Source organism: Arachis hypogaea, chromosome 2, assembly GCF_003086295.3.
Source record: "Arachis hypogaea cultivar Tifrunner chromosome 2, arahy.Tifrunner.gnm2.J5K5, whole genome shotgun sequence".
Taxonomy (NCBI): Eukaryota; Viridiplantae; Streptophyta; class Magnoliopsida; order Fabales; family Fabaceae; genus Arachis; species Arachis hypogaea.
The window spans coordinates 78,298,116-78,370,204 of record NC_092037.1 but is presented as its reverse complement, the minus strand read 5'-3'; the positions used below and the strand labels follow the sequence as shown (position 1 = coordinate 78,370,204).

General features: G+C 38.0%; 1 long non-coding RNA gene and 1 other non-coding gene across 9 annotated transcripts; both read left to right on the top strand.

Moving 5' to 3' along the window:
• Nucleotides 1-15,469: 15,469 nt before the first annotated feature.
• Nucleotides 15,470-47,562, top strand: LOC112743126 (uncharacterized). Of its 8 annotated transcripts, none has more exons than XR_011873382.1 (6): nucleotides 15,487-15,922; nucleotides 16,586-16,820; nucleotides 17,760-17,981; nucleotides 33,452-34,193; nucleotides 34,309-34,396; nucleotides 46,935-47,562. It is a non-coding gene; the product is annotated as an uncharacterized lncRNA (long non-coding RNA). The 8 variants fall into 8 exon arrangements; XR_011873381.1 differs by lacking the exon at nucleotides 46,935-47,562 and adding an exon at nucleotides 35,487-36,136; XR_011873380.1 differs by lacking the exon at nucleotides 46,935-47,562 and adding an exon at nucleotides 34,506-36,136.
• An 18,598-nt stretch (nucleotides 47,563-66,160) lies between these two features.
• LOC112767146 (small nucleolar RNA R71) lies at nucleotides 66,161-66,267 on the top strand. Its single transcript, XR_003184751.1, has one exon. It is a non-coding gene; the product is annotated as a small nucleolar RNA R71 (small nucleolar RNA).
• The last annotated feature ends 5,822 nt before the right edge of the window (nucleotides 66,268-72,089 follow it).

Here is a 72,089-nt window from a genome sequence, read left to right as displayed (position 1 = left end):
ACACTTGTTTTGAATATGTATATTTGGATTATTCTTTTTGCAAGACTAATGCTTTGGAAAAGAACAAGAAAAACAAGAAAAGGCACAGAACAAGAAAAACTAAAAATCAAATAAGAAAAATAAACAAGAACAACTTAAAGATTAAAGAAAAGAAATTCAAAAATTTAAAAGAAAAATATAAAATATGCAATTAACACCAAACTTATAACAAGACACTAGACTCAAAGAAAAGTTAAAAATTAATAAAGAAAAATAATATTTTTGAAAAGAAAATAAAAAACTCTGACCCAATTGCCAAAATCTTCCTAATCTAAGAAATAAAATAAACCTTTAGTTGTTCAAACTCGAACAATCCCCGGCAACGGCGCTAAAAACTTGATGCACAAAATTCTAATCCCAATCTCAAAATCTTAAGGTGATTTCGTTCCACTAACCAACAAGTGCACTGGGTCGTCCAAGTAATACCTTACGTGAGTAAGGGTCGATCCCACGGAGATTATTGGTTTGAAGCAAGCTATGTTTATTTTATTATTCTTAGTCAGGATTTCAATTAAAATTATCAGTTTGAATTATTAGAAAAATAAAAGAGTGTGAATTAATTACTTGTAATGCAGTAATGGAGAATATGTTGGAGTTTTGGAGATGCTTTATCTTCTGAATTCCTGTAATGTAATATTCAACTCAATTCCAAAGTGCAAAGTTCCTTTCATGGCAAGCTGTATGTAGGGTGTCACCATTGTTAGTGGCTACCTCCCATCCTCTCAGTGAAAACGGTCCAGATGCTCTGTAAGAGCACGGCTAATCAGCTGTTGGTTCTCGATCATATTGGTATAGGATCCATTGATCCTTTAGCGTTTTGTCATCACGCCTAGCAATCGCAAGTTTGAAGCTCGTCACAGCCATTCAATCCTTGAATCCTACTCGGAATACCACAGACAAGGTTTAGACTTTCCGGATCCTCAAGAGTGGCCGCCATCAATTCTAGCTTATACCACAAAGATTCTGATTAAGGAATCTAAGAGAAGCTCATTCAATCTGATGTAAAACGGAGGTGGTTGTCAGGCACACGTTCATGGATTGAGGAAGGTGATGAGTGTCACGGATCATCACCTTCTTCATAATTAAGCGCGAATGAACATCTTAGATAGGAACACACACGTTTGAATGGAGAAATAGAAACAATTACATTAATTCATCGAGACGCTGCAGAGCTCCTCACCCCAACAATGGGGTTTAGAGACTCATGCCGTCAAAGTGTATAAAATTCAGATTTGAAAATGTCATGAGGTACAAAATAAGTCTCTAAAAGTTGTTTAAATAGTAAACTAGTAACCTAGGTTTACAGAATATGAGTAAACTAAGATAATTGGTGCAGAAATCCACTTCTGGGGCCCACTTGGTGTGTGCTGGGGCTGAGACTTAAGCCTCTCACATGCTTGGGCTGTTTCTGGAGTTGAACGTCAGGTTGTAACGTGTTTTGGGCGTTGAACTCCAACTTGTAACCTGTTTCTGGCGCTGGACGCCAGACTGCAGCATGGAACTGGCATTGAACGCTAGTTTATGTCGTCTATCTTTGTGCAAAGTATGGACTATTATATATTGCTGGAAAGCCCTGGATGTCTACTTTCCAACCCAATTGAGAGCGCGTCAATTGAACTTCTGTAGCTCCAGAAAATTCATTCCGAGTGCAGGGAGGTCAGGATCCAACAACATCAGCAGTCCTTTTTCAGCCTAAATCAGATTTTTGCTCAGCTCCCTCAATTTCAGCCAGAAAATACCTGAAATCACAGAAAAATACACAAACTCATAGTAAAGTCCAGAAATATGATTTTTTCCTAAAAACTAATAAAATTCTATTAAAAACTAATTAGAACATACTAAAATCTACATGAAATTACCCCCAAAAAGCGTATAAAATATCCGCTCATCACTTATTGTGTCGAGCTTATGGTTTGTTCTCGAGGATGAAGAACCTAAGTGGATACTTTGATTATTGTTGAGGGTTGTGCCTCTGATTGAGGTCCTCATTATAATAAAATTATTGAGATTGAGAATTTTAATGAGAATTGATAAATAAGGATTTCCGTTGACATTAAAAATTGAAATACAAAGTCACGATCGATTATGTGTGATTCATTGATGTGACTAATAACTGTGAATTTTCATTGGGTTAGTTAAGGCATTAAGGCCCTTGAGGTTTATGATTGGCAAGATTTGGATAAATTTCGAAGAATGAGATTTTGATTTAAAATTAGAAATGATGAGAATTTAGAATAGATAAAAAAGAGGCTCGTGGGATTGACGAGAGGGGGGGCTATATTTCTGGGTAAAGTTTGATTTAAGTCTTAGGATGAACCTGAGCATCAGTTGGGTTAATCTGAGTAAGTTTAAAGGAGAAATAATGTGTTCAGTTATTTGACAATAGAGTATAACATTAAGTTGAGATGTAAACCCCATAAAATTAGTGAATAATTAATTAATTAATAAATTTTTAATAAAATAAATTAGAAATAAAAATTTTATAGTTTAATTGGATAGAGCTAATTAAAATAAGAATTTTGACACTAATTTTAAATAATTTGGCCCGAGTTTGGGTCAAACCGATCGAACCGAACCCAAAATGGGCTCAAGAGCCCAACCAAACCTATGGATAAAATGAGCTTCAGCTCATTACCTTCTCCCTCATTATTGTTTCACGCTGAAACACACAAGGGGAGAGGAGGAAGGTTTCCAAAACCCCTTGCCTTCCATTCAAATCACCAAATCTTCTCGTTTCGAGCTCCGATCACCATACCGTTTGCGGCCATGCATCCAGCGCAACGAGTTCTACAAAGCCCAATAATCAATTTCGGTAAGAAACCCAATTTTTCATCTCAGCCTCTCAATTCCCTTGGTTTTTGAACTTTTCAGGATTTGGTTGTTTAAACTTGATGTTTTGATGTCTAGGCTCAAATTAAACTTGATAGATTAGCAAGTTTTGCTTATTTGAGGCACGGATAAGGTAAGGACTCTCTAAACCTTATGAATTCTTGGATTATTGTGTGTTAGGTATTGAAAATTTGTATATGGATGTGGTAATGTGCATAGGTAGTGTGTAATTGTGTTTTGGAGCACCATTGGGCAGATGGAAACTTGATTGGGTCATTGGATTGCTGAATTTGGTGGTGAAGTTTGAGACCTTGCCTATTTATGTTGCCTTGGGTTATATGAGAAAATCGGTCAAGGTATGGTTTAGGTTTCTCATATTTAATATATAATATCTTGTGAAAACTTAGGCTAGATGACCTTAGAATTGGTGTGAATGTATGAGAGTGTTGATTGCTTAGTACCTACCTTTGATGATATTTGTTGATATGGATTGAGTAATTGTTGGGTGATTATTGTTTATGATGAAATCAGGATTCTAAGTGATGAGTTAATGAAGATTGACATGTTGATATGGCTATATATAAGTAGGTGGTTATATATGATGGTTTTGTTGATTAATTGAGGGAATCTATGTATGAAATTATGTACAATTGAGGTATGACTGGTTATGGTAGGGTGTGGGGGCTGTGTTGTTATGATTTTGGTATGATTTGATGCACGGTATTATTGAGTGAATATGGCTAGTGACTTATGTTTTGTGAAAATAGAGGTTTGGAAGATTTTGTGAGAATTTAGTTTTTGGCCGAACTTTGGCAAGCCATAAATTGGCTTCCAGATCCCCAAATTGTTTCAAACTTATTTTATATGGAAATTGGGTCCGTGAAGTTTATGTCGTCTGAAGAACGGATGAAAAATGTTTTCAAACAAAAAAGTTATGCACGTCGGAAGTTTAGAGTGCAAAACTGAAAATTCTGCAGCATTCAGCATTTTTGCTGTTCTGCACACCTTGCGTATGCGACCACTGTATGTGACGCGACCAACCTTCCCAGGTTGAGTATCTCGCGCACGCCCATGGGTACGCACGATCCACGCGTACGCGTAACTCCTGTTTTCAGCAAATGGAATTTTATTGTTTTAAACATGATTTTAAACCTCTAAACCTCTGTTTTCACTCTTTTAACCTTAGATCTTAGTAATAGGCCTAGTAATGAGAAGAAGCTAGGAAACGCTGGTAATTTGGGGATAAAGAAAGTTTGAGAAGTGATGATTTTAGGCTTGAGGAAGTAGGGTGCATATGTGTGTGTGTGTGTGTGTGTGTGTGTGTGTACATATTATATATATATATATATATATATATATATATATATATATATATATATATATATATATATATATAACTTAAATTATGAAACTAGCTAAAAAAAAGGAATAAATGTAACATCTGAGTACTCTTTCTTGAAAGTGCAATTGTAGGAAATGGTGGAAGGTGAGGAACCTCTTCTTTGTTCCTCTTGGTATTGTAAAATCGCCCCTAGCAAGAGAGTAGTAGGTTAGGATCCCCTCCATTGTTCTTCGTGGGCATATGAGAACGTACCCCCTAGGTAGACGCAAGGGTTGTGGTTTTGCACCCACTTGCTCCAAGTTGGTTAGTATAGAGGCTCCCCGGATAAACGCAAGGGTTGTGGTTTTGCCCCCACTTGCTCCGGGTTATGATGAGTTGTGTAAAAAAGTACAATTATATGATGTATAAGTGATGTTATGGCTATAATGAATGAATATGAAATGATATATATATAACTTAAATTATGAAACTAGCTAAAAAAAGGAATAAATGTAACATCTGAGTACTCTTTCTTGAAAGTGCAATTGTAGGAAATGGTGGAAGGTGAGGAACCCCTTCTTTGTTCCTCTTGGTATTGTAAAATCGCCCCTAGCAAGAGAGTGGTAGGTTAGGATCCCCTCCATTGTTCTTCGTGGGCATATGAGAACGTACCCCCTAGGTAGACGCAAGGGTTGTGGTTTTGCCCCCACTTGCTCCAAGTTGGTTAGTATAGAGGCTCCCCGGATAAACGCAAGGGTTGTGGTTTCGCCCCCACTTGCTCCGGGTTATGATGAGTTGTGTAAAAAAGTACAATTATATGATGTATAAGTGATGTTATGGCTATAATGAATGAATATGAAATGATTATCTGAGATGCGAGTTTTCCTGGGTAAAGTACCGTGGCTTGCCACCACGTGTTCTAGGTTGAGACTCGATACTCTGTTGACCCTACGACATAAGGGTGACCGGGTACATATAAATTCCTGGGAAGGTTAACCCCCATTGAGCAATTTTATATATATGAGAAAAAGCTATGCATAGACTCTTGGGGATGCGCGTCGGGAGACAATCATGGGTTTAGTAGCCGGACTTGTCGGGTTGGCTTGATAATCGATAGATAAGACTCATCAGCCATAGGACAGGCATGCATCATATGCATATTGTTTGAATTGCTTGCTTGTGCATTAATTGGGAGTGCCTAAGTGATTATAATATGCTATTTGTTATATTTGCTATCTGTATTACTTGTATTCTACCTGTGTTTGCCATTGTCAGCTTGTTTGTCTTTGTAATTTCACCGGAGATGGGAGAATGGAGGAAAGGCGAAAAGGTTTAGGATTCTAGTTAAGTTTTAGTTAGATTTAAGGAATTGGTTAAGTTTATAAAGCCTTAGAGAAATACCATGATTCATGATTTCTGTTTTAGTTCTTTAAGTTTTATAATTAGAGTGTCGGCATTTTAGGATTGCCTCTGACATTTCCAAGACCTTATATCTTATATATGTAGGAACCTTTACCATACTAAAAACTTCTGGTTCTCATCCCATACGATATTATTATTTTCCAGATGCAGGTCGAGAGGCATCTCGCTAGGCGTTTGGAGTTCTGCAGCAAAGTAAATTTTGGGGCTTTATTTTGATGTTTAGTTTATATACGATCCTATGTATAGAACTCTCCTGATAACTTGTGTTATTTTGCATCTTCTAGAGGTTTACGGAGAACCGGGCTTTATTATATATGTATTTTGGGTTTTAGGTTAAGTATATATGTATGGAAATATTCTCCGGCCAGCCTTAGCTTCGCAGGCTAAGTTAGGGGCTTGTTATTTTGTACTATTGACTCTCTGTTCTTATGGTAGGGTGTTACAAGTTTTCTGAAGAGTATATGAACCCGTTTGTGAATTTAAAGATAAAATGAGTAATGATTATGATTTTGAAAAGAAAAGACACCAAAATATGATTAAAGAAATTATGTGATATTGATTACTTGCCTGGCAAGGATGGTGGTATCATCCCGCTTGCTCAGTGCGTTGTTATTTTGTAGGGATGGTGGTTTTGTCCTGCTCACAATTTGAGGATAATTATCCTTCTGATAAATGTGAACATAATGTATTATGATTATGATGAGGTTTGATTGAAATATGACTATATATAATTGTGGTTTTGATTATAATCTTGGTTATGATTAATTTTGATTATGATTAATCTTGGTAAGGACGGAGATTTTGTCTGGCTTGCGTGTTTGTGATTAAGATATGATCACTGAATTGGCAAGGATGTGGATTACATCCTGCTTGCGTATTGATATGGCACTTGCACTAGGCAATGATGGTGATTTTGTCCCGTTTATTCGTGATTGCAGTATGATGTGGGGATGGTAGTTTTGTCTTACCTACATTCTCTGGGGTTGCAAGGTGAGACGGCACTCTCCGTTATTTTTGGCACAGTTTATACCTCCAGGAGATGGTGAGACAGCACTCTCTGTTGAGATAATGGTACCATAATTTAATTCCTCTTGGAGATATGCACCGAGAGACCAATCTGGAAGTTGCCAACCGAATTTGTGTCGGGTCTGGTAGTATAATCAACATGTGAGCTCATGGCATGTAGGGCAAACATGCATCATATTATATTTGTGTTTACATTGCTTGAAATTATTTGTCTGTTTATTTGTTTGTCTATTTGTTTGTTTGTGCTACTTGTCATAATTGTTTTCTATGTATGATTGTTTATTTGACTGTTTGATTACTTGTGATTTAATTATTGGTTCGGAATTATAGTGAGTGATATTGGTCTTTGAAGAAAGAGATTGAGTGAATGGTAAATTTGAAAAAGTATAAAAACTGAATAAATATGTTGTGGTTAGATATAAGAAAAATAAACAGTAGTGGAATTAAATCGGTTAATTATGAGAAAAGAATATTTTAGAGAAGAAAGCAGTATTGAGAGATGAGTTATGAAAGAGTAACAGTGAATTATAAAAGTTTGGAGAATAAGAAATCTTCAAGGGAAGGATTCATAAGACAAGTACTGAGCACTACCTTAAAACAAACCTTATTCTATATATCTTTCTATGGCAATTCTGAAACCCCTCTGCTGAGACTGTGTAATTTGGTTCTCACCCCCTACATCCAATATTTTTAGGGAATCAGATGACAAAGTCTGCAGAGAATTTACTAAGCATCGAACGTGAATTACTGTGTCTTATTAATAAATTTGTATTTAGTTATTTATTTCCTCTCATCTTTATTATTATTACAAATTTTGTATAGAGAGATAGGAATTACTTGTTATATGTATACTAATATGTATTTAAAAGTGTATTTGATGTATTTTATTCGTGATAATCGATGTAGCTATTGAATGGTAGTAATTATTGATTTTTATTGAGGTATATGGAAGATGTATGCATATATATATATATATATATATATATATATATATATATATATATATATATTGAAAATACTTTATTTTCCAATATACGTACCATTAGAAATGGTTACCGAAATACGTATTGCCAATTTTGAGGTGGCGTCCACGAATTGGGTTTACACTTCAAATGAAGGAGGGAGGCCACGAAATGGCGCAGCAGCAGTTTAAAAAGTTGCACTCCTATTGTGCGACTGACATACGCAAAATGGAGCACATCACCTCAGGCGCCCACGAGTTGGGAGAAATCAGGGCCGGCAGCAGCGAATTGGAGCCAATGCGCAGGAGAAGAATTGAAAGAAAGAATTGAAGATGCAACTAAGTTGGGAAGAGTAGCGAGTGAAGAATGCTCAAAGCATAGATGATTTTTCCAGTGGGATTCATATTCTTCTCGACGTGACGATGACACAATTCTTCAAGTATAATAATATAGTAACATTTATGATACAACTTTTTCTATCAATTAATTAGGTGATCATTTATATGAATTAATTGAGTTGATCTTGTTATGCTAACAGATAATACTGTATAAAAAGGAGCCGCATAATTCTAAAGATGAAGCTGGGAATTATTTGCCAACTCTTGTGTATTTGGCTCGTGAGAAGAGACCCCAACATTATCACAATTTCAAAGCTGGAGCCATGAACTCCTTGGTATAGATTTTTTATAATAATTTCACAGTCATCTAATAAAATTCATGTGTTTAGATAATTTTCAAATAGTAATTTTAAAAATTAGTTATTTTTATTGATGTAGTAATACATAATTAGTTATCTATCTGCATAAAAATTAAGTGTTAATTTTATTAATCCATAACTATATATATGCTACATTAGTACAAATGATACCAACTTCATTAATGAAACATTATATTAATTCTTTTTTATTGTACCTAATTAATTAATTGTAGCTAAGGGTGTCATCAGTGATAAGCAATGCAAAGATCGTTCTAAATGTAGATTGTGACATGTACTCAAACAGTTCAGAATCAGTGAGGGATGCTCTTTGCTTTTTGATGGATGAAGAAAAAGGCCATAAAATTGCTTTTGTGCAGTTCCTCAGATTTTTGACAACATTCTTAAACATGACATATACATCAGCATTCTATTAACACTAATTGATACGTGTCACTCCATCGTCACCAATATAAATAAATTGAAAAACATTCAAATGATTCATTTTTTTTCTTGTATTGATTATTATTTCTATTATTATGTGAAGGTGGAGATACATGGTGCGGATGGTTATGATGGCTCTTTGTATATTGGAACATGCTGCTTTCATAAGAGGGATGCTTTATGTGGAATGAAGTTTAGTGTTGGATACAAGAATGACTTATTAAAGAGTGAGAAAGACAATTGTATAGAAGTAAACTTGAATGAATTAGAAGTAAAATCAAAAGTTCTAGCAAGTTGCACCTACGAGGAAAACACACTTTGGGGAAAACACACTTTGAGAAAAACACACATTGGCTCCAATTCACTGCCGCCGGCTCTAATTTCTCCCAACTCGTGGGCGTCAGAGGTGATGTGCTCCATTTCGCGTATGTCAGTCACACAATGGGAGTACAGCTTTTTTACTTGCTAGTGCCAGTGCCATTTCGTGGCCTCCCCTTGATTTGGAGTGTAAATCCAATTTGTGGGTGCCACCCCGGAATTGACAATGCGCATTTCGATAACCATTTCTAGCGGTGCGTATATTGGGAAATAAAGTATTTTCAATATATATATATATATATATATATATATATATATATATATATATATATATATATATATATATATATATATATATGCCTTTGTTTTCAGCTTTGCTGAAAGCTTATAGATATGTAAATAGATACTACAAAAAATTCACATAATACTTTTACCATTAGCAATATCATGGCTTACGCATGATATTTTGATAGTAAGGTATTACATTATGGTATCTGGCATTTTTTAGGGTAGACTCTGAAGAGTGGATTGACTATACTTCATTGCATACTCTGTATTCCTGTCATGCATTAGGTCTTATCAAAGAGGTAGGAATTAGAGCTTTATGCGCATAACCGTCTTCTGATTAATGCTATTGGTTTATCTTTGCATAATTCATGGTATTAAGTTTGGCAAACTTAATATTACTGAATTGCGTATATGTGGACTCTAATATATTGTCGAAGACAACTTAGAAATATTAAGAAGCTAGTGAAGATATGTTGAGGACATTAGAGATAAAAGGAAGTTAGAATTAGAAAACTATACCTACGTAAATGATAAGTTACTTGGATGTGATTAGGAATTGATTGATAAATTGCTATTGTGTTGGTTGGAATGATTGATTGTAATGATTGAATGGCTTGATTGTGTGTGATTTTTTTCTCGAAAGAGCTAGTTAGCTTGATGATTTTGGTTTGGATAAAGTCAAGTTGGGTAAGAACCTTTGTGATTACTGATGAGGTTAATATTAGATCTAAAAAAATGGATAATGACAACTAGTTACTTGAGAATGGTAGAGTACAAAAAATTTTACTTAAGTAATAAGATCGGAGGTTGTTGATGTACAGAAGAGGTCAAAGAGAATAATGATACGAATGGTTGGTCATATTGGAGATTTAGAAAGTGAAATCCATGATTGAATAATGTTGCATGAAGTTGAAGGAATATTAAATTTTGGAGAAGAGTCTCATTAATCCTATAGTCTGGAAGTCAATATCGACCTAGAATGTCAATTTGGAAATTGAGGAAGTGCTAAGCCTTGAGTAACTCAAGGAACCAAAGTCGGATTTGTAGGATTAGTGTTTTATGAAGTTCAATGGTTAGAGTGGAGTTAGAGATAGGAAATTTGAGATCCATAATTAAAGTTATATGGATTGTTGATGAACTTAATTGAGTTGAATGTGGTTGTGCTTAAAATTTGTAAAGTTGTAATCTATAGCTAGAAGTGAGGTTAGTGCTTTCTCGAACTGTATTGAATAGTTAGTAAAAAATAAAGGAAACATGGAGATAGATCACGTTGAAGAGATTAGATATTTGAAGTGAAAATTAAGCAAAGTTTTAGATTGAGGTAAGGATTTGCTTCGATATTAGGTGTTTGAGTTGATTCTTGGTGATGAAGACTTTAAAGTCCTCCAGTGAGTTAGTCAGAATCAAAATTTAAGTTATGTAGATTGTTGTTAATGGACGTCATGAGTTTGCGAGTATTTATGTTCGAGGTTCGAAGGATTGAGAAATCTAAAGTTGAAATTATAAAGAAAGGAAGAGATTAATAGTTGACTACGTGTTGGAATTTTTTGAATAAAATAATTTTGAATTATTGTCTCTCTAGCATTACTTTTTATTTATTAAGATCTTCCTTGGTCATAGTATGTTAAGAGTATTTAAGTTCAGTTTGGGTAAACAATTTAATTAAACTTTTTTAAAAAATAGCTTAAATAATAAATGTTTTTATTAAAAATAGTTTATAAATAAGTTATTTTATATTTGGTTTTGTGGGTATGTCTAAAATGAACACAACAATTATGGTATGTCTAAAATAAGCACAAAAATTATGTGCTTATTAGATGCACCACATTTATATAGACCATTAGATTTTATTAAATAAAAATTAAAGGCTAATATAAAAGAAGAGTATTGATAGACTCTAATAAATACAGAATATCCTAGTATATAAATAAATGCTTTAAATGGCAATACTTTAAGTCTTTAATATACAATACTTTAAATAGCAACAAAATCTTTTATTTTTAAATAATTAAATATAAAACATATAAATACAAAAATATGAGTATTTTTTATTCAATAAGATTAATTATTATGCAAGAACTTTTTATGATATTAAAAAATTATATTAAAATAAAATTTTAAATTGTAACATAAAAATATAAAATAATTAAAATTTTATTTTATATTACTTGATAAATAATTAGATTATTATATTCAAAATTTATCAACGAACTAATTTTATTAAAGATATTATTATATAATATAATTTTTCATCAAAATATGTTAAAAATATAATTTATTTAAAATATTATATATAATACATGAAAATATTAACCTTTTTATTTTTTTCAATAAACGGAATAAATAATATAATTCTAAAAACATGTCTATTATATTATATATTTATTTATTATATTAGTAAGACCTAAACTAATCAAGCTTATATTAAAAATATAAAATATATAAATACAAAAAATAAAATTATTTTAAAAATATTATGACATTTGGAAATATTATGCCTAGTCGAGTTAGAGAATAAAAAATTTAACTAAAATAATAAAAAATACTTGAAAATAATAAAAATAAAAAAATCTTATTATAAATATATAATTTTAAATATTATATATATAAAACTATAAATGTTAAATTTAAAAAATAATTTTGAATTATTATCTACTTAATATTACCACAAAACAAATATGAATAAGAAAGATTAGAGGATAGAACCATAAGGTGGCATATATATTAGAGAGTTTAAAGAATAAAAGAATATATATCAATCCTATATCATTCACTATTATATACACATATGATACATATATTTAGTTGATATATATTATTTATTCAGTTTTTCATAAAAAAATAAAAAAAATTTCATGTATTATATATAATATTTTAAATAAACTATATTTTGACTAATATTTGATAAAAAAATTATATTATATAATAATATTTTTAACAAAAGTAGTTAGTTAATAAATATTGAGTATAATAATTTAATTATTTATCAAGTAATATAAAATAAAATATAATTAATTTTATATTTTTATGTTGTAGTTTAAAATATTATTTTAATATAATTTTTTAATATTATAAAAAAATTTGCAGAATAATTAATTTTAATAAATAAAAATATTTATTTTTTGTTTTTATATGTTTTACATTTTTAATTATGTAACTTTGTTTAGTTTAGTTCTTACTAATATAAGTAAATATATAATGTGATAGACATGTATTTAGAATTATATTATTTATTTTGTTTTTCTAAAAAAAATTGAAAAAAATGAAAAAGGTTAATGTTTTCATGTATTATATATAATATTTTAAATAAATTATATTTTCGAAATATTTTGATGAAAAATTATTTTATATAATAATATCTTTAAAAAAGTTAGTTAGTTAATAAATTTTGAATATAATAATCTAATTATTTGTCAAGTAATATAAAATAAAATTTTAATTATTTTATATTTTTTATATTACGATTTAAAATTTTATTTTAATATATTTTTTTAATATTATAAAAATTTCTTGCATAATAATTAATTTTATTGAATAAAGAATACTTATATTTTTGTATTTATATGTTTTATATTTAATTATTCAAGCATAAAAGATTCTGTTGTCATTTAAAGTATTGTGTATTAAAGTATTGTATTTAAAACATTTATTTATGTATTAGAATATTCTGTATTTATTAAAGTCCATCAATGTTCTTCTTTTTATATTAGCCTTTGATTTTTATTTAATAAAATCTAATGGTCTATATAAATGTGATGCATCTAATAAGCACATAATTGTTGTGCTCATTTTAGACATATCCTTGGTTTTGTAGTTCTAAAAATACTTATTTTAAAAGAAATGTGATAAAAAGCTTTTTATTATGAGAGAATTCTTTTTTTTAATTTCTTCATAAGTACTTAAATAGCTTCTTAGAAAGCTACAATTTAGTTTTGAAAATTGCAATAGATATTAATACTACTACTTTTCATAAGTGAAAAGCTCAAAATAGTAACTTTTGAAGCTTTCCAAATGAGCCTTTAGTGTTGTAATCATCGGCTTTGTTCTTTGAATTTTGATCTTTTTTTAAATTATACTTTTGTTATAGAAATTAGATCAAGAGAGTGAGATTCCATCGCTAACAAATTTAGAAAGTAGATATTCTAGAGCAAGCAATAGAGCATTGTGATTTTTTTTTTATGATGGAGATTTGATGTATTAAGAGAGCTACATGTTAAGATATTTAGAATTGAAAAATCATGTAATGTTTGATACTTTATATATACAGGAGTTACTAATTTTGATTTCTAATGCTAAAAAACTATATATTATGTTTAATACTTCATTTATGAGTTACATAATATTTTGTTCATGAATTATGATTTCTTGTAATTGTGAAATTTTAAAAAAAATATTTACTTAACGCGGTAAAAACAACGGTTAAAATGTCTTTTTAAACGATAAAAAATGTCAGTTTTATCTGATAAAAATGTAGCTTGTAACTATCATTTTAAACAATTAAAATGCCATTTTAACTCATAAAAATGACAGTTTCGAACAACCATTCTAAATAATAAATATGCCACTTTATCAGGATAAAAATGACGATTCAAAAATGTCATTTTAAATAATATGAAACGCTATTTTAACTCAAAAAAATAGCAGTTTAAACCGTTATTTTAATCAACCAAAAATGTCATTTTATTTGAATATAATGGTGATTTGACTACTGTTTTAACCAACAAAAAATGAAGTTTTATTTAAAAATAACGACGATTTAAACTGCCGTTTTAACATGTTAAAAAAATCATCATTTTAACCATGGAAATTGTGGCAGCTTTTCAAAAATTGCTGTAATAACCAAATGACGTTTAAAATTATGGCGGTTTTTCTTAGTTGTCATTCAAGATAATAATGGTAGTTCAAATCGCCGTAATAACCCTGAAAAATCATCATAATTATCAAGTTTTTTTTTGTAATGAGAAGCTATCTTGATGGTATAGTATTCAATAATTTATTCTAAATCTAAATTTTATAAAATAGATGAATACAATAAGACACAATATATAATAATTCCATAATATTATGACTCCTTATTAATCAATTGTGATTTTTTTGTTTAACACAAAATTGAAACCACAACAAAAGGATTTCATTAACAAAGAAATCACAACAATTTCCCTTATATAACAAAATTAATCATGAATTCATATTCATGCTATTGTGTTGAGAGGCAAATTTATAAAATTTTATTTGAGTCTAGTTTCATAAACTTAAATCAAGATTTAATCACAATAAATAAATAAGATAAATTTATAATTTTTCAATGATAATTATAGATGACTTTGATATCACTTGTTGAAAATTCTTAGAATTTCTTAATCCCAAAATCATATATATTAAATCAGTAAAAAAGAAATATTTGAATGGCGAAAGCGTATTTGAATTCATAAGCATGATTGAGAGAATTTTATTGTTTTAGTTCTTTGATTTTTCTTAATTAAAGCCTTATTCTTAATAGGGTTGAATGACAACTCTTTTAATAAAAAAAGAGATTGAATGTGTCTTTGATGTCTTATTGACCAAAATTTTGAAAGCACTACTTATATTTGAGTGTAACGTTCATTAAACTCTAAAAACTAAATAAAATAATCTAATTTTATTCTCATTTAATTTCAAATCAAAAATAATAATAACTTATTTAATTCAATATTTATGATAATAAATAATATCATTGTTATATAAATTATTTAATATGAAATAACTTAATTTATCACCATAAGTAATATGTGTATGGTCATAAATAGATTAATAAATTATCCTAACAAAACATGATTATATAACCTCAGCAATATATTTAAGTTTAATGGTTTATTTCGGAAGTTTTATTTTTTTTAATTTTTAACGTATAAAAAAATAATATTAATGTTTGATGCAATTTATTAAATTGTAGTTTTTTAAAAAAATATTTAAATATTTATAAAGAAATTAAAAAAGTATTTTTTCTTATATTATTAAATTTTTTTTATTATATCTTTTTTAAAATAAATATTTTTAAACTAAAAAATCATATACAAAATAATTTATTTATAAATTATTTTTAATATAAATATTTATTATTTAAATTATTTTTTTAAAAGAAGCATAAAAAAATTTGCATAAACAAATTTACCTAAGAAAGCCTCCTCTCGCCTCTTGCTTTATTGAAGTCTCTGACGCTCTCCACACACAAACCCTAACAGAGCTGCATCTTCCTGGACCCCTTCCTTCAGCTCTCATTCTTGCCGGACGGCGCATCTCACGATCCGCACTGCCGTAGACGCGTTAAAAGTTTCTGTATAGGGCTTTTCGAACACACCCACACACAGAAAGAAAAAAAAAATCCCGGATTTGGGAATCGAGCTATGCCTACCTCAAAGGAAATTTGGTTCTTGAATGTTCTTGTTCCTTCAATTATTGTTCCTCTGCTTTTATCTCTCTTGTTTCTGAAGCTTATGCCAAAGGAAACTGCCATTAAATCCTATGAGATGTTTGGAGTTGAGATCGAGAAGAATCCATCTCTTTCCACACTCATTGAACTTGATGTCACAACCTGAAGGCGTAACTATCTTTCTACCCCCTCATGTCAAACTATGTTCACGTTTTTTTTTTTTTGGCTTTTAATGATGCACGTAATGAAAAGTTTTGAGCTTTTGGTCCGGATCAATATTTTTTTTTACGTGTTTCACTCCACTGTTTTAAAAGTAGTTGTGGAGTGGTAGTAGCATAAGTTTCCGTATAATTATCTTGATTTAAGTTTATTTTTGCTTATGATGATGTTTCTGCTGAAAATAATTTGCATAACAAATTTTGGGTCTTGATTAAATTTTGTGATTCACTATTCGGTAATGCTAAATCAAAATTTCCTCTTGGTCTTTTGCTAAATCTGATTGTAAATGCTTTTGGCTAACAATATGCTCTTGCTACCCCATCAAAATTTAATCTTGCTAAGTGAGATTAAACGTTGCAACAAAAATGTTCTCTTAAAGATTTCACTCTCGTTTGCTTCACTCTCCCTCTATTTTTCTTTCTTTTATTGGATGAGTCGAGTAAAATATGAATGACTGGAAAAAAAGTTGCATTTTCTAAAATTATTTTTGCATTTTGATATCTCAGGACTTAATTCCAGAACTAAAGTTGGATTGATATAAATATTTTTTCCATTTTGACAGCTGCCACTTGGTTATAGGAAAATGTTGATACACTATTTTGAATGTGTTTCAGGATGTCTGAGTAACTGCCGTGTGAAGTTTAGGATGTAACCAGGTTTTCTGGTGGTCACTAAATATAATGAAAGGGATTAATGGCTGAGCGATTGTCTTTTGTGCGTGAGTTGGCGACATGGTGATGGCCCTGTGAAGAAGGGGAAGACGATCTTAAGAGAAGGGGCAGTGTCTGTATGTGCTTTGAAGCTTTGCTTACTTTTTGTGTTAAGCTGCAAATGGCCACCATTTTTCATGTCAGTTTTGATTAAGTTGTGTTCTATTTGCTAATTAAATTTGTTTTCATTAATTTTATAATGCATACATTGTGGCAGATTTGATGTTTTGGAGTAATCGTTTTGTTGAAGACATACTTCAAGAGTAATTAATTTATGATTGTATGGTGATTTCTGTGTAGTGATTTATGTACCTATTATTTGCTTCTGGGATTCAGTTGCATCCGGAAGAGCTAAATGTTGCTGGTTAAAAAGTGTCTTGATGTGTGCTACACCCATTGGGTTGGGATGAATTGCATATGGTGATTTGATACATAAGTCATATAGCCAGCTAGATCAAAATAAATCGAATATATCAAGTTGGGTTCCTCTCTCATGGAATCTGCCTTTTCGCTTTTCGATACATTTCTTTTCTCTTTATTTGTGTTCTCAGTGAATAGTGTTTGTATTGTCTTTTGATGCTTAATTATTGAAAGCTTCCAAGTGGAACCATTTTTTTTGCAAAAATTGCTGGTAATGTAGTGCGGAGATGTCTCTGAAGTTTCTCTGCACCTCCCATGACCAGCTACATCCGTATAACCCAACATTACCCCTGTATGATGCATTTTTTGTGTATCATCTCTGTCAAGGTTGGAACATTTTGATTAGCTTGTTTATCTTCTTTTTTAGGCTATGCAACGTGGACACTTACATGAAATAATGATGGTATTGCACAAGGTTTTCTAGAAAGATGTTCAATACTTAAATGCCATGTGTTTTAATTTTTTTCTTAATTTCTTTGGATTGAGGGGTTTTTGAGTGAAGAAAAGAAAAGATAAGTTACATCTTTTGCAATTTGAGCTGATGCTTTCATGATCTGATGCAAGAACTGAGTTTGGTTTGAAATGAATATAGTTCATTTTTGACACATCACTTGGTTTTAGGAAAATGATTATCACTTTGTTTTCAATCTTGTTTCAGGATATGGTGATGCCGGAACAAGTTCAGGATGGCATTGGTTGCCCGTAGAAGTTGTGGTGAAATATGTTGACAACACGGGCTAAGTGATTAATGGTTGCCTCAAGTGATTGTGTTATGATTAGAACAAAAGGTTTTGGATGTTCTTAACAAGAAGTTGTGTTGGATCCATTTCATACCATGACCGTTGAAGGATGACTGAGAAAAGAAAAAAACAATTATGTGGTAAGTTATATAACTTTATGTACATTTGATTATACGTGGATCATGAAGTTTGATTATAAATGTGAGTGAGTTTGATTATAGTAGGAGTATGAAGTTTGATTATAGTAGGAGTATTAAATTTGATTTAGGATTTGGAATTTTGATTAAAAATATGAGCGAGTTTGAATTTAGGGAAAAAGACATATAGGTCCCTGACTTTTCAAACTTTTGACAAATACATTCCTGACAAAATTTAAATACAAAAAAGTCCCTGACTTTAACAAACGGAGGACAATTTAGTCCTTCCGTCTATTTGCCTCTCATACACCTAATGGAACTGGCTGACGTGGCTGAAACGGTGTACAGGTGTCCGTTACGGTGCCACGTTGGAAGGGGAAAAAAGTTCGAAGGACAAATAAGTCATTGACGTCATTTTACAAATAAAGTTCGAAGGACAAATAGGTCCTTGAGAATTTTTTTTCATTATACTTCTATTATGCTTCTATTATGAGAATTTAGTTTATAAAATTAGGCTAATTTTTTTTTGTATGGAAAAAATATTGGTGTTTTTGTTGAAAATGGGAGAATGTAGTGTAATTATAGATGAGTGGATTTTTTTTGTGGGAAGTCAACACGTGGGGGGCGTGGTGAACATGTGGCATCATTCTGGCCAACACGTGGGGGGCGTGTTAAACACGTGGCAGCATCTTAGCCAACACGTGGGGGCGTGTTGAATAATTTCCACAATACTGTAATACACTTCAAATGTCAATATTCAACCAAAACACCAATTTTCTTTCCATATTAAAAATAATTTCTGATAAAATTATGCTTGTATTTTGAAATCTAGTTAACTTGTTTTATTCTATAATTTAAATTATTTGTATTAAAATTGTAGAAATTGGGCTTGTTATGTTTCTACTCTTTTTCTTAAATTGCATTAGTTTAGTTTTAGTGCATTTGTGTATTATATTAGAATTTGTTAAATTGCATTAGTTCAGTTTTCATCATACCAGTGACATTAGTTAACATCAGTTCATTTATGCATCAAGTTAGCATTAGTTCATTTGTGCATCATTCATGTATTAAGTTAGCATTAGTGCATTTGTATATTATATTAGAACTAGTATTTTTATGCATAATAACATTACGAGAATATATATTTTTTTAAATTATAGTTCACTTTGTTCTAACAGTATAAATTATGCATGACACAAGATTTATAAAATCAAACTACTTTTACAAAAAAGTCATAAGTTGACAAAAGTTTTTGACTAAGAAAACCAAGATATCTGCAGATAAAAAATTAAATAATAAGATTTTTAGTTATTATTTTTATATGAAAAAGTCTAATTTTTTATTAGTAATTAATTTTAACATTCGTTATCTAAAATTTAAAATAATTTAATGTGTATAATTTTACATTTAAAATATTTTAATTGTAAAAAAATATTGAATGACATATTTTGATTTGTCAAATTACTAATATAAAATATAATTATATATAGAGTAAAAATAGTAGAGAGAAATATAAAAATGGAGAGAGGTAGATGAGAGAATTTAAGAAATGAGTTTATTATTTTTGAAAAAAAAATTCTTAAGGACCTATTTGTCCTTCGAACTTTATTTGTAAAATGACGTCAAGGACTTATTTGTCCTTCGAACTTTTTTCCCCTTCCAACGTGGCACTGTAACGGACATCTGGATACCGTTTCAGCCACGTCAGCCAGTTCCGTTAGGTGTATGAGAGGCAAATAGACGGAAGGACTAAATTGTCCTCCGTTTGTTAAAGTCAGGAACTTTTTTGTATTTAAATTTTGTCAGGAATGTATTTGTCAAAAGTTTGAAAAGTCAGGGACCTATTTGTTTTTTTCCCTTGAATTTATGTCTTGGAGTTTCATTATATAAATCATAATTGGAGTATGAACTGTGAATAAAGCTTAGGGTTATAATCTTGGAGTTTGATTATAACCTTGAACTTGTTTTTTGGTCATTCCGGCGTTTAGTTTGATATAGATTTTGGGAGTTTGGTTATCACACCAGTTGTTATTTTATGATTTGTGATCTAGTTTGATTATACTAAATTGATTGCATCATTACTTCTATATAGGCACATTATCTTCGGTTGAGTGTATGTGAGGCCAGAATGGATTGTTGTAAGTGACAGTTGTCTGATTATTCTAATCAAATGGGTTTGATTATGTCTGATTATTCTAATCAAATGGGTTTGATTATGACATAGGGTGTGTTTGACAAACGCGTTGAAGAAGAGAGAAGTGCTTTTCGAGTCTCTTGAACGCTTTATTTGTATGTTTGGCAACTTTTTTATCATCTGAACGTAGAAGTGATTTTACTTTTCAACCCACGGTTACCAAAAGCTATAAATTCTTGCTTTTGCGTTCACTTTTTTAGGTTGGATTGAAAAAAATTTTTATGTACCAATTGTGTCCTTCATTATTCATATATTTATTTTTTTATAATGTTTTTCTCCGATACACTCCCATGCATATCATTATTTTTTATAAAACTCTTATTATTGTTTGTTTATATGAATTTTTTAATTGTTAATGTTATTTTTTTGTATGAAATATTTTTTTGTTTTGCATTATGATTTTATTAATCCTATTAGAGTAAAGAACATTGAGACTACTAAAAAAATGTTAAAATGTATTTAAATATCTAAAATAAAATTATAAGATAATATAAAATAATTATTTACATATTTTTTTTGTAATTTTGCATCTAAAAGTAATTTTATATAATGTAATCCAAAGAATATGTTTTTTACTATAATTCATTTTGAAAAATATCTAAAATAAAATTATATGATAATATAAAATAATTATTTAAATTTTTTTTTGTAATTTTTCATCTAAAAGTGATTTTATATAATGTAATCCAAAGAATATTTACTTTACTATAATTCATTTTGAATGAAAATTACTAAACATAAATCACGTTAATATCAATTCACTCTTAATCAAAATCAAATTTTCAAACTTAATTTTATATAAACTTCTGTTTACAAACGTAATTCAAACACATTATGTATGTAGGAGTTCGTATAAATTGATTTTGCAAAATTGATTTTGATGAAAAGTAAGTTTGTGTTAACATTATTTATGTTTGACAATTTTTATATAAAAAATGAATTATAGTAAAATAAATATTGTTTGCACAAGAAGCACGTTCAACCTTTTTGAATAATGTAATAACATTATAAAAATATGAAAGAGTACTATAAATTTTATAATGTCAAATAAAAAAAATTCTATAATTTTTAGTATTATCAATATTTTTTAATTAAGTATTATTTTAAACTATGAATTTTCATTATTTATGATTCTATTGTTACTTATAGGGATAAGTATGGTTTTGATCCCTAACGTTGAGGGCTAGAATCGACACTGTCTCTCATCTAATTTTTGATTTAGAATCGTTCTTTTAATTTTTTTGGACAAAAATAGTTTCACCACCAACACAATTACCTCCTCCACTACTACCACCACCAACACCACTGCCAGAACCAACACCAACACTACCAACACCAACACTACTACCGACTTACTGCCTATTGCCACTCCATCATCATCTGCATCACACCAACCAAAATTCAGAAAATCAACATCATCATCGTTATCCTCATCAGAACCCAGATCTCAGATCTAGAAATCAAACTCAGAAAAACAAACCCAGAACTCTTCCTTAACACCCATCTTCTTCGTCAACATTAACTAGAAGCAGATGCACAAATGCAGAAGAACAACAATGGATAACAACAAGCTCAACCAGAAGCGGAAGAACAGCAGAAGTAAAAAATAAGGAAACAACCACCAGATGCAGAAGAACAACAACAACCATGGATCTTGTATACAATTAACCATTAACAGAAATTCAATAACCTAAGCTAATTCAACAACAACAACAACAATTCAGCAGCAACTTTCAGCAATTTAATAACCTAAAATCAACTAACAAAAAATTAAAATCCAGCTAAACCAACCCAGAATTAAATCAAGGGGCTGGAGGGAGGGTAACAGGTAGTGGTGGTTCTGATTCCTTCTGCGTCAGGGACTGAGGGAGGAAAAGCAGGGAGGCTCGCTGGCAGCGGTGAAACAGAGGAGACTCCACGTTGCTGCGTGGTGAAGCAGGAGAGGCTTGCCGGCAGTGAGCTCTGGTTCGAGGAGATTTGAGATAGGGAAGAAGAGAAGGAGGGGAGAGGGTCTAGGTTGATCTGGACAGGAGAGAGGCAGCGGCTGCAGCGGCGGGACGGCGAGACGGCGGCTTCCCTTCCCCCTTCATCGTCGTCATTATCAGAGTTCTGGAGGAGGCGTCGGCGACGACGAGATCACGGCGGCGACAACGGAGGCTCGCTGGCGTTGTCCCCGTCCCCCTTCGTATACCCTTTTCTTCCCCCCACCCCAACGCGTTTTCTTCCCCCTCCTCTCAACACGCGTTTTCTTTTTTTTTTAATAAATTTTATAACTTTTATTATTAAAATAGGAATAGGGGTAGATTAGGAATAAAATAAAAAAAATTTATTAAGAAGGATGATTTTAATATGAAAAAAAAACGTTATGGATGATTTTAAATAAAAAATTAGATGAGGGACGGTTTCGATTCTAACCCTCAACGTTAGGGACCAAAACCATACTTATCTCTTACTTATAATTAGTTTTTCATTTATTTTCTTTTTGATAGGATCATAATTTATATTATACAAAATTTTGATAATAAATGTATATAGTAATTACAATTACAAATTTTACAAATTCAAATAAAAAATAATTTTTTTATACAAAACGAAAATAGAGTAGATCAAAGAATAAAAAAAAACTTATACAGATAAAAAAAAATAAAAATTTTATAAAATTCAAGAACATATGTCAATTGAATAAAAAGTATAAAAATTAAAATATAAAAAATAAAAAACATAAAAATTAAAATATGAAAGAAAATTTTAAAAATAATGAAGAAAATTAAAATATTCACCTTGTTAGTGATTGAAACAAATCTAAAATATTTTCATGAAAAAAATAAATTAGAATGAAGAACTAGGAAGAACCGCTGTGAAGCTATAAAAGTAATGGTTACTAGTATTCTTTTTATAGAAAAAATGAAGGGTAAGATTGGTAGAAAAGAAATAAAATTTTCACATAATTTTCTAATGGTAATCAGCCACCATGAACATGAATGCAGAAGCAACAAATAAATTTTAGCTTCTCTTTCTGCACTTTTCTAAACTCTGTTTTTTAAAAATTCTCGCCAATCCCGTGATCGAGGTGGGCACATTTAAGGTGCAAGAGTTTTATGCCAATGCCTGGGTCATAAAGAAGCATGATACATGTGTGATCTTTATGCTCCATCTTTATCTCAGCAACAGATGAAGATAGCTGTCCTATGGATGTGGTCAACTGATCCTAATAATTTCAGGGAGGAAAGTACATCCCCTGAGGTATCTCCGGAAGATCATGTGGAGCTAGTGGAACTGGCTCTTGCTGTGGTCTTTTTCCGTGCTCCATACCCTTCTTGGAGATCGGTCTCTCGACGTCGATCGAGGTATCATCCTCAATGTGAGTTTCAGCTGCTGCACAGAGGCGGTAGATGAGATCAAGGAATGCTAGCCTTGCTTGAGTGGAGGGCTTGTCAGCTATTTTGTAAATCTCCTGAGGGATCACTTTATGTTCCTCCACCTCATTGTCGAGCATAATGCAGTGGATCATCACTGCTTTCTCGATTGTAATTTCAGAACGGTTACTCGTAGGGATGATCGAACGTTGGATGAACTCCAATCATCTTCTAGCCATTGGCTTAAGCTAAAATTTCGTAGTTGGTAAGGCTTATCCTGAGCATTCCTCCTCCACTGAGCTCCAGGCACACAGATGTTAGCAAGAAGTTGCTCTAACCTTTCATCAATGTTGACCTTTTGAGTGTATTAGTGAGGGTCATTTCGTGGTTATGGTAGTTATAGCGCCACCCTCACACTTCCAGGGCTAAAATCCAGAATGTGCCCTCTGACCATGGTGTGCCAATTTTTGGCTCCGGAATCACGATTGTATCATGCTTCTTTGTGATCCAGGCGTTGTCATAAAACTCTTGCACCATCAATGTGCTCACCTCGGTCACGGGATTGGCCAGAATTTTTCAATCCCGTCTTAGAACTTGGTACATGATCTTTGAGTATTCACCGTTTTTCAGCTTGAAGTGGACTTCGAGAATCACCTTTTTCTTCCTCATCACGTCATAGAAATGGTCTTGATGGGTCGTGGTAAGGAATCTTGTGGTCTCCCATGACTCGGAGGCGAGAACTTTTCCTTTTCTTATCCTTGAGAATGCTTCAGTTTTTGGTGCCATAAAGGTAAATTAAGGAGCAAAAAGCGGAGCTTCCAACTTCAAACTTAAGAATTTTGCTCGTCCTCGAGTAAAAAAAAAAAGAAAAAAGAAAATAGAAGTAGAGAGATGGGATAGGGGGATAGGTCTTGGCCTTTGGAGAGGCATCAAGGTGTCTGGCGCTCTCCACTCACGCTTGCACACACGCTCACTCAAGAGCGCCAGTACCAAAGTGCCTGGCGCACTCCACTCACGCTTGCACACACGCTCACTCAAAAGTGCCAAGCACTCTCCATTCGTGCTCACTAGCAAGTGTAGTGCTCTCCTGGAGGTGTCACGCTTGCCCTAGCGCTCGCCAGTCACGCTCACAAGCAAGCATATTCGATGCTACTCCGAGGAAGAATTGAAGACTGATGCATACGCACAACCCTTGATGCGTACGCACAACCCTTGATGCGTACGCACGATGGTAATTATTTACTTGGCGCTCACTTTTCGCGCTCAGCAACAAGCGCCAGGTGCAGTGCCAAAAAGCAGAAGTTTGAAGTTCCAAAAGAGAAAGAATCAAGTGAATACTTGGGGAGGCATTACAAATAGATGGAGCTTTGAACTTAAAGAGGACTCGGGATTCTGGATTCTAGATATCTACTCTACACTTTTGATCACTTTTCTACTTGCTTGTACTTAGTTGAATTTCCAGTTTTATGCATTTCCATTTTTTGAATTTTCTTTATAAGAGAACTATGATCCACTAAACCTCACTTCATTGGGGGAGGAAACTCTATTGTAATTTGATGGATCAATAGTAATTTTTACTTTCTTCTGTTTGTGAAAATGGGTATTGGGGTTGTGGACATAAAAGTTCATTATTAAAAATGGTGCACAACAATAATAACAATTTAAGCAAAGTGAAATGTTATTTGTTCATCTTGAAGGTGTGAGAATCACATAAACAATGTGCTTAAGTTATAGCAAAAGATGTTTGATCAAGACATCAAAGAATGAACACTTGTAATGTGATTACTCAATTCAATTGCTAAGATGAACAATGAAAAATTTGAATTCAATTAAGATCAATGCATTCACAAGCAAGTCACCCATTAACAAAGGAATAAAAATCATGTAGGACATGGGTGTTTGGATCTTCAAGTTCAAGAAACAATGGAATGGATTGGTAAATTCAAGTTGATCATCATAAAAAATCATAGAGCATGCTAAACAAGAGATAAGTTGAGAGCATATGATGGTCATTTCATATGAATCTAACAAAAGTTGACTTAGTCATTTCATCAAACACTTAACGTGCATTATGCAAACTTATCACAATTAAGCTCATATTCAACAATCCAACCCATCAATCAAGAGATCAAACACTTGCAATACAAAGATAATTAAAGAAGGACAAATCACTGTATTAAGCCATGAGGAGAAAATATTTACACAAATCAGCCAAATCAAAAACTGGTTCATGAATCAACCAGTTCATATTTCTATATTATTCGAATCAATATAATTTGAACTTCTTCTCCATGTAATTCGAATCACACTGATTCGAATTACACACACACGCACACACCCACTAATTCGAATCAACCTGATTCAAATTACATACACATAGTAATTAGAATAAGGGTGATTTAAATTACACCCACGCACGCGTTTCTAAGTAATTCGAATTTGGCTGATTCAAATTACACAAAGTATAATTCGAATTACACTGGTTTGAATTATACAGGGCCAAACATGTATAAATATGGTGTAAACGTGAATTGATCTCATTAGAGTGAGAAAATGGCTGGTGAGGAGAGTTTTGTAGTGTTGGTTCATCACAGAGGAACGATTAAGAGGAAAACATGATCTGGTGTCAAGTTCACCGATAAGGATCCTCTCAGTATTTTTATGAGGCCTACGATGAGCTATGATGACATTATTAATTCTGTACTACAAAAACTTGGTCTGCAAGGCGTGAAACGAGTTAAGAAATTTTTTTATCGCATTTCGATCTCAGTGCTGCAAGAAATTGCGAAGTATGATTATTTCACAATCGAGAGTGATGAGGACTTGCAGGTCATGTTTCATTGTTGTCGACAGTTTTCCGAGGTTAGGACACCTGAGCTGCTGGCGAAGTTGGTTGATGTCGTATCTAACTCGGGGTTCGAACCGGAATACGCACACTATAGGCACGGTAGCCGGTTCTAGCTCCAGACCTGTTGGTGTATCTTCGTCCGTCCCTGTGAATAAACCTTTGGTCGAGTCTGTTGCCTCCCCGTCGTTCGCTGTTGATCTCAACTGTAGTGGAGGCAGAGAGGTTGGAGTAGGGGATATTATGCCGACTTCTTCACAATGTGCTGCACCGGTTGGTCTGGGCAATGCATTGCTGGATGATGTTGACGATGATGATGTGGAGCCAGATATCATTGCCGATGACAGTGGCGATGATATTGGAGCGAGCCAGCCAGCTAAGGCTGGAGGTGGTTCTAGCTCTGGCACACAGTAGTACCTTCCGCACATTTCATCTTTGGACTTGGATGGCATGAGACAGGAGGGGGTTCCTGGGGAGCCTGCTGGATTTGGTGCTAGAGGTGGCCAGGGGTCTACAGGTCTCACAGAGTTTCAGGATAAAGACGAGGCTGTGTTAAGTATGAAGACGTATAGCATCCGACGCGGGGTACAGTACAAGGTGGTGGAGTCTGACTATCGCCGATATATTGGGAAGTGTTCAGAGTTTGGGAATGGGTGCACATGGTTGATTATGCTTAGTTTTCGGCTGTGCAAGGGTTTTTGGGAAGTAAAACGGTACAACGGACCGCATATGTATCTCGTGACGTCCATCTCTAGCAACCACAGGAGTCTGGATTATCATGTGATCTCGGCATTCATCATGCCAATGGTTAGAGCTGATGCATCCGTCAGCATCAAGGTACTCCTGAATGCGACAGTGGCACACTTTGGGTTCAGGCCGACATACAGGAGGGTTTGGTTATCGAAGCAGAAGGCCGTTGGCCACATCTATGGTGATTGGGATGAGTCGTATAACGAGCTCCCGCGGTCGGTGTTAAGAGTTTAGTTGACGATGCCTGGTACTATTGCAGTCCTTAGAACGAGTCATGTTCGAGTTGGGCCAGGTCGACGACTCGCAAGCTTATTTTCACCGGCTCTTCTGGACGTATCCACCATGTATTGAGGCATTCAGGCATTGCAAGCCGTTGGTGAGTATTGATGGCACCCACCTGTATGGTAAGTATAGAGGTATGTTGCTCGTCGCGATTGTACAGGACGGGAACTCCAACATACTGCCTGTTGCATTTGCACTAGTTGAGGGTGAGAATACCGAGTCCTGATCCTTCTTTCTCTCCCATCTCTGGCAGCACATGACCTCGCAACCGGGTTTGTTAGTTATATCAGATAGGCACAACGGCATCAAGGCTGCGCTTGAGGCTCCCGACGTAGGCTGGCTACCTCCAGCTGCCTACCGTGCAATCTGCATTCGACATGTGGCAGCAAATTTTGTCCTGACCTTGAAGGGCAAGGACGCAAGGAGGCTTCTTGTGAATGCAACTTATGCTAAGGCCGAGGTGGAATTCGATAATTGGTTTGATATTCTGCGGTCTGAAGACCCTGCCATGTGTGAGTGGGCTAACCGGATCGAGTATTTATTGTGGACTCAACATTGGGATGAAGGTAGGAGATTCGGTCACATGACGACAAATATCTCCGAGTGTGTTAATTCAATCCTGAAGGGGGTCAGGAATCTCCCGGTGTGCTCGCTGGTGAAGGCTACTTACGGGACGTTGGCAGAACTATTCGTTCGCTAGGGGAAAGAGGCAGAGGACCAGTTAGGAACTGGACAACAGTTCAGTCAACATATGGTGAAGTGTATAGAGGCCAATCTGAAGACGGCGAGGTGCTTCACGGTGACTTTGTACGATAGAGATAACTCGGAGTTCACCGTCTCGGAGACGACTCCTACTGGTTCGTTCTCACTTGGTAGCTACAGGGTCTCACTCGGGTCTCAAACATGTGACTGCGAATATTTTCAGGTGCTTCATTACCCGTGTTGAGCCTTGGCATGTTGTGCCTATTCACGGCTTACTAGGCAGACGTATGTCCACCACGTGTATTGTCCTAGCTTGGTCTTTAGTGTATACTGGATGGGGTTCACACCTTCCATCCCTGAGGGTCTTTGGCCACCGTACGATGGGCCGACAGTGATACCAGACCCCACCAAGAGGCGTGCGAGTGAGGGACGTCCTAGGTCTACCAGGATACGGACTACTATGGACGAAGCGGATCCGAGCAGGCCGAAGAAATGTGGTCTCTATAGGCAACCAGGACACACGTCGGAGTTGCCCACAAGTCGAAGGGCCAAGTTTCACTGGGAGAGATGAGTAGGTTTATTGTTAGCTTAATTACTATCTTATTACCACTTTTGTATTTAGATTCCACTGTTTTAGGGTTTGTTACTTGAAGTTGTTAATTATGAAACTTTGGTTACTTAATATGATGTATTTGTGCGTACTTAATTGCTTGATGTGTTTCGTTTCTTAAGTATACGCTTACGTTATGCTTAAACGTCACTCGATGTAATCTACTTAAGCAACCATGACATACTCTACGCCAATAAAATAGCACACACAAGTTTTCAACATAAGTGATACAAAATATTGCAATAAGGTACGTACCCTAAGTAACAAGAACCAAAGCAGGTCCAATACATACATAACATAAATAAATAAAGCAAGCCAATGTACCACATTGATGATATATAAAAGTGATACAAATAAAAAGGTCATCTAAATAGATGCGATCCAGTGAAGCAACAACGGAAAATCCGTGTCCTCTGGCCTCTTCAGACGAGCGGCTTCTCGTCCTCAATGTCATCCTCGTCATCATCCGGGCCTGCCTGTGGAGGTGGCCTAGGTTGGATTGGCGAAGGACGTGGGGAAGACCTTGACGGAAGTGAATCTCCGTGGACAGGTGCCCTTGACGGTCCGGCAACTGAATGTACTCCGCCAGCATAGGCGGAAGGAGGGGTACCACCCAACACAAAATACTCATGAGCAGACCCAGAAGCAGACCCAGAAGGGGTACCGCCCCGTAGTTTGTGTCCTTCGACGTGCCGCATCATCTTCCTGCTTAATGGCACTGATTTCATCTAGGAAGTGTGAACCACCGAACTCCGCATCAAGACCATCACTGGTAAGCAAGTTTGAAAATAGCTACCCCGAACTAACTTATGTCTGACTCTCATGAACTGCGTGGTCGTCACTGGGGACACCAACGAAGTAATCACTAAACGGTCCTCCTCCAAGACCATCGCCACCCTGGCCCAAATTATCTCCCAAACCAGACCCGTACCACTCTCCACCATTACTTCCAGGACGAGGACTAACGCCCCCTATCGCAGCAAGGATCCCGGCGCCCCGTCCACCATCATGTCCTCCGTCCTCTCCCCCACCAGTTCCATGCTGAACACCATCGTCATCATCCTCACCATGACCACTATGATCGTCAACTCCAGGACGGGCCCTACGTCGTCCTCCACGACTGCGTTGTCTGCATGCATCCCTACCCATAGCGTCACCTTCTTCCATGGCTTGGTCGAGCCACCTCCACTCACGTTGGCTCCCTCGTGTCCTAACACGAGCTCTCTGCTCAACCCGACGCCTTTCCGAAACATCGTCAACACGATCCATCTCAGGCACTCGTCTGGCACCCCTCAGTGTCGCCTCGACCGGAATAGGCAAGGCTCTCGGATCCCCAAGGTACATCTCAGGTGAAAGAAATCTCTTACCATGCTGAACCCACCAATCTAAGAAGTCATGTGAAGGACTTGGGTCTGCCACAACAAACCGGAGAATATGGTCCGCACGACTGTCCCAATGTAGATGCTAAAACTGCAAGTTATATGGGAACCAACGATCATCGCTTCTGCCATCCTTCGATATCAAGAAGTCGATGTTTAGGGTGGGTTGGGGTTGGGGCTGTACTCCACCGAACTGCGGTAGCACCTGATCAATCTGGTGCCACTCTATAACGGTGAAATATATGAATGCCATCACACACTGCCATAACACCGTATGCCGAGGCTCCAACACCTCCGGATGCACAACCTGAAGGACGTCGGGAGAGCTATACGTCATCCAAATAAACTGCAATTATATAGCATCAACGTTAGGCCATACAGTGATGCTAAGTATGAAATGTTACTTAATTAAAAATAAGCGGTTCGTATACTTACATCCCCAGCCTGTAACAGGTCTATCCTCAGCCTCCACATCTGCACTCGAGGTCTCTTCTCGCTAGCAGAAGGATTGTGACCTGACCACTTGCAACTCACATTGGTGGTATAACAAAAGCAAAATATCACCACATAATATAACATTAAAAGCGAACATGGAATAAAATAATTTAAGACGAAATACAAAAAACGATAACAGTACCTCGAGGCCAAGGGCTAGCCGAACGTATCATACCCAGTAGGTCTAAACCCAAGAAAGTGCCAGAAGATCCAAGACTGAAGTAGCTATAACGGACCGGCTAACTTCACAATATGTCTGTTGGCCACCCAGCACATGCATCGGTACAACCTCGCGAGTGCTGCCGACCTCCAGCTGTAGCCACCCATATCCTTAAGCCTAGCCACGTAGGATAGCCACCTAATGTGAATACAGTTGTCGCATTTGTCGGCAAACAGCTGAGTGCCTAACAGCATCATGATATAGGTCTGAGCATGGCGCCTAACTGTCTCCTCGTCGGCTCCCTAAGGGCATTCTCCAAACGTCTCCTAGAACCAGCTGCAGTTCACTGTAAACTTCTGGATTTGGTTCGCAGGAGGTAACACACCAAGCAACTCCTGGAACCATACCGAAGTTGGATGACCACCCTGGATGTATGTTTGGAAATCTGTCAAGCAACCACTGCCATAACATTTGTCAACCGGAAACCCCAATTGGTACGCCACGTCCTGCAGTGTGATCGTGCACTCCTCGAACGGCATGTGAAATGTGTGCGTCTCCAGACACCACCGCTCGACGAAAGCACTGACAAGGGGCTCATCCAATCTGAACCATCTCTCGTTCAGTCTCGCAAGATGGTATAATCCCGCCATCTGCAAGTATGGAACGTACTTCTCGTCGAGACGCATGCCTTCCTGCCGTCGCATGCTCGAGATGCATTGCTGGGTCTGCACATATAATGGACCAGATAATTAAAACCACTTACAAAATCACTAAAAAAACCACTAACAAAAACCACTAAAATAAACTACTAACATAAACCATTTGCAAAACCACTAATATAAACCACTAACAAAATCAGTAACAAAACCACTAAGAAAACCACTAAAATAAATCACTTGCAAAACCACTAACATAAACCACTTGCAAAACCACTAATATAAACTACTTGCAAAACCACTGACAAACCACTAAGAAAAATCACTAACAAAACCACTAACAAAAACCACTAAAACAAAACCACTAACATAAATCACTTGCAAAATCACTAACATAAATAACTTGTAAAACCACTGACAAAATCACTAACAAAACCACTTATAAAACCATATACATTGTCATTAACAAAACATAAAAAATCAGTGACATACAATGTTACCAACGTCACTTACCATCAAAACCACTAACATAACATATATAAACAAACAAATAAGTTACTTAATCCTACTTTAAAAAAATATTACGTACTAACCTCATTGTTGATGACCCCGACTATATGAGCAACTCTATCCAAACGATATAGTCTGTCCGGATTATCCCCCATGGGCTGAATATTCTGCTCGAGCCTTTGTTGGAGCGAATCTGGGTCGTTTTCTCTGGGATTTGGAGGGATATGATAATGGAAAAGTGGTTCGAATGAGGTTGGTTTGAACTCCTTTTATAGCCGAAGCAAGTGTAATTCGAAACAGACCAATTTGAATTACTACTAGAGCCAAAAAATGAGTAATTCAAATAAGCCAAATTTGAATTAGGAACACGTGCATGGGTGTAATTCGAATCACCCTGATTCGAATTACTGTGTGTGTATAATTCGAATCAGGTTAATTTGAATTAGTGGGTGTGTGCATGTGTGTAGTTCGAATCAGTATGATTCGAATTACATGTAAATGAAGTTCAAATTAGGTTGATTCGAACTATATAGAAATGTCTCCTGCTTCATGTACATGTAATTCGAATCAACCTAATTTGAACTTCATCTACATGTAATTCGAATCATACTGATTTGAACTACACACAGAGTAATTCGAATCAGGGTGATTCGAATTACACCCACGCACGCGTTCCTAAGTAATTCAAATTTGGCTTATTTGAATTATTCATTTTTTGGTTCTAGTAGTAATTCGAATTGGTCTGTTTCGAATTACACTTGCTTCGGCAATAAAAGGAGTTCGAACCAACCTCATTCGAACCACTTTTTCATGATCATAACCCACAAAATCCCAGAAAAATGACCTAGATTCGGTCCAACAAAGGCTCGAGCAGGATATTCAGCCCATGGTGGATAATCCGGACAGACTATATTGTTTGGATGGAGTTGTTCATATAGCCGGGGTCATCAACGACGAGGTTAGTATGTAATATTTTTTTTAAAAGTAGGATTAAGTAACTTATTCGTTTGTTTATATACATTATGTTAGTGGTTTTTATGGTAAGTGACGTTGGTAACATTGTATGTCACTGATTTTTTATGTTTTGTTAGTGACAATGTATGCGGTTTTGTCAGTGGTTTTGTTGGTGGTTTTGTTTGTGGTTTTATTAGTGGTTTTGCAATTGGTTTATTTTAGTGGTTTTCTTTGTGGTTTTGTTAGTGATTTTGTTAGTGGTTTATGTTAGTGGTTTTGCAAGTAGTTTACGTTAGTGGTTTTGTTTGTGGTTTTTGTGAGTGGTTTTTGTCAGTGGTTTATGTTAGTGGTTTTGCAAGTGGTTTATGTTAGTGGTTTTGCAAGTGGTTTATTTTAGTGGTTTTCTTAGTGGTTTTGTTTGTGGTTTTGATGGTGGTTTTTTTAGTGGTTTATATTAGTGGTTTTGCAAGTGGTTTATGTTAGTAGTTTATTTTAGTGGTTTTTGTGAGTGGTTTTTGTTAGTGGTTTCTGTTAGTGGTTTTGTAAGTGGTTTTAATTATCTGGTCCATTATATGTGCAGCCCCAGCGATGCATCTCGAGCATGCGACGGCAGCAAGGCATGCGACTTGACGAGAGGTATGTTTCGTACTTGCAGATGGCAGGATTATACCATCTTGCGAGACTGAACTAGAGATGGTTCAGATTGGATGAGCCCCTTGTAGTGCTTTCGTCGAGTGGTGGCGTCCGGAGACGCACACATTTCACATGCCGTTCGGGGAGTGCACTATCACACTGTAGGACGTGGCGTACCAGTTGGAGTTGTCGGTCGACGGACGTTATGTCAGTGGTTGCTTGACGGATTTCCAGACATACATCCAGGGTGGCTGTCTAGCTTGGGTGTGGTTCCAGGAGTTGCTTGGTGTGTTACCTCCTGCGAACCAAATCCAGAAGTTTACAGTGAACTGCGGCTGGTTCCAGGAGACGTTTGGAGAGTTCCCTGAGGGAGCCGACGAGGAGACAGTCAGGCGCCATGCTCGGGCCAATATCATGATACTGTTAGGCACTTATCTGTTTGCCGACAAGTGCGGTAACCGTATTCACATTGGGTGGATACCTTACGTGGCTATGCTTGGGGAAATGGGTGGTTACAGTTGGCGGTCAGCAGCACTCGCGTGGTTGTACTTGTGCATGTGCTGAGTGGCCAACAGACATGTTGTGAAGTTAGCCGGTTCGTTACAGCTACTTCAGTCTTGGATCTTCTAGCACTTTCCTAGGTTTAGACCTGCTGGGTATGATACGTTCAGCTGGCCCTTAGCCTCGAGGTACTGCTATCGTTTTTTTATGTTTCGTCTTAAATGATTTTATTCCATGTTTGCTTTTAATGTTATACTATGTGGTGATATTTTGCTTTTGTTATACCACCGATGTGAGTTGCAGGTGGTCAGGTCACAATCCTTCTGCTAGCGGGAAGGGACCTCAAGTGCAGATGTGTAGGCCGAGGATAGACCTGTTACAGGCTGTGGATGTAAGTATACGAACCCTTTAGTTTTAATTAAGTAACCTTTCATACTTAGCATCACCGTATGGCCTAACGTTGATGCTATGTAATTGCAATTTATTTGGATGCCGTATAGCTCTCCCGACGTCCTTCAAGTTGTAAATCCGGAGGTATTGGAGCCTCGGCATACGGCGTTATGGTGGTGTGTGACGGCATTGATATATTTCACCGTCATAGAGTGGCACCAGATTGATCGGGTGCTATCGCATTTCGGTGGAGTACAGCCCCGGTGCCAGCCCGCCCTAAACATCAACTTCTTGATGTCGAAGGATGGCAGAGGCGGTGATCTGGTTCCCATATAGCTTGCAATTCTAGCATCTTCATTGGGACAACCGTGCGGATCATGTTCTCTAGTTTGATGTTGTGGTAGACCTAGGTCCTTCACATGATTTCTTGGATTGGTGGGTTCAGCATGGTAAGAGATTCTTTTCACCTGAGATGTACCTTAGGGTACCGAGAGCCGTGCCTATTTCGGTCGAGGCGACACAGAGGGGTGTCGGACGAGTGCATGAGATGGATCGTGTTGACGATGTTCCGAATAGGCGTCGGTTTGAGCGGAGAGCTTGTGTCGGGACACGAAGGAGCCGGCGTGAGTGGATGGTGACGCTATGGGTAGGGATGGAGGCAGGCGACGTGGCCGTGGAGGACGAAGCAGGGCGCATCATGGAGTTGACGATCACAGCGGTCATGGTGAGGATGACGACGATGGTGATCAACGTGGGGCTGGTGGAGGAGAGGACAGAGGCCATGATGGTGGAGGGGGTGCCGGGATCCTTGCTGGGATAGCGGGCGTTAGTCCTCGTCCTGGAGGTCATGGTGGAGAGTGGTACGGGTCTGGTGTGGGAGATGATTTGGGCCAGGGTGGCGATGGATTTGGAGGAGGACCGTTCAGTGATTACTTCGTTGGTGTCTCCAGTGACGACCACTGATGAGCGGATAATTTATACGCTTTTCGGCATTGTTTTTAGTATGTTTTTAGTATGTTTTAGTTAGTTTTTAGTTAAAATTCACTTTTCTGGACTTTACTATGAGTTTGTGTGTTTTTCTGTGATTTCAGGTATTTTCTGGCTGAATTGAGGGACTTGAGCAAAAATCTGATTCAGAGACTAAAAAGGACTACAGATGCTGTTGGATTCTGACCTCCCTGCACTCGAAGTGGATTTTCTGGAGCTACAGAAGCCCAATTGGCGCGCACTCCACTGCGTTGGAAAGTAGACATCGTGGGCTTTCCAGCAATATATAATAGTCCATACTTTGCCCAAGATTTGATGGCCCAAACTGGCGTTCCAAATCAGCTCAAAATTTCCCGGCGTTAAACCCCGGAACTGGCACAAGAATGGGAGTTAAACGCCCAAACTGGCACAAAAGCTGGCGTTTAACTCCAAGAGAAGTCTCTACACGAAAATGCTTCAATGCTCAGTCCAAGCACACACCAAGTGGGCCCGGAAGTGGATTTTTATGTAATTTACTCATCTTTGTAAACCCTAGGCTACTAGTTCTCTACAAATAGGACCTTTTGCTATTGTATTTTCATCTTGGTTCTTCGGATTCCCTCTCTGGGGCCGAAATCAATGATCACTTTTGTTCTTATGTATTTTCAACGGTGGAGTTTCTACACACCATAGATTAAGGTGTGGAGCTCTGCTGTACCTCGAGTATTAATGCAATTACTATTGTTCATCTATTCAATTCAGCCTATTGTTCTAAGATATTCATTTGCACCCAAGAACATGATGAATGTGATGATTATGTGACACTCATCATCATTCTCACTTATGAACGAGTGCCTGACAACCACTTCTGTTCTACAAGCAAACAAGGCTTGAATGTTTATCTTTTGGATCCCTTAATCGGAATCTTCGTGGTATAAGCTAGAATTGATGGCGGCATTCAAGAGAATCCGGAAGGTCTAAACCTTGTCTGTGGTATTCTGAGTAGGATTCAATGATTGAATGACTGTGACGAGCTTCAAACTCGCGATTGTGGGGCGTTAGTGACAGACGCAAAAGAATCACTGGATTCTATTCCGACATGATCGTGAACCGACAGCTGAATAGCCGTGTCGTGACAGGGTGCGTTGAACATTTTCACTGAGAGGATGGGAGGTAGCCACTGACAACGGTGAAACCCTACATACAGCTTGCCATGGAAAGGAGTAAGAAGGATTGGATGAAGACAGTAGGAAAGCAGAGAGACGGAAGGGACAAAGCATCGCCATACGCTTATCTGAAATTCTCACCAATGAATTACATAAGTATCTTTATCTTTATCTTTATGTTTTATTCATCATCCATAACCATTTGAGTTTGCCTGACTAAGAGTTACAAGATAACCATAGCTTGCTTCATACCAACAATCTCTGTGGGATCGACCCTTACTCGCGTAAGGTTTATTACTTGGACGACCCAGTACACTTGCTGGTTAGTTGTGCGAAGTTGTGATAAAGAGTTGAGATTACAATTGTGCATACCATGTTGATGGCGCCATTGATGATCAAAATTTCGTGCACCAACTTTTTGGCGCCGTTGCCAGGGATTGTTGAGTTTGGACAACTAACGGTTCATCTTGTTGCTTAGATTAGGCATTCTTTTTCAGAGTTTTTAAGAATGAATTCTAGTGTTTCAAGGTGATGTCCTTATCATCACCAAAGCTGATTGATCCTCATCAATTTAGCTCTTGAATGTAATGTCCTGCTGAAGCTTAACTAGCCATGTCTAATCTCTTTAGACTGAAGTTTTAGACTAACATTGCATGATTCCTGGAATTCTCATTAAGAATTTTGATATCTTTATTTTCTTATCCACTTAATTTTCGAAAAAACCAAAAAAAATTACAAAATCATAAAAACCAAAAATATTTCTTGTTTGAGTCTAGTGTCTCATTTTAAGTTTGGTGTCAATTGCATGTTTCTGTTCTTCTTGCATTCATTCATGTGTCTTAAGTGATCTTCAAGATGTTCTTGATGATTTCCTTGCTCTGATCTTTAAATTCTCTTGTCTTAAGTGTTTTGTGTTTCTCATTTGCATTCTCATTTTGTTAGTGTCAGTAGTATACAAACTGCTAAGTTTGGTGTCTTGCATGCATTGTTATTTGATTTTAGTTTTATTTTGATTATTCCTCATTATTAAAAATCCAATTTTTTTTTAATTTGTATCTTTTCAAGTCAATAATACAGAGAATTGAAGATTCAGAACATACAGCAGAGGAATTATACAGAAAAAGTTGGGCATTCAAAACGCCCAAAAGGGTAGTGCTTTGGGCGTTAAACGCCAGAATGTGCACCATTCTGGGCGTTTAACGCCAGGATGGCACAAGAGGGAAGATTCTGTTTTCAATCCAAATTTTTTTCAAGTTTTCAAAATTTTTTCAAAATCAAATCTTTTTCAAATCAAATCTTTTCAAAATCAAATTTCTTTCCATTTTCAAAAATACTTGCTATCAATTAATGATTTGATTCAACATTTCAAGTATGTTGCCTTTTCTGTTGAGAAAGGTTTAATGTTTGAATAATATCTTTTCTTGTTAGCCAAGTCATTAATTTTTAAAATCAAATCTTTTCAAATTGTTTTTCAAATCATATCTTCTCAATCACATCTTTTTAAAACCATAACTTTTCAATCATATCTTCCTAATCACATCTTTTTCAAAATAGTTTTCAATAATATCTTTTTAATTTCTAATTTCAAAATCTTTTTCAAAAATCACTTGATTTCTTTTCTACTCTTAGTTTTCGAAAATCAATTAGTATTTTTCAAAATGTTTTTAAAATGTTTTTAATTTATTTTCAAACATTTCTTCCCCTCTTTTCACATCCTTCTATTTATGGACTAACACTACTCCTCAATGCACAATTCGAACTCCATCTTTCCTTGATAAGTTCGAATTTTCTACCTCTTCCTTCCATTTTTCTTTTCCTCTGACTCATCAAGGAATCTCTATACTGTGACATAAAGGATTCTATATTTTCTTGTTCTCTTCTCTTTCATATGAGCAGGAGCAAAGACAAAAGCATTCTTGTTGTGGCTGACCCTGAACCTGAAAGGACCTTGAAGCGAAAGCTAAGAGAAGTTAAGGCACAACTCTCTGTAGAGGACCTAACAGAAATCTTCAAAGAAGAAGAACCCATGGCAGCCGAAAACAACAACAATGCCAACAATGCAAGGAAGGTGCTGGGTGACTTTACTGCACCTACTCCCGACTTCTATGGGAGAAGCATCTCTATCCCTGTCATTGGAGCAAACAACTTTGAGCTTAAGCCTCAATTGGTTTCTCTAATGCAACAGAATTGCAAGTTCCATGGACTTCCATTGGAAGATCCTCATCAGTTTTTAGCTGAGTTCTTGCAAATCTGTGACACTGTCAAGACTAATGGGGTTGACCCTGAGGTCTACAGACTTATGCTATTCCCTTTTGCTATAAGAGATAGAGCTAGGATATGGTTGGACTCACAACCTAAAGAAAGCCTGAACTCTTGGGAAAAGCTAGTCAATGCCTTCTTGGCAAAGTTCTTTCCACCTCAAAAATTGAGTAAGCTTAGAGTGGAAGTCCAAACCTTCAGACAGAAAGAAGGTAAATCCCTCTATGAAGCTTGGGAAAGATACAAACAATTGATCAGAAAGTGTCCTTCTGACATGCTTTCTGAATGGAGCATCATAGGAATTTTCTATGATGGTCTGTCTGAACTATCCAAGATGTCATTGGATAGCTCTGCTGGAGGATCTCTTCATCTGAAGAAGACGCCTACAGAAGCTCAAGAACTAATTGAAATGGTTGCAAATAACCAATTCATGTTCACTTCTGAAAGGAATCCTGTGAACAATGGGACGAATCAGAAGAAAGGAGTTCTTGAGATTGATACTCTGAATACCATAGTGGCTCAGAAAAAAATATTGACTCAACAAGTCAATATGATTTCTCAAAGTCTGTCTGGAATGCAAGCTGCACCAGGCAGTACTAAGGACGCTTCATCTGAAGAAGAAGCTTATGATCCTGAGAACCCTTCAATGGAAGAGGTGAATTAAATGGGAGAACCCTATGGAAACACCTATAATCCTTCATGGAGAAATCACCCAAATCTCTCATGGAAGGATCAACAGAGACCTCAACAAGGTTTCAACAACAATAATGGTGGAAGAAACAGGTTTAGCAATAGCAAGCCTTTTCCATCATCTTCTCAGCAACAGACAGAGAATTCTAAGCAGAACCACTCTGACTTAGCAACCATGGTCTCTGATCTAATCAAAACCACTCAAAGTTTCATGAATGAAACAAGGTCCTCCATTAGAAATTTGGAAGCACAAGTGGGTCAGCTGAGCAAGAAAATTACTGAACTCCCTCATAGTACTCTTCCAAGCAATACAGAAGAAAATCCAAAAGGAGAGTGCAAGGCCATCAACATGGCCGAATTTGGAGAGGAGGGAGAGGTAGTGAACGCCACTGAGGAAGGCCTCAATGGACGTCCACTGGCCTCCAATGAGTTCCCTAATGAGGAACCATGGGAATCTGAGGCTCCCACTGAGACCATAGAGATTCCATTGGATTTACTTATGCCATTCATGAGCTCTGATGAGTATTCTTCCTCTGAAGAGGATGAAGATGTCACTGAAGAGCAAGTTGCCAAGTACCTTGGAGCAATCATGAAGCTAAATGACAAGTTATTTGGTAATGAGACTTGGGAGAACGAACCTCCCTTGCTCACCAAAGAACTGGATGACTTGTCTAGGCAGAAACTACCTCAAAAGAGACAAGATCCTGGGAAGTTCTCAATACCTTGTGCCATAGGCACCATGACCTTTCAGAAGGCTCTGTGTGACTTAGGGTCAAGTGTAAACCTCATGCCTCTCTCTGTAATGGAGAAGCTAGGGATCTTTGAGGTACAAGCTGCAAGAATCTCACTAGAGATGGCAGACAATTCAAGAAAACAAGCTTATGGGCTTGTAGAGGATGTTCTGGTAAAGATTGAAGACCATTACATCCCTGTTGATTTCATAGTCCTAGAGACTGGGAAGTGCATGGATGAATCCATCATCCTTGGCAGACCCTTCCTAGCCACAGCAAAGGCTGTGATTGATGTGGACAGAGGAGAATTGATCATTCAAGTGAATGAAGAATCCCTTGTGTTTAAGGCTCAAGGATATTTCTCTGTAACCATGGAGAGGAAGCATGGAGAGCTTCTCTCAAAACAGAGCCCCCACAGTCAAACTCTAAGTTTGGTGCTGGGAGGCCACAACCAAATTCTAAGTTTGGTGTTGAACCCCCACATTCAAACTCTAAGTTTGGTGTTGGGAGGTTCCAACATTGCTCTGAGCATCTGTGTGGCTCCATGAGAGCCCACTGTCAAGCTACTGACATTAAAGAAGCACTTGTTGGGAGGCAACCCAATATTATATTTATCTATTTTTCCTTTGTTATTTTATGTTTTCTGTAGGTTGATGATCATGAGAAGTCACAAAATCAATGGAAAAAGCAAAAAAATATGAAAAACAGAAATAAAAACAGCACACCCTGGAGGAAGATCTTGTTGGCGTTTAAACGCTAGTAAGGGCAGCAAATGGGCGTTTAACGCCCAGTCTGGCACCATTCTGGGCGTTTAACGCCAGAAAGGGGCACCAGACTGGCGTTAAACGCCAGGAAAGGGCAAGAAGTTGGCGTTAAACGCCAGAAATGGGCACCAGCCCGGCGTTTAATGCCATAATTGGCATAGAGAGCATTTTTGCTCGCCACTTGGTGCTGGGATGACTTTTCCTTGACACCTCAGGATCTGTAGACCCCACAGGATCCCCACCTACCCCACCACCCTCTCTCTTCTTCTTCACCCATTCACCAATCACCTCAACACCCTTTCCCCAAAAACCCCTCACCTATCAAATCCCAACTTTCTCTTCACCACTCACATCCATCCTTCATAAAACCCCACCTACCTCACCATTCAAATTCAAACCACTTTCCCTCCCAAACCCACCCTCCCATAGCCGAACCCTACCCCTCTCTCCACCCCTATATAAACCCATCTTCACTCCTTCATTTTCACACACCCTAAACACTACTTCTCCCCCTTTGGCCGAACCACAAAGCCATCTCCATCTCCTCTATTTCTTCTTCTTCTACTCTCTTCTTTCTTCTTTTGCTCGAGGACGAGCAAATCTTTTAAGTTTGGTGTGGTAAAAGCATTGCTTTTTGTTTTTCCATAACCATTTATGGAATCTAAGGCCGGAGAAACCTCTAGAAAGAGGAAAGGGAAGGCAAAAGCTTCCACCTCCGAGTCATGGGAGACGGAGAGATTCACCTCAAGGGTGCATCAAGACCACTTCTATGAAGTTGTGGCCTTGAAGAAGGTGACCCCCGAGGTCCCTTTTAAACTCAAAAAGAGTGAATATCCGGAGATCCGACATGAGATCCGAAGAAGAGGTTGGGAAGTTCTTACCAACCCCATTCAACAAGTCGGAATCTTAATGGTTCAAGAGTTCTATGCCAATGCATGGATCACCAAGAACCATGATCAAAGTGTGAACCCGGACCCAAAGAATTGGCTTACAATAGTTCGGGGGAAATACTTGGATTTTAGTCCGGAAAATGTAAGGTTGGCATTCAACTTGCCCATGATGCAAGGAGATGAACACCCTTACACTAGAAGGGTCAACTTTGATCAAAGGTTGGATGATGCACGAAATTGCAATAACACTTTTTGCAATCCGCACAACTAACCAGCAAGTGCACTGGGTCGTCCAAGTAATACCTTACGTGAGTAAGGGTCGAATCCCACGAAGATTGTTGGTTTGAAGCAAGCTATATTTATTTTATTATTCTTAGTCAGGATGTCAATCAAAATTATCAGTTGGAATTATTAGATTGGAAAAATAAAAGAGAATAAAATCGTTACTTGTTGTGCAGTAATGGGAAATATGTTGGAGTTTTGGAGATACTTTGTCCTCTGAATTTCTGCTATGTAATATTCAACTCAATTGTTTGTAAAGCACGTCTACGGCAAGCTATATGTAGGGTGTCACCATTGTCAGTGGCTACTTCCCATCCTCTCAGTAAAAACGTTCCAGGTGCTCTGTCACAGCACGGCTAATCAGCTGTTGGTTCTCGATCATGTTGGAATAGGATCCATTGATCCTTTTGCGTTTGTCATCACGCCCAGCAATCGCGAGTTTGAAGCATGTCACAGCCATTCAATCCTTGAATCCTACTTAGAATACCACAGACAAGGTTTAGACCTTCCGGATCCTCAAGAGTGGCCGCCATGAATTCTAGCTTATACCGCGGAGATTCTGATTAAGGAATCTAAGAGAGGTTCATTCAGTCTGATGTAGAACGGAGGTGTTTGTCAGGCACACGTTCATGGATTGAGGGAGGTGATGAGTGTCACGGATCATCACCTCTTTTATAATTAAGCACGAATAAACATCTTAGATCGGACCATACACACATTTGAGTGTAATAGAAACAATTGCATTAATTCATCGAGACGCTGCAGAGCTTCTAACCCCCAACAATGGAGTTTAGAGACTCATGCCGTCAAAAAGTATGTAATTTAAATATGAAAATGTCATAAGGTACAAGATAAATCTCTAAAAGTTGTTTAAATAGTAAACTAGTAACCTAGGTTTACAGAATATGAGTAAACTAAGATAATTGGTGCAGAAATCCACTTCTGGGGCCCACTTGGTGTGTGCTGGGGCTGAGACTAAAGCTATCTACGAGTTAAGGCCTTTCTTGGAGTTGAACTCTAAGTTATAACGTGTTTTGGGCGTTCAACTCCGGATCATGACGTGTTTCTGGCGTTTAACTCCAGACAGCAGCATGTAGTTGGCGTTCAACGCCAAGTTACGTCGTCTATCCTCGGGCAAAGTATGGACTATTATATATTGCTGGAAAGCCCTGGATGTCTAATTTCCAACACCGTTGATAGCGCGCTGATTGGAGTTCTGTAGCTCAAAAGAATCCATTCCGAGTGCATGGAGGTCAGGATCCAACAGAATCAGCAGTCCTTTTGTCAGCCTAACTCAGATTTTTGCTCAACTCCTTCAATTTCAGCCAGAAAGTATCTGAAATCACAGAAAAACGCACAAACTTATAGTAAAGTCCAGAAATATGATTTTTGCCTAAAAACGAATAATATTCTACTAAAAACTAATTAAAACATACTAAAATCTACATGAAATTACCCCCAAAAAGCGTATAAAATATCCGCTCATCATTGGACCAAGTCCTCACAGTCATTTGTGAAGAGGGCGCTCAATGGAAGAGAGATTCAAGAGGAAAGCTGGTTCAATTAAGAAGGCATGACCTCAAACCCGTGGCTAGAGGATGGTTGGAGTTTATCCAACGCTCAATCATTCCGACTAGCAACCGGTCCGAAGTTACTATAGACCGGGCTATCATGATTCATAGCATCATGATTGGAGAAGAAATAGAAGTTCATGAGGTTATAGCCCAAGAACTTTATAAGGTGGCGGACAAGTCCTCTACCTTGGCAAGGTTAGCCTTTCCTCATCTCATTTGTCACCTCTATTATTCAGTTGGAGTTGACATAGAGGGAGACACCCCCATTGATGAGGACAAGCCCATCACTAAGAAAAGGATGGAGCAAACAAGAGATCCCACTCATCATGAAATCCCTGAGATGCCTCAAGGGATGCACTTTCCTCCACAAAACTATTGGGAGCAAATCAATACCTCCCTAGGAGAATTAAGTTCCAACATGGGACAACTAAGGGTGGAGCACCAAGAACATTCCATGCTCCTCCATGAAATTAGAGAAGATCAAAGAATCATGAGAGAGGAGCAACAAAGGCAAGGAAGAGACATTGAGGAGCTCAAGCACTCCATAAGATCTTCAAGAGGAAGAACAAGCCGCCATCACTAAGGTGGACCCGTTCTTTAATCTCCTTGTTCTTTATTTGTCTGTTTTTCGAAAAAATTATGCTTATGTTTACCTATGTTTGTGTCTTGAGATCATTAGTGTCTTAGTGTCTATGCCTTAAAGTTATGAATGTCCTTTGAATCCATCACCTTTCTTGAAAGAAAAATGTTCTTAATTGAAAAAGAGAAGAATTGCATGAATTTTAAATTTTATAACAGATTAATTATTTTGATGTGGTGGCAATACTTTTGTTTTCTGAATGTATGCTTAAACAGTGCATATGTCTTTTGAATTTGTTGTTCATGAATGGTTGGCTCTTGAAAGAATGATGAAAAAGGAGACATGTTACTGAGGATCTGAAAAATCATAAAAATGATTCTTGAAGCAAGAAAAAGCAGTGAATACAAAAAAAAAGAAAAAAAAAGAGAAAGTGAGAGAAAAACGAAAAAAAAGAGAAAAATGAAAAAAAGAGAGAAAAGAAAAAAAATAAAGTTGTGATCCAAGGCAAAAAGAGTGTGCTTAAGAACCCTGGACACCTCTAATTGGGGACTCTAGCAAAACTGAGTCACAATCTGAAAAGGTTCACCCAGTTATGTGTCTGTGGCATGTATGTATCCGGTGGTAATTGGTGCACGAATTTGTGATTCGCACAACTAACCAGCAAGTGCACTGGGTCGTCCAAGTAATACCTTACGTGAGCAAGGGTCGATCCCACGGAGATTATTGGTTTGAAGCAATCGATGTTTATTTTATTAATCTTAGTCAGGAGGCCAATAAAGTTATTTGGATTTATTTATAAGAAGCCAAAGTATTTAAAATTGTAAGTTGAAATAATAGAGACTACTAGTGTTACTTGTTGTGCAGTAATGGAGAATATGTTGGAGTTTTGGAGATGCTTTGTCCTCTGAATCTCAACTCTTCCTTGAAATCCTTCAACACACGCAAGGCTCCTTCCATGGCAAGCTCTATGTAGGGTGTCACCGTTGTCAGTGGCTACTTCCCATCCTCTCAGTGAAAACGTTCCTATGCTCTGTCACAGCACGGCTAATCATCTGTCGGTTCTCAATCAGGTTGGAGTAGAATCCATTGATTCTTTTGCGTCTGTCACTAACGCCCAGCCCTCAGGAGTTTGAAGCACGTCACAGTCATTCAATCCCAGAATCCTACTCAGAATACCACAGACAAGGTTTAGACTTTCCGGATTCTCATGAATGCCGCCATCAATCCGGCTTATACCACGAAGATTCTGTTGGGGAATCTAAGAGACATTCATTCAATCTGATGTAGAACAGAGGTGGTTGTCAGGCACAAGTTCATGGATTGAGGAAGGTGATGAGTGTCACGGATCATCACCTTCTCCACAGTTAAGCGCGAATAAACATCTTAGATAAGAACAAGCGTGTTTGAATGGAAAACAAAGGAATTGTATTAAATCATCGAGACGCTGCAGAGCTCCTCACCCCCAACAATGGAGTTTAGAGACTCATGCCGTCAAAAAGTATGTAATTCAGATCTGAAAATGTCATGAGGTACAAGATAAGTCTCTAAAAGTTGTTTAAATAGTAAACTAGTAACCTAGGTTTACAGAAAATGAATAAACTAAGATAATTGGTGCAGAAATCCACTTCTGGGGCCCACTTGGTGTGTGCTGGGGCTAAGACTAAAGCTATCCACGAGTAGAGGCCTTTCTTGGCGTTAAACTCCAGGTTATGACGTGTTTTGGGCGTTCAACTCCGATTCATGACGTTTTTCTGGCGTTTAACTCCAGACAGCAGCATCAACTTGGCGTTCAACGCCAAGTTACGTCGTCTATCTTCGCGCAAAGTATGGACTATTATATATTGCTGGAAAGCCCTGGATGTCTACTTTCCAACGCTGTTGAGAGCGCGCCAATTGGACTTCTGTAGCTCTAGAAAATCCATTTCGAGTGCAGGGAGGTCAGGATCCAACAGCATCAGCAGTCCTTTTTCAGCCTGAGTCAGATTTTTGCTCAGCTCCCTCAATTTCAGCCAGAAAATACCTGAAATCACAGAAAAACACACAAACTCAAAGTAAAGTCTAGAAATATGATTTTTGCCTAAAAACTAATAATATTCTACTAAGAACCAATTAAAACATGCTAAAATCTACATGAAATTACCCCCAAAAAGCGTATAAAATATCCGCTCATCAGTAATACTGGAAGACAGAGTGCTTTGGGCCACAGCCAAGACTCAATAAGTAGCTGTGTTCAAGAATCATCATACTTAACTAGGAGAATTAATAACACTATCTGGATTCTGAGTTCCTAAAGAAGCCAATCATTCTGAATTTCAAAGGATAGAGTGAGATGCCAAAACTGTTCAGAGGCAAAAAGCTAAAGCCCCGCTCATCTAATTAATACTGATCTTCATAGATGTTTTTGGAATTCATTGCATATTCTCTTCTTTTTGTCTTATTTGATTTTCAGTTGCTTGGGGACAAGCAACAATTTAAGTTTGGTGTTGTGATGAGTGGATAATTTATACGCTTTTTAGCATTGTTTTTAGTATGTTTTTAGTATGTTTTAGTTAGTTTTTAGTATATTTTTATTAGTTTTTAGTTAAAATTCACTTTTCTGGACTTTACTATGAGTTTGTGTGTTTTTCTGTGATTCAGGTATTTTTTGGCTGAAATTGAGGGACTTGAGCAAAAATCTGATTCAGAGACTAAAAAGGACTGCAGATGCTGTTGGATTCTGACCTCCCTGTACTCGAAGTAGATTTTCTGGAGCTACAGAAGCCCAATTGGCGCGCTCTTAACTGCGTTGGAAAGTAGACATCCTGGGCTTTCCAGTAATATATAATAGTTCATACTTTGCCCAAAATTTGATGGCCCAAACTGGCGTTCCAAATTAGCTCAAAACTGTCCGGCGTTAAACGCCGGAACTGGCACAAGAATGGGAGTTAAACGCCCAAACTGGCACAAAAGTTGGCGTTTAACTCCAAGAGAAGTCTCTACACGAAAATGCTTCAATGCTCAGCCCAAGCACACACCAAGTGGGCCCGGAAGTGGATTTTTATGTAATTTACTCATCTTTGTAAACCCTAGGCTACTAGTTCTCTACAAATAGGACCTTTTGCTATTGTATTTTCATCTTGGTTCTTCTGGTTCCCTCTCTGGGGCCGAAACCAATGATCACTTTTGTTCTTATGTATTTTCAACGGTGGAGTTTCTACACACCATAGATTAAGGTGTGGAGCTCTGCTGTACCTCGAGTATTAATGCAATTACTATTGTTCATCTATTCAATTCAGCCTATTCTTGTTCTAAGATATTCATTTGCACCCAAGAACATGATGAATGTGATGATTATGTGACACTCATCATCATTCTCACTTATGAACGAGTGCCTGACAACCACTTCTGTTCTACAAGCAAACAAGGCTTGAATGTTTATCTCTTGGATTCCTTAATCGGAATCTTCATGGTATAAGCTAGAATTGATGGTGGCATTCAAGAGAATCCGGAAGGTCTAACATTGTCTGTGGTATTCTGAGTAGGATTCAATGATTGAGTGACTGTGACGAGCTTCAAACTCGCGATTGTGGGGCGTGAGTGACAGACGCAAAAGAATCACTAGATTCTATTCCAACATGATCGAGAACCGACAGCTGAATAGCCGTGCCGTGACAGGGTGCGTTGAACATTTTCACTGAGAGGATGGGAGGTAGCCACTGACAATAGTGAAACCCTACATACAGCTTACCATGGAAAGGAGTAAGAAGGATTGGATGAAGACAGTAGGAAAGCAGAGGGACGGAAGGGACAAAGCATCTCCATACGCTAATCTGAAATTCTCACCAATGAATTACATAAGTATCTCTATCTTTATCTTTATGTTTTATTCATCATCCATAACCATTTGAGTTTGCCTGACTAAGAGTTACAAGATAACCATAGCTTGCTTCATACCAACAATCTCTGTGGGATCGACCCTTACTTGCGTAAGGTTTATTACTTGGACGACCCAGTACACTTGCTGGTTAGTTGTGCAAAGTTGTGATAAAGAGTTGAGATTACAATTGTGCGTACCATGTTGATGGCGCCATTGATGATCACAATTTCGTGCACCAACCACACAGTTCATGAGAGTCAGACATGGGTTAGTCCGGGGCAGCTATTTTCAAACTTGCTTACCAATGATGGTCTTGATGCGGAGTTCGGCGGTTCACACTTCCTAGATGAGATCGGTGCCATCATGTAGGAGGATGATGCGGCACGTCGGACGACACAGACTACGGGGCCACAGGCACACTTAGACGTCGACCTGAACGAGCCTCATTCTGGGCCTGCTCATGAGTATTTTGCGTTGGGTGGTACCCCTCCTTCCGCCTATGCTGGCGGCGTACATTCAGTTGTTGGACTGTCTTGGGTACTCGTCCACGGAGAGTCACTTCTGTCTGGGTATTCTGCACGTTCTTTGCCAGTCCAGCCTAGGCCACCTCCACAGGCAGACCCAGATGATGACGAGGATGACATTGAAGACGAGGAGCCGCTCGTCCGGAGAGGCCAGGGGACATGGGTTCCGCGTCGTTGCTTCACTGGATCGCATCTATTTTGATGACCTGTTTATTTGTATCACTTTTATGTATCATCAGTGTTGTACCTTGGCTTGCTTTATTTATTTATGTTATGTATGTGTAGGACCTGTTTGGTTTTTGTTACTTAGGGTACGTACCTTATTGCAATATTTTGTATCACTTATGTTGAAAATTGGTGTGTTATTTTACTGGCGTGGAGTATGTCATGGTTTCCTAAGTAGATTACATTGAGTGACGTTTAAGCGTAACATAAGCGTATACTTAAGAAACGAAACACATCGAGCAATTAAGTACGCACGTTAAATACATTTCATTAAGTAACCAAAGTTTCATAATTAATAACTTCAAGTGACAAACCCTAAAACAATGGAATCTAAATACAAAAGTGGTAATAAGATAATAATTAAGCTAACAATACACCTACTCACACATGACAGGGTCTTCAGACTGCATAATATCAAACCAGTAATCAAATTCCACCTCAGTCTTAGCATAAGCTGCGTTCACAAGAAGCTTCCTTGATTCTTGAACACAGCTACTTTTATGAGTCTTGGCCGTGGCCCTAAGCACTTTGTTTTCCAGTATTACCACCGGATACACAAATGCCACAGACACATAACTGGGTGAACCTTTTCAGATTGTGACTCAGCTTTGCTAGAGTCCCCAGTTAGAGGTGTCCAGAGCTCTTAAGCACACTCTTTTTGCTTTGGATCACGACTTTAACCACTCAGTCTCAAGCTTTTCACTTGGACCTTCATGACACAAGCACATGGTTAGGGACAGCTTGATTTAGCCGCTTAGGCCTGGATTTTATTTCCTTGGGCCCTCCTATCCATTGATGCTCAAAGCCTTGGATCCTTTTTACCCTTGCCTTTTGGTTTTAAGGGCTATTGGCTTTTTCTGCTTGCTTTTTCTTTTTCTTTCTATTTTTTTTCGCCATTTTTTTTCTTTTCACAAGCTTTTGCTTTTTCACTGCTTTTTCTTGCTTCAAGAATCAATTTCATGATTTTTTAGATCATCAATAACATTTCTCTTTGTTCATCATTCTTTCAAGAGCCAACAATTTTAATATTCATAAACAACAAGATCAAAAATATGCAATGTTCAAGCATTCATTCAGAAGACAAAAAGTATTGCCACCAATATAAATAATTAGAATTTCCCTTATTAAGAACTCGAAAAAAATTAAATTGCCTCTTTATTCTACAAATCTACTATTTTATTCATGTTTGATGATGATGGGAAAAATAAATTATAACTTAATTGGAAATAAAACCAAAATAGATATGCTAATTACTACTACTCCTATATAACTTCTGAGGTAAAATCCTATAATAATACTATCACAGAGTTAAAGCTAGAATTAGAACTTAACAACCTGTATTTTGGGAAGTGGATGTTCCTCTAGTCTGTAGGGTGCCTTCAAGAATTAATTTCTGACGCTTCAGCTCCTTTAAGTTCACATCCTTGCTCTTCTTGTTCCCTTAGGTGCCATGATCTTGATGAGTTTTAGCTCAGTGATCATGGCAACTCACACCAAACTTAGAGGTTTGCTTGTCCTCAAGCAAAAGAAAGGACAGGAGAGGAATAGAGGGAGAGGCAATTTCGAAATCCAAAAGATATGATGAGTTGAAAAAGATTTGAAAAAGATTTGGATTGGAAAAAGATTTGGGTTTATGAATTAAGATATATTTGATATTTTTGAAAAAGGGATTTTAGAAATTAGTGTTTTTAGAAATTAGGATTAAAAATTTTGGAATTGAAGGATGACATTTTGAAACATGTTTATGCAAGAAATCATGAATTGAAACATAAAAATTTAGAAAAATTATAAGAAAAACGAATTTTACCTCCTCCCCACCATCCTGGCGTTAAACGCCCAAATGATGCATGTTTTGGGCGTTTAACGCCCAATTGTTGCTTCTCCTGGGCGTTCAACGCCCAGCTGTTGCTTCTTTCTGGCGTTGAACGCCAGGAAGTCCTTTGTCACTGGGCGTTTTTCTGAACGCCCAGGATGCTAGCAGACTGGCGTTAAACGCCCAGAAGGTGCTTTTTTCTGGCGTTTAACGCCCAGAAGATGCTCCTTTCTGGCGTTTAACGCCCAGATGGCTACCCTTACTGGCGTTAAACGCCCAGTGGGTGCTTCTTTTGGGCGTTCAACGCCCAAAGTGTTTCTTACTGGCTTTCTCACGCCAGTGAGCTTCCAAATTTCCCTGTAACTCTGTGACTTCAACCAATTGCTATTTCACCTTTGAAGATACTTGGACTCAAACCTGTAAAGAAAAGAAAATTTATTTTAATTAGTAACTAAACTTTGCAAATGGCTGGGTTGCCTCCCAGCAAGCGCTTCTTTATTGTCTTTAGCTGGACTACCACTGAGCTCTAATCAAGTCTCAGTTTTGAGCATTCTTGCTGGAGGTTGCCTTCAAGATAATGTTTAACTCTCTGTCCATTAACAATGAACTTTTTGTTAGATTCATTATCCTGAAGCTCTACGTATCCATATGGTGACACACTTGTAATTACATATGGACCTCTCCACCGGGATTTTAATTTCCCAGGGAATAATTTGAGCCTAGAATTGAATAGCAGAACTTTCTGCCCTGGCTCAAAGACTCTGGATGACAATTTCTTATCATGCCATCTTTTTGCTTTCTCCTTGTAAATTTTTGCATTCTCGAAAGCATTGAGTCTAAATTCCTCTAGCTCATTTAACTGGAGCAATCGTTTTTCTCCAGCTAACTTGGCATCAAGGTTTAGGAATCTGGTTGCCCAATAGGCCTTGTGTTCCAGTTCCACTGGCAAGTGACATGCCTTTCCATACACAAGCTGGTATGGAGAGGTCCCTATAGGGGTCTTAAATGCTGTTCTGTATGCCCACAGAGCATCATCCAAGCTTCTTGCCCAATCCTTTCTACGGTTAATTACAGTCCGTTCCAGGATTCTTTTGAGTTCTCTATTTGAGACTTCAGCTTGCCCATTAGTTTGTGGGTGATATGGAGTAGCTACCCTGTGGCTAACTCCATAACGTACCAGAGCAGAGTAAAGCTGTTTATTGCAGAAATGAGTGCCCCCATCACTGATTAATACTCTAGGGATACCAAATCTGCTGAAAATATGTTTCTGGAGGAATTTTAACACTGTTTTAGTGTCATTAGTGGGTGTTGCAATAGCCTCCACCCATTTGGATACATAATCCACTGCCACCAGAATATAAGTGTTCGAGTATGATGGTGGGAAAGGTCCCATGAAGTCAATGCCCCATACATCAAACAACTCAATCTCCAAGATCCCTTGTTGAGGCATGGCATAACTGTGAGGTAGATTGCCAGATCTTTGGCAACTGTCACAATTAAGCACAAACGCTCGGGAGTCTTTATAGAGAGTAGGCCAGTAGAAGCCACTTTGGAGGACTCTTGTGGCTGTTCGTTCACTTCCAAAATGTCCTCCATACTGTGATCCATGGCAATGCCAAAGGATCTTCTGTGCTTCTTCTTTAGGCACACATCTACGGATTACTCCGTCTGCACATCTCTTAAAGAGATACGGTTCATCCCAAAGATAATACTTTGCATCTGTGATTAATTTCTTTGATTGCACCCTACTGTACTCTTTGGGTATGAATCTCACTGCCTTGTAGTTTGCAATGTCTGCAAACCATGGCACTTCCTGGATGGCAAAGAGTTGCTCATCCGGAAAAGTTTCAGAGATCTCAGTGAGAGGGAGGGATGCCCCTTCTACTGGTTCTATTCGAGACAGGTGATCTGCTACTTGATTCTCTGTCCCTTTTCTGTCTCTTATTTCTATATCAAACTCTTGCAAAAGCAACACCCATCTGATGAGTCTGGGTTTTGAATCCTGCTTTGTGAGTAGATATTTAAGAGCAGCATGATCAGTGTACACAATCACTTTTGATCCTACTAAATAGGATCTGAATTTGTCAATGGTGTAAACCACTGCAAGTAGCTCTTTTTCTGTGGTTGTGTAATTCTTCTGTGCATCATTTAGAACACGGCTAGCATAGTAAATGACGTGCAGAAGCTTGTCATGCCTTTGTCCCAACACTGCACCAATGGCATGGTCACTGGCATCACACATCAATTCAAATGGTAATGTCCAGTCTGGTGCAGAGATGATTGGTGCAGTAACCAATTTAGCTTTCAGAGTCTCAAATGCCTGCAGACACTCTTTATCAAAGATAAATGGCGTGTCAGCAGCTAGCAGGTTGCTCAGAGGTTTGGCGATTTTTGAAAAATCCTTTATAAACCTCCTATAGAATCCTGCATGCCCCAGAAAGCTTTTGATTGCCTTAACATTAGCAGGTGGGGGTAGTTTTTCAATTACCTCTACTTTAGCTTGATCCACCTCTATTCCCTTGTTCGAAATTTTGTGCCCAAGGACAATTCCTTCAGTCACCATAAAGTGACATTTTTCCCAGTTTAAAACCAGGTTAGTCTCTTGGCATCTTTTCAGAACAAGTGCTAAATGGTTAAGGCAGGAGCTGAATGAGTCTCCAAATACTGAAAAGTCATCCATGAAGACTTCCAGGAATTTTTCCACCATATTAGAGAAAATTGAGAGCATGCACCTTTGAAAGGTTGCAGGTGCATTGCACAGGCCAAATGGCATCCTTCTGTATGCAAATACTCCAGATGGGCATGTGAATGCCGTTTTCTCCTGATCCTGGGGATCTACTGCAATTTGATTATAACCTGAATATCCATCCAGGAAGCAGTAGTATTCATGACCTGCTAGTCTTTCTAGCATCTGGTCTATGAATGGTAAAGGAAAATGATCCTTTCTGGTGGCTGTATTGAGTCTTCTATAATCAATGCACATACGCCACCCTGTAACTGTTCTTGTAGGAACCAGTTCATTTTTTTCATTATGAATCACTGTCATGCCACCTTTTTTAGGAACAACTTGGACAGGGTTCACCCAGGGGCTGTCAGAAATAGGATAAATAATCCCAGCCTCTAGTAATTTAGTGACCTCTTTCTGCACCACTTCTTTCATAGCTGGATTCAGCCGCCTTTGTGGTTGGACCACTGGTTTGGCGTCATCCTCCAGTAAGATCTTGTGCATGCATCTGGCTGGGCTAATGCCCTTAAGATCACTAATGGACCACCCAAGAGCTGTCTTGTGTGTCCTTAGCACTTGAATTAGTGCTTCCTCTTCCTGTGGCTCTAAGGTAGAGCTTATAATTACAAGAAAGGTATCACCTTCTCCCAAAAATGCATATTTCAGGGATGGTGGTAATGGTTTGAGTTCGGGTTTTGGAGGTTTCTCCTCTTCTTGAGGGATTTTCAGAGGTTCTATTATCTTCTCTGATTCCTCCAAATCAGGCTGAACATCTTTAAATATGTCTTCTAGCTCTGATTCGAGACTCTCAGCCATATTGACCTCTCTTACCAGAGAGTCAATAATATCAACACTCATGCAGTCATTTGGGGTGTCTGGATGTTGCATGGCTTTGACAACATTCAACTTGAACTCCTCCTCATTGACTCTCAAGGTTACTTCCCCTTTTTGGACGTCAATGAGGGTTCGGCCAGTTGCTAGGAAAGGTCTTCCTAGAATGAGAGTTGCACTCTTGTGCTCCTCCATTTCCAGCACCACAAAGTCAGTAAGAAAGGCAAATGGCCCAACCTTGACAATCATGTCTTCAATCACGCCTGATGGGTATTTAATGGAGCCATCAGCAAGTTGAAGACATATCCTGGTTGGTTTGATTTCTTCAGTCAAACCAAGCTTTCTGATAGTAGATGCAGGTATTAGATTGATACTTGTCCCAAGATCACATAAAGCTTGCTTGGCACAAGTACCCTCTAATGTGCATGGTATCATAAAGCTCCAGGATCTTTAAGCTTCTCAGGTAAGCTTTTCAGAATGACTGCACTGCATTCTTCAGTAAGGTAAACTTTTTCAGTTTCCCTCCAATCCTTCTTATGACTTAAGATCTCTTTCATGAACTTAGCATAAGAGGGTATTTGCTCAAGTGCTTCTGCAAACGGAATCTTTATTTCAAGAGTCCTGAGATAGTCTGCAAAGCGGGCAAATTGCTTATCCTGTTCCGCTTGGCGGAGTTTTTGAGGATAAGGCATTTTGGCTTTGTATTCCTCAACCTTAGTCGCTGCAGGTTTATTACCTACAGAAGTGGGTTGGGAAGCCTTTTTAGAAGGGTTGTTATCAGCACTTGTATGTGACTGATCACCCACTGGCATTTGAATGCCAGGGGTGGAAGCTGGAGTGGCGTTAGATGCCACTTCCTTATTTGTTACTGGCGTTTGAACGCCAGAACCATGTTCCCTTTGGGCGTTCAACGCCAGATCCATGCTTGTTTCTGGCGTTGAACGCCAGGAATGAGCATGGGCTGGGCGTTCAGCGCCAGCTTTATTCCTTTCTGGGCTCTGACTGTCCTCAGAGGGATTTTGAGTAACCAGTTGTTCATTTCCTGGTTTCCTGCTGCTTTGAAGTGAGGTATTTAATATTTTCCCACTTCTTAATTGAACTGCTTGACATTCTTCTGCTATTTGTTTTGACAGTTGCTTTTCTGTCTGCTTCAATTGCACTTCCATATTCCTGTTAGCCATTCTTGTTTCCTGTAATATTTCCTTGAATTCGGCTAGCTGCTGAGTTAGAAAGTCTAATTGCTGATTAAATTCATTAGCCTGATCTACCGGACTGAGTTCTGCAGTTACTATTTTAGCTTCTTCTTTCATGGAAGATTCACTGTTTAGGTACAGATGCTGATTTCTGGCAACTGTATCAATAAGCTCTTGAGCTTCTTCAATTGTTTTTCTCATGTGTATAGACCCACCAGCTGAGTGGTCTAGAGAAATTTGAGCTTTTTCTGTAAGCCCATAGTAGAAGATGTCTAATTGCACCCACTCTGAAAACATTTCAGAAGGGCATTTTCTTAGCATCTCTCTGTATCTCTCCCAGGCATCATAAAGGGATTCATTATCTCCTTGTTTGAAGCCTTGGATGCTTAGCCTTAGCTGTGTCATCCGTTTTGGAGGGAAATAGTGATTCAGGAATTTTTCTGACAGCTGTTTCCATGTTTTTATGCTGTTCTTAGGCTGGTTATTTAACCATCTCTTAGCTTGATCTTTTATAGCAAATGGAAACAGTAATAATCTGTAGACATCCTGATCTACTTCCTTATCATGTACTGTATCAGCAATTTGCAGAAATTGTGCCAGAAACTCTGTAGGTTCTTCATGTGGAAGACCAGAATACTGGCAGTTTTGCTGCACCATGATAATGAGCTGAGGATTCAGCTCAAAGCTACTAACTCCAATGGAGGGTATACAGATACTACTCCCATATGAAGCAGTAGTGGGGTTAGCATATGACCCCAGAGTCCTCTTGTCTTGTCCATTCATACTTACTTCCATAATGGAATACAAGAGGGATGATATGTATGTTTGATATTATTTATTTTATAATAGTGGAATAAATAAAAATGGAATATATAAAAAAATATTTTGAAAATACTTTGTGAAAATTTTTTTCGAAAAAAAATTGAGATTGAAATTTGAATTTTATAAAAAAAATTTCGAAAATGTAATTTTAAAATTGGTTAGAAAATAAATTTTTTTTTGAATTTTGAATTTTATGATGAAAGAGAAAAACACACAAAAGACACAAGACTTAAAATTTTTAGATCTAGTGCTCCTTATTTTCGAAAATTTTTGGAGGGAAAACACCAAGGAACACCAAACTTAAAAATTTTAAGATCAAGACACAAGAAAAACTCAAGAACACTTTGAAGATTCACAAGAACACCAAGAACAAAAGAAAGAACACCAAACTTAAAATTTTTAGAAAATCAAAACAAATTTTCGAAATTTGTGAAAAGATTAACAAGAAAACACCAAACTTAAAGTTTGGCACAAGATTAAATCAAAGAAGAATTATTTTTGAAAAAGATTTTCAAAAGAACTGGTGCCCAATTGCCAAGAACATAAGCCAACGCTATAACCAACTGAGTTAAAAATGTAATGTATTTTAAAGATGTATTATTTTTTTGTGGATAAAAGTATAATTTTTTTGAAAGTTAATGTTTTGAAAAAGCACAAGAAAAACAAGAAAAGATACAAAACAAGAAAAGCTCAAGATCAGACAAGAAAAATAACCAAGAACAACTTGAAGATCAATGAAGAACAGAGAACACAAGTTCGAAAATTTAAAGAAAAATATCAAATATGCAATTAACACCAAACTTAAAATAAGACACTAAACTCACGAAAAGTTAACAATTAATTAAGAAAAATAAATTTTTTTTTGAAAAGAAATTTTTGAAAAGAAACTATCTTATCAGAATTTAATGACTCTATAAAAACAAATTATTCCTAATCTAAGAAATAAAATATGCCTTCAATTGTTCAAACTCAATAATCCCCGGCTACGGCGCCAAAAACTTGGTGCACGAATTTGTGATTCGCACAACTAACCAGCAAGTGCACTGGGTCGTCCAAGTAATACCTTACGTGAGTAAGGGTCGATCCCACGGAGATTATTGGTTTGAAGCAATCGATGTTTATTTTATTAATCTTAGTCAGGAGGCCAATAAAGTTATTTGGATTTATTTATAAGAAGCCAAAGTATTTAAAATTGTAAGTTGAAATAATAGAGACTACTAGTGTTACTTGTTGTGCAGTAATGGAGAATATGTTGGAGTTTTGGAGATGCTTTGTCCTCTGAATCTCAACTCTTCCTTGAAATCCTTCAACACACGCAAGGCTCCTTCCATGGCAAGCTCTATGTAGGGTGTCACCGTTGTCAGTGGCTACTTCCCATCCTCTCAGTGAAAACGTTCCTATGCTCTGTCACAGCACGGCTAATCATCTGTCGGTTCTCAATCAGGTTGGAGTAGAATCCATTGATTCTTTTGCGTCTGTCACTAACGCCCAGCCCTCAGGAGTTTGAAGCACGTCACAGTCATTCAATCCCAGAATCCTACTCAGAATACCACAGACAAAGTTTAGACTTTCCGGATTCTCATGAATGCCGCCATCAATCCGGCTTATACCACGAAGATTCTGTTGGGGAATCTAAGAGACATTCATTCAATCTGATGTAGAACGGAGGTGGTTGTCAGGCACAAGTTCATGGATTGAGGAAGGTGATGAGTGTCACGGATCATCACCTTCTCCACAGTTAAGCGCGAATAAACATCTTAGATAAGAACAAGCGTGTTTGAATGGAAAACAAAGGAATTGTATTAAATCATCGAGACGCTGCAGAGCTCCTCACCCCCAACAATGGAGTTTAGAGACTCATGCCGTCAAAAAGTATGTAATTCAGATCTGAAAATGTCATGAGGTACAAGATAATCTCTAAAAGTTGTTTAAATAGTAAACTAGTAACCTAGGTTTACAGAAAATGAATAAACTAAGATAATTGGTGCAGAAATCCACTTCTGGGGCCCACTTGGTGTGTGCTGGGGCTAAGACTAAAGCTATCCACGAGTAGAGGCCTTTCTTGGCGTTAAACTCCAGGTTATGACGTGTTTTGGGCGTTCAACTCCGATTCATGATGTTTTTCTGGCGTTTAACTCCAGACAGCAGCATGAACTTGGCGTTCAACGCCAAGTTACGTCGTCTATCTTCGCGCAAAGTATGGACTATTATATATTGCTGGAAAGCCCTGGATGTCTACTTTCCAACGCCGTTGAGAGCGCGCCAATTGGACTTCTGTAGCTCCAGAAAATCCATTTCGAGTGCAGGGAGGTCAGGATCCAACAGCATCAGCAGTCCTTTTTCAGCCTGAGTCAGATTTTTGCTCAGCTCCCTCAATTTCAGCCAGAAAATACCTGAAATCACAGAAAAACACACAAACTCAAAGTAAAGTCTAGAAATATGATTTTTGCCTAAAAACTAATAATATTCTACTAAGAACCAATTAAAACATGCTAAAATCTACATGAAATTACCCCCAAAAAGCGTATAAAATATCCGCTCATCAGTAATACTGGAAGACAGAGTGCTTTGGGCCACAGCCAAGACTCAATAAGTAGCTGTGTTCAAGAATCATCATACTTAACTAGGAGAATCAATAACACTATCTGGATTCTGAGTTCCTAAAGAAGCCAATCATTCTGAATTTCAAAGGATAGAGTGAGATGCCAAAACTGTTCAGAGGCAAAAAGCTAAAGCCCCGCTCATCTAATTAATACTGATCTTCATAGATGTTTTTGGAATTCATTGCATATTCTCTTCTTTTTGTCTTATTTGATTTTCAGTTGCTTGGGGACAAGCAACAATTTAAGTTTGGTGTTGTGATGAGTGGATAATTTATACGCTTTTTAGCATTGTTTTTAGTATGTTTTTAGTATGTTTTAGTTAGTTTTTAGTATATTTTTATTAGTTTTTAGTTAAAATTCACTTTTCTGGACTTTACTATGAGTTTGTGTGTTTTTCTGTGATTCAGGTATTTTTTGGCTGAAATTGAGGGACTTGAGCAAAAATCTGATTCAGAGACTAAAAAGGACTGCAGATGCTGTTGGATTCTGACCTCCCTGTACTCGAAGTAGATTTTCTGGAGCTACAGAAGCCCAATTGGCGCGCTCTTAACTGCGTTGGAAAGTAGACATCCTGGGCTTTCCAGTAATATATAATAGTTCATACGTTGGAAAGTAGACATCCTGGGCGTTGAACATTTTCACTGAGAGGATGGGAGGTAGCCACTGACAATAGTAAAACCCTACATACAGCTTACCATGGAAAGGAGTAAGAAGGATTGGATGAAGACAGTAGGAAAGCAGAGAGACGGAAGGGACAAAGCATCTCCATACGCTAATCTGAAATTCTCACCAATGAATTACATAAGTATCTCTATCTTTATCTTTATGTTTTATTCATCATCCATAACCATTTGAGTTTGCCTGACTAAGAGTTACAAGATAACCATAGCTTGCTTCATACCAACAATCTCTGTGGGATCGACCCTTACTTGCGTAAGGTTTATTACTTGGACGACCCAGTACACTTGCTGGTTAGTTGTGCAAAGTTGTGATAAAGAGTTGAGATTACAATTGTGCGTACCATGTTGATGGCGCCATTGATGATCACAATTTCGTGCACCAACCACACAGTTCATGAGAGTCAGACATGGGTTAGTCCGGGGCAGCTATTTTCAGACTTGCTTACCAATGATGGTCTTGATGCGGAGTTCGGCGGTTCACACTTCCTAGATGAGATCGGTGCCATCATGTAGGAGGATGATGCGGCACGTCGGACGACACAGACTACGGGGCCACAGGCACACTTAGACGTCGACCTGAACGAGCCTCATTCTGGGCCTGCTCATGAGTATTTTGCGTTGGGTGGTACCCCTCCTTTCGCCTATGCTGGCGGCGTACATTCAGTTGTTGGACTGTCTTGGGTACTCGTCCATGGAGAGTCACTTCTGTCAGGGTATTCTGCACGTTCTTCGCCAGTCCAGCCTAGGCCACCTCCACAGGCAGACCCAGATGATGACGAGGATGACATTGAAGACGAGGAGCCGCTCGTCCGGAGAGGCCAGGGGACATGGGTTCCGCGTCGTTGCTTCACTGGATCGCATCTATTTTGATGACCTGTTTATTTGTATCACTTTTATGTATCATCAGTGTTGTACCTTGGCTTGCTTTATTTATTTATGTTATGTATGTGTAGGACCTGTTTGGTTTTTGTTACTTAGGGTACGTACCTTATTGCAATATTTTGTATCACTTATGTTGAAAATTGGTGTGTTATTTTACTGGCGTGGAGTATGTCATGGTTTCCTAAGTAGATTACATTGAGTGACGTTTAAGCGTAACATAAGCGTATACTTAAGAAACGAAACACATCGAGCAATTAAGTACGCACGTTAAATACATTTCATTAAGTAACCAAAGTTTCATAATTAATAACTTCAAGTGACAAACCCTAAAACAATGGAATCTAAATACAAAAGTGGTAATAAGATAATAATTAAGCTAACAATACACCTACTCACACATGACAGGGTCTTCAGACCGCATAATATCAAACCAGTAATCAAATTCCACCTCAGTCTTAGCATAAGCTGCGTTCACAAGAAGCTTCCTTGCATCCTTGCCCTTGAAGCTCAGGAAAAAATTTTCTGCCACATGTCGAATACAGAATGCACGGTAGGCAGCTGGAGGTAGCCAGCCTCCGTTGGAAGCCTCAACCGCAGCCTTAATGCCGTTGTGCCTATCTGATATAACCAACAGACGCGGTTTCGGGGTCACGTGCTGCCGGAGATGGGAGAGAAAGAAGGATCAGGACTCGGCATTCTCATCCTTAACCAGTGCAAATGCAACCGGCAGTATGTTGGAGTTCCCATCTTGTGCAATCGCGACGAGCAATGTACCCTCATACTTACCATACAGGTGGGTGCCGTCAATACTCACCAATGGCTTGCAATGCCGGAATGCCTCAATACATGGTGGATACGTCCAGAAGAGCCGGTGAAAATAAGTTTGCGAGTCATCGACCTGGCCCCCAACTCGAACAGGACTTGTCCTAAGGACTGCAACAGTACCAGGCATCGTCAACTGAACTCCTAACACCCACCGCAGAGCTCGTTGTACGACTCATCCCAATCACCATAGATGTGGCGAACGGCCTTCTGCTTCGCTAACCAAACACTCATGTACGCCGGCATGAACCTAAAGTGTGTCGCCATCGCATTCAGGAGCATCTTGATGCTGACGGATGCATCAACTCTAACCATTGGCATGATGAATGCCGAGATCACATGATAATCCAGACTCCTATGGTCGCTAGAGATGGATGTTGTGAGACACGTATGCGGTCTGTTGAACTGTTTTACTTCCCAAAAACCCTTGCGCTGCCGGAGACTAAGCCTAATAAACCATGTGCACCCATTCCCAAACTGAGAATACTTTCCAACATACCGGCGATAGTCAGACTTCACCACCTTGTACTGTACCCTACGTCGGATGCTATACGTCTTCACACTTAACACAGCCTCAACTTCATCCTGAAATTACTGACCAACCTGAAACTCTACGAGACCTGTAGCCCCCTGGCTATCTTTAGCACTAAATCCAGCAGGCTCCCCAAGAACTCCCTCCTGTCTCATGGCATCCAAGTCCAAAAATGAAAAGTGCGGAGGGTACTGCTGTGTGCCAGAGTTAGAACCACCTCCAGCCCTAGCTGGCTCACTTGCTCCAATATCATTGCCACTGTCATCAGTAATGAGATCCGGATCCACATCATCATCGTCAACATCATCCAGTAATTCATCGCCTAGACCAGCCAGTGCAACACACTGTGAAGAAGTCGGCACAATATCCCCTACTCCAACCTCTCCGCCTCCACTACAGTTGAGATCAACAGCAAACGATAGGGAGGCGACAGGCTCGACCAGAGGTTCATTCACAGGGACGGACGAAGATACACCAATAGGTCTAGAGCAAGAACTGGCTACCGTGCCTATAGTGTGGGTATTCCGGTTCGAACCCCCGAGCTAGATACGACATCAACCAACTTCGCCAACAGCTCAGGTGTCCTAATCTCGGGAAACTACCGATGACAATGAAATTTGACCTGCAAGTCCTCATCACTCCCGATCGTAAAACAATCATACTTCACGATTTCTTGCAGCACTGAGATCGGAATGCGAAAAAAATCTTTTTAACCCGTTTCACGCCTTGCAGACCAAGTTTCTATAGTACAGAATTAACAAGGTTATCATAGCTCGTCGTAGGCCTCATAAATATACTGAGAGGATCCTTATCGGTGAACTTCACACTAGATCGTGTTTTCGGTCCTCTGTGATTAACCAATACTACAAAACTCTCCTCACCAGCCATTTTCTCACTCTAATAAGACCAATTCATGTTCACACCATATTTATACACGTCTGGCCCTGTATAATTCGAATCAGGTTGATTTGAATTAGTGGGTGTGTGCATGTGTGTGTAATTCGAATCAGTGTTTTTCGAATTACATGGAAAAGAAGTTTGAATTATATTGATTCGAACTATATAGAAATATGGACTGTTGATTCATGAACCAGTTTTTGATTTGGCTAATTTGTGTAAATATTTCCTCCCCATGGCTTAATTCAGTGATTTGCCAATTAAAGAAAGCAATAAACTCAATCTAATTAATTCAACTAAAGTTAAAACAAGCTAAAAAATCTACATGAAAAAGAAATAAAAACCTGAAAATGGAAAAATGAAGAAAGCTAGATGAGAAGATGAAATAGTAGCACTTGTGATAGCCTCTGCGAGTTCACAGTGGTTAGCTTCGCCGGAGATACACCGGAGTTCCACGGAGGACGGGGAACTCACTAGTGGAAGAGAAAGAAAAGAGAAAAAGAAGAAAGAAAGTGAGAAGAGAGAGAAAGAGAGGTGGTGGTGGCTGACGGCGACAGGGTTGCCGGAAGGGGCCTGGGTGGGGCGGTGCAGTAACAGCAACTAGGAGAGAGAATTAAGCTGTTGGATCAACAAGGTCTTTGCCCTGTTTAGCGCCCAGAACGGGGCTTGTGTGTACGCACACAAGTCCATGCGTACGCACAAGAAGAAAAACAGAAGGGGATGTGGTCGCACGTAGCGTGCGAGCACTCCCAACAGATGGTGTAACAATGTGTGCGTACGCGCAAAGCTGTGCGCTTGCGCAGATGATTGAAATATTTTTTCTTGGGGAAGGGTTATGTGTGCGTGCACATATAGGTCCGTGCGCACACACAAGGGTGAATTTTGTCAGAGGTTCATGCGCATAGGCTGTGCCAGCGCTCCCAACAGAACGGGTGCAAGCTGGTGTGAGGGCGCACACCTTTGTGCGGGTGCACAGAGAGCGCGAGAATAGGGATGTGTGCGTACGCACAAGCAGGTGCGCACGCACAAAGCGCAAGAAAAACAGGGGAGCACCCACGCACAAGGCGTGGGTTTACGGTGGACAGAGGGCACAACAGCTGGTGTACGTACGCACATTGTGGTGCGCACGCACACGACACGAAAAATAGAGGTTGCGTGCGTACGCACAAGTGTGTGTGCATGCACAAAGCCCTGTTTTTGCAAAATTTTTTTCTGAATTTCTAAGGTACTTAATCTTAGCTCAATCAAAATTTCAACCCCTAACATACAAACATTCAAACAATCATGACCCATAAGCAAATTAACCTATCTAACTCAAAAGATTAAACCAATCCTAAGCTAATTAACATGAGAAAAAGCAATTAAGTCAAAGAACTATAAACAAAAAGAGAACGGTTAGAACAATGTTACCATGGTAGAGTGTCTCCCACATAGTACTTTGGTTTAACGTTCTAAGGACTTGCATGAGTTCAATGATCATCCTTTGGAACTTCCCCAAGGTGGAAGATTTCCAACTCCTTGGCATGCTTGGGTTGTGTGTGGTCCAATGATTTAGACTCCTTGACAGCATTTCCTTTTTCACGCTCCTTACTGGGCTCAACCACTTGATCTTCAATTAGGTCACAACCAAAGATAGAGTAGACTTCAAGAGTGGGCTTCTTGGATCCATCCAAAGTGAACTTCACTATTTTTCCATCGGCCTCAAATGAGTAAGCTCCCGAAAATGCATGCAACTTGAATCGAGACATCTTCAAAAATGGTTTCCCAAGGAGAATAGAGGATGGCTTGTCCGAATCAATTGGAGGGGTTTCCAAAATATGAAAATCTACTGGAAATAGCAACCCTTGGATATTGACCAATACATTCTCCAAAATTCCTATAACCGACAAAATACTTTTGTTCGCCAACACAAATCTTGCTCCGGACCTCTTCAACGGTGACAAGTTCAACTTCTCATAGATAGGGAGGGGGCATAATACTTACACAAGCTCCCAAATCACACATGCAATCTGTGAACTCCATGCCACCAATCACATAGGTTACCAAAAAAGGACCGGGATCATTACACTTTTTCAGAATGAGAGAAGAAATAGAGTCATTTACCGGACTTTTGTTTAGGTCAGCAATCTTATCCTTATGTGTGCAAACATCCTTCAGAAATTTGGCATACTTTGACACTTGTTGGATAGCTTGAAATAGAGGAATGGTAACTTCCATATTCTTGAAAATCTCCACTATATTGAAGTCAAGGTCTTCATGATTCTTAGCCTTTTTAGCCAACGTTGGGAAAGGAATTGGTGTAGGCTCTTCAAGAGGGTTCTTCTTTTTGGGCTCCTTGACCTTTGATAGTTCCTCCACGCCTCTTGCAACATTTTCCTTCTCATCTCTAGCCACCTGCACTTCTTCTTATATTTCTTCATTGAGGGGTTCTTTCCTCAAACTTTTAGGCTCAAGACCAACTTCATCTAACTTGGTACCACTCCTAAGGGTGATAGCATTAATGCTTCCCTTTGGGTTTGGTTGGGGTTGAGAAGGTAGACCGCTAGAGGTAGAAGCTTGATGGGTATTTTGAGTGTTTGATGGAGAAAGAGTCAAACAGGATAAAGCTTCAGCAATGGTTGCCATGTACGTTTCTTGCTTCTTATGAAACTCCCTTTGCTCTTGCATGAAGCTTTGAAGTGCATCATTCATATGAGGTTGATTTGGAGAAGGAGGTTGATTGTTTTGAGTGAGGTTAGGCCTAGTATGTGGTGGTTGATATCTTGCTTCATGTTAAGAATGTGGTTGTTGATTGGGTTGGGCATGAGGTGGGCTTTGTGGTTGATATGGTGGGTAGTGAGGTTGTGGTGGCTGATGGTAAGGTTGTTGGCCTTGGGAGGGTTGGTGATAATAGACTTGTTGGTTGGAATAAGGTTGAGCTTGAGATGGTTGGTTCCACCTTTGATGGGAGTTATCTCTCCATCCTTGACTTTGGTTCCCTCTATAGTGATGAGATACTTGATTTCGTTGATTGTAATTGGATCTTTGTGGGTAAGAATTTGCCACCACCAATGTGTTGTCCTCTTGAATTTGAGGGCACTCATCGGTGTAGTGATCGTTGCAAGCACAAATACCACAAAGTCTAGGAGGTCCTTCAATTCTAGGAGGTTGGGGTGGAGGAGTTAGCAACATTTGTGGAATTTGTTGGCCTTGAGTGATTTGACTTAACATGACCGTCATCTCACCAAGCGTCCTAGTTAAGATAGCATCACCAGAAAGTGAGACTTCACCTATAACCATCGGTTGGGGATTTCTTGTCCTTAAATGTTGAGTCGAGTCCGCCAAGTCCGCAATGACTTCCCAAGCTTCTTCAGCAGTCTTGTTCTTAGTGAGAGATCCTCCACTTGAGGCATCAAGAAGGAGCTTGTCTTGAGGGATCATCCCTTGGCAAAAAGTAACTTATGAGCACCAATTCAACAATGCGGTGGCGTGGACAAGCTTCCAACAACTTTTTGAACCTTTCCCAATATTCATAAAGGATTTCTCCATCTCTTTGCATGATGCAAGAGATTTCCTTCCTTAGACGATTCATCTTCTGAGGTGGATAGAACTTCTCAAGAAACTCCTTGCACAGCAATTCCAATTAGAAATCACCTCCTCAGGTTGGGTGTAAAACCATTCTTTCGCCTTTCCCTCTAAAGAGAAAGGGAAAGCAAAAACCATGGCCGCTTTCTCATCCGAGACATGTCTTCTTGCCGTAGAGCACACAACTTGAAAGTTTTTCAAGTGCTTGAGAGTGTATTCCCCCGGTAACCCATTATATTTCGGAAGCAAGTTGATCATACTCGTCTTGAGCTCAAAGTTGGAATCTCAATCTAGGTACCGAACTTGTACCGGTTGCAAGGTGATGTCCGGGGCTCCGACCTCCTTTAAAGTAATTCTTCGCGGTGGCTCTGCCATAATGTTGTCTCCTAATTCACTCAAAGAAATTTCAGCACTTCCGACAGAAGAATACAAGGTTCCCTCATTAAGTGAAGAATGAGGATCACTGTTAGAAAGTGATGGTGAATTGGTTTGCTCTTCAAGAGAATCCGATTTACTATGCACAAATGCTAACTGGCGCCGAGCTTGCTTAAGATGTGTTAAAGTCCTTAGTATTTCAGGGTCAAAAGGGGCCGAGCTCGAGTCTGGAAGCGACCGTGTCATTCAACTGAGGAAAAAATGAAAACATGCAATTACCAAAAGCAAAACAAGAATAAGAGAATAAACGAAATCAACCTAATGGTCAATAACTACTAAAACTCTTTAGATAGAGATGCCATCTACTAATTAGTGTCAAGTAACAAACAAAAATCAAGTTTTTACACTGTTCACATATTCACAACAACCAAAACTATAGCACTCATTGCACTTAGTTCCCTGGCAACGGCGGCAAAAACTTGGTGGGTGGCCTAGAGCGGGTTAGGAATTTTCCTAAAAGATAGAATAGTGTTGCAAGTATAGCCCCAACCCAACAATCGACCAACACCAAAGTTTAGAATAACAAATTGTCACAATTCAAAACAAATACAAACCGGGAGTTTTAATTCCCGGGTCGTCTCCCAAGGACCAGTGATCAATGAGTACACAATTTTGGTTGGGAAGGCAAACGGGATTTTCAATAAAGAGATGAACAATTAAAGGAATAAAAACGCTCAAAATTTCAAGTAATAAACTAATAAAGGAATCAAAGAACTATCTATGCAATATGGACAAGTTAGATATAAAAGTGATTGATGTATATGTGTGATTCAAAGCATAAATGGAATCTTGGCTTGGAATGAGCTAGGGGTTCCTTTCCTTGTTGCAACCACAACTATGATAATTGTAATGGATTAATCTCACTTAGTTAACTCTTACATTGAAGAGTAGGTCAAGTGAGCATAGTTGTTCTTAATCCACAAATCCTAACTCACTTGCTAATTGGCTTAACAACAAGTTAGTGTTAGTGGAAACAAGAACAATTAATAATCCAAGAATTATCACTAAATGTTGGACATTTCAACTCTAGGAACCCATATGCTCATTTTTCCCAAGTCAAGAGGTAGAAATTTAACTTATAATCAAAAGTTACATTTCCACGAACACTTGGTGGGCATAAACACAAATCATGACAAAATTGAGAAAATGCTTGCAACTATGAGCAAAAATTAATCAAAAGCAACAATAGCAACTCAACCAAGCATGTAATAATTATCAATCATCAAAATCATCAACAAGATATCAAAATTGCAAAAAGTATATGTTTTAACACTATGACTTTAACTACAAGAAAGAGTATCAAAATTGTAACTATAAAAAGTAGTAATTAAGGAATACTTACAATGGAGGCAAGGAAAAATCCAAGATCAAAAATGAAAAATGGCATTTGAAATGTAAACCCTTATAGAACCCTAATGGTGTTGAGAGAAAACTTAAAGAAAAACTAAACCTGAAGCCTCCTACTACTATCTACACACTACTCCTAATGATATGCTCTTATTCTCCAATGTTTGCCCCTTGCAATATGAGCTCTAGCCATCAGAATCGGCCTCTAAGCCCTCAAAATGCGAGTCACGTGTGTTTTTAATGAAGGCATCCACAGCTACTTGTGCGCACGGACCCTTCGTGATATTTTGGATGTTCTGTGACGCACAAGATGCTGTGCACTTGCACACTTCCCTTTGCTTTGCTACCTGTGTGTACGCAAAAGAGGCTGTGCGCACGCACACATCGTGATGATCTTCTCCTTGGTTTCTTCATGCTTCTTCCTCCTTGCATGCTCCTCCTCCATTCTCACCAAGTCATTCCTACCTTATATATCTAAAATCACTCACCAACAATATCAAGGTATCGAATGGAAGGCAAATGGAATAAAATAGATCAAATTAAGCATAAAAGAGCATGTTTTCACAACCAAGCATAATTTAGGAGGAAAGCTCAAAAGCATTCTATTTAACGGAATAAGTGTAGGTTTATATGATGGAATCCTCTCAATTCTAACAAAAAATTATTGTAAAATATGGATTCATCAATTCCCCCACACTTAAACACTGGCATGTTCTCATGCTAATCGCAATAAAAGGAGATGAATGGAAGGGCAAACAATTTATTTAATGTACTAGCTATATGCATGCAACTATCCTAGATATTACCTACTAATATCTATTCTACTGAAAGTTGGTAGAAACAAACTATGAAGTTCCAATCAATGCCAAGAAAGCCTTACGGCCAAGGCAAAGAGTCAATGCACTATGATCAATGTCCAAAGAATTGAATTGAAAATTTCAAAACTAACAAACAACTTATGAGAAGTTACAATATAAGAGATACGAACATAGAATTGAGCGATCGAACCCCTCACTGGATGTGTATTCACGCTATTTGCTCAGTGTTTACGGCTTAATCAGTCAATTCTCCTTTAATGTTTTTCAAAATTTGCAAGTCATCTAACAATCAACTAATACTTGATTCATAAAAACAAATATCATGAGGTCCTTTGGAGAGTTGTAATGGGGTTAGGGTTAAGGTAGGATTAATATGGTTAAGTGGGCTTAGTAAATTAGATCTTTAATTAGCTCAAGTGTCCCATCTAATCCTATATCACCCTATATATACATAACAAAACAACCTAACTTCCCATTTATCCCTTTTCTCACATTCACTCATGCATTTTCTTTGCAAAATACAAACTTATGCCCTTTTCATTTAGCTTTTTATTTCATATGCTATTATGCACAAGATTTGATTTATTTTTTTTTTTGCAAAATAAAAATTTCCTTGTTTTTTTCAACAACAAGAGATGCATATGTTTTGAACAATGAATGCATGAGTGTTTTGAACAATAGCAAAGTTTGAGGCATCATACATTAGCTCAAAGGGTAAATCCCAATCAGGTGGAGTTACGATGGGTGCAGAGGAAAGCTTGCTCTTAAGATCCTCAAAGGCAAGCATGCATTCTTCGTATAAAACAAAAGGTACATCAGAGACAAGTAAGTTACTTAAGGGCTTAGCAGTCTTTGAAAAATCTTTTGATGAACCTCCTATAAAAACCAGCATGCCCAAAAATCTCCTAATTACTTTCACATTGCTAGGTGGAGGTAATCTCTAAATTACCTCTACCTTAGTTCTATCTACTTCTATGTCTTTATTGGAGATTTTATGACCAAGGACTATCTCTTTAGTTATCATAAAATGGCATTTTTCCTAGTTTAAAACTAGGTTAGTCTCTTGGCATCTCTTTAGCACCAAGGCTAGGTGGTGTAAGCAATTAGGAAATGTATTGCCAAACACTGAAAAACCTTTTCAATTAAGTTTGAGAAGATAGATAACATGTAACTTTGGAATGTGGCTGGTGGATTGTACAATTCAAAGGACATGCGTCTATATGCAAAAACACCATATGGGCAAGTAAAGGATGTCTTCTCTTGGTCGTTGGGATCAATTATAATCTGATTGTAGCTTGAGTAGCCATCCAAGGAGCAATAATTTTCATGCCTAGCAAGCCTTTCTAGCAATTGGTCCATGAAAGGGAGTGGGAATTGATATTCCTAGTGGCATCATTAAGCTTCTTATAATTTATGCACATTTGCCAATCAGTGACAGTTCTTGTGGGAATCAGTTTGTTCCTCTCATTAGGCACCACAGTGATGCCTCCTTTCTTAGGTACCTGGACCGAACTTACCCAAGGATTGTCTAAAATGGACTAAATAACCCTTGCCTGCCATTGCTTTGATATCTCTTTTTGCGCTACCTCCTTCAATGCTGGATTTAACCTCTTTGTAGTTGAATAGAGGGCTTGGCATCTTCTTACAGGAGTATCTTGTGCATTCACATAGAGGGACTTATTCCCTTCAGATCAGAAAGAGTCCACATAATAGCATCTTTATGCCTTTTTAGAACTTCAAGAAGCTCCTTCTCTTGCTCCTCACTTAAGGTGGAATTGATGATCACAGGATAGGTTTCATTACTTCCCAGGTAAGCATACTTGAGATTTGGGGGTAGTGCCTTCAGCTCCAACTTAGGTGCTTCTTCCTCCTCTTTTTTCCTTTCTAGTGTAGTTGGATTGCTCAAGTTAATACTGGCTCCCAAATCACACAAAGCTTTTTCAATAGTGATGTCCTCTATGACACAGGGGATTTGAAAGCTCCCAGGATCCTTTAACTTTTAAGGTAGTTTGTTGGATGATGGCACTACACTCTTCCGTTAGCACCACTGTTTCCTTGATTCTCCAGTTCCTCTTTTTGGTCATAAGTTCTTTCAAGAACTTAGCATAGAGGGGCATCTGCTCCAATGCTTCAGCAAAGGGTTTGTTGATTTAAAATTTCTTGAATATCTCCAAGAACTTGGAGAATTGGTTATCCTTTCCGTCTTTTCTCAATGTTTGGGGGTAAGGAGCCTTTGGCTCATATGGCTTCAAGATTTCTTTCTCCTTTGGTGGAGTGGTTGTAGGTGCTTTCTCTTCTTCTTTGTTGCTTGTGTTCTTATCAACTTCCTCTTCTTGTGGTTCCTTTGAAGATGCTTCCTTCACTATATTTTCACTTCTTAGTGTAATGGCTTTTCCTTGATTCTGCATGTTGGATCTTACTTCCTCCTTAAATGCTTTCATGTCCCTTGACTCCTCCATAAGTTATCCAAGCATGATCTCTATTCTTGAAAGTCTATCCTCAAAGCGAGATTGTGATGGTGGGTTTCGGTATGTTGGAGGCTGGAAATGGTTGTTTTCGTGATGGTGAAGTTGGAAATGGCTATTTTATAGTTGATGGTGAGGTTGAAAAGTGGTATTGTGTGAGTTTTGCTATTGCTTCTGATTGGAGGATTGGTGGTTAAAATTGTTGGAATGGTTGGGGTTTTATGTTCTGTGGTCTTAGTTTTGATTTTGTTGGCCTTTCCACCCAAAGTTTGGGTGGTTTTTCCATCCAGGATTATTGATCTTTGCATGAGGATCATAAGGTTGCCTAGAGGAATTGCCTACAAAATTTGCTTGCTCCCATTCACATTCTTCTTCTAAGTTGGCTCCTTCACGTATGGTTTGGGTTTGTGCTTGGGTATTGATGGATGACACATGTGCCTCCTCCATGTGCTTAGTAAGGGTTGCTAGTTGTTGTGTGATCAGCTTATTTTGGGCTAGTAAAGCATCCAAGTGATTCACTTCCATCACTCCCCTCCTTGAATGATTGCTGCTTTTAGAAGCATAATAGTATTGGTTGTTGGCCACAACCTCAATGAGTTCTATTGCCTCTTCGAAGGGTTTTCTTTGTGTGGAGTGAGCCTTCAGGTGAATGATCTAATGCCTTATTTGGTTCTTGAGATACACCTTTATAGAAGATCTGAAGCTGCACCTATTCATTGAACATATCTTGGGGGCATTTTCTCATCAAGTCTTTGTAC